Raw genomic sequence first — 72,089 nt, 5'->3', positions numbered from 1 at the left:
GAGCAGACTAGCCTGAAGCCCCGACCGGTCGCCTCGGCTTGCGCCAGCCTTGGCCGACCAATGAGCGGAATTTCCTGAGGCCTAACCCTCGGATGCCTGGCCTAGCGCCGGAAGAATTTCCTGAGGCCTAACCCTCGGATGCCTGGCCTAGCGCCGGAAGAATTTCCTGAGGCCTAACCCTCGGATGCCTGGCCTAGTGCCGGAGGAACTTCAAGAGTCAGGAGTCGGCGAAACGCTACCAAGAGTTAAAAAGAGGAAGGACGAAAGTGAAATGGGGAAACACTTTGTTTGCATTAACTTTCGTTGCATCAGGGCCGAGACCCATACAACATGGCAAAACGCCAACATACAAAGAAAAGAACAAAGAAAAAGTACAAAGGGTCAGCTTGGAGGAACCCCTGGATCGGGAACTGCGAGCACGTCCGCGAAGGGTAGGGAGACGGTTGGAGAACCGGCAGGCAATGGCATCGGAGGGGAGTCGAGGAGGGAGACCCCACTCAGGTCAATTTCGGGGTATTTAGTGGACACCCTTGCCAGGCCTTCATCGAAGCCTAAGGCAAAGGAGTCGGACCCCGCATCCGACATGTCACGGATGAACTCGGCGGACTGACGATAGGCCTGTACCGCCTGACGCCCGATCTCTGCGCTCTTCTCGGCCAGCGCCGCCTCCGCTCGCTCCGTAATCTGAGCTTTCGCTTCCATGACCTTCGCCACAATCCGGTCGTCCGCCTCGGAGGAGACCCTCAGCAGATCGGCCCGAGCCTCCGTGTGCTTCGCCTCGGCAGCGACGCGAGCAGCCTCAGCCTCCTCCAGGCGCGAATGAAGCTCCTGGTTGCTCGCACGAGTCCCCTCCAAGGCCGACTCCAATTCGGCCATCTTGGCTTCAAGAGATCGGGTTCGGTTGCGGGCGTTGTCGGCCGACTGCTGGGCCTTCTCCCACCTTTTCCGGAAGTCGGCAGCCTTCCGGGACTGCTTTTCGGCTCGCTCCTCCGCCTTCCTGATCTCGCTTTCGAGACCAGAGGCAACCTTGAGTTGCTCCTGAGCCTCCAACAGTTGCCTCTCGAGGGCGGCGAAGCCGAGTGCCCGCTCTTCGGCCACCTGGAGCCTCGTCTCGAGGTCCCTGGTCGTTCTCCCCGCCGCAGCCTGGCCTCCCTCCTCTACAGCTTTCAGTCGGCTCTCGGCCTTCGCCAGGAGCCTCGCCTGTTCCTCGTGGCTCTCCTCCAGACGGATCATGTACTGGGCGAGCTAAGAGACAGGAAAAATGAGAGCGTCAGACGGGGATCAATAGAGCCTATAAATGACGAAAGCGACCAAAAGAACACTCACCGACATGAGACAGACGCAGCTGGCAGCTCCGACTTCAGGGATCCTCATCTGCCGGACCTGCCTACGGTCACCCTCCAGCAGCACCGTCTCGATGAGGTTTCGGGCGCCGGCGAAAGTGAAGGCCGACCCCGACTTCGCCCCGGAGCCGGACGGTGGTTCTGCGGCCTTACCCTTACCCATTGCTTGAGGGAGAGTCATGCCGACCGTGCTCGGGGCGGGGGCCGCGCCAGAAATCGACAGGGTCCCGCTCGGCCGGGGCCTCGGCGCGCCCCTCCTTCTCGTATCATTCGAGGCCGACCGAGTCGAAGGCCGGGCTGGGGAGCGACCGCGTCCGACCCGGCCGTCTCGGGCGCGCCCGGATGACACCTCCGGAAAAGCGGTAGTCTCATCACCGGAGGGCTGATACGGCGTCAACTGTCGGTCCGAGCCCGCGGCGTCCCCCTGATCGGTGGGCCCGGACCCGTCTGTCGGCGTCGGAGTCGCCTGCTGGCGGGGCTTCTTCGCCGGTGGGACCCCGCTCGGAGGAGTCCGTTTCTTCCTCCGGACCGCTTCCAGTAGGGACGCCCTACTAACAGCCATTGCCCTGTCCGACTGCATGACGTCGTCGATTTCTGCAAAAAGAACGAGATGGTTAGAAACTGAGAAACTGATGGAAAGAAGAAACGAAAGAGGAGAAAAGAGCTAAAAAAGAAGGAGTGATGGCGGGCTCACGGTCGGCGGGGACCGAGCTCAGACCGACGTTCACCAAGGCATCCTCGGAAATAAGGCGAGCCACCGGGGGGAGCCGGCCCTCGGCAACCAACCCCCTCAAAACGGCGACGCCATCGGACTCCTTCCTTGACAACCTCGATAGGCCGATCGGGGACTTCATCGGCGTCTCCCAGGTTGTCCCGATTCCCCAAGAGGGATCTACGTCGATGAAAAAGAAACGCTCCTTCCAGCCATGAATGGAGGAAGGAGCCTCCTTGACGAGGCCGCACCCTCGCCGCGCCGCAAAGCACCACCACCCTCTGTCCCGGGGGTGGCCGTTCAGGCCGTAGCATTCCCAAAAGACATTCAGGGTGGCGGGAACCTCGTGCATGCGGCAGAGAACCTGGAAGGCCGTCAGGGTACACCATGAGTTCGGCACCAGTTGCGTCGGCGCCACTCTTAAACCTCAAAGCACCTGCACGACTAAGTCCGAGGGGGGAAAGCGGAACCCAGCCCGAAGGATGTCCTCATTGATGGCGACCTTCCCTGGAGGAGGATGGGACATCCTCTCCTCAGGCCCCGGGAGCGTAACGTTGCAGGCTTCGGGAAGGTGGTACCGGGCCACGAACCTATCTAGGTCTTCGGGGACCAGCTCCGACTGAATGCGGTCCGCTCTTACTTCGTCCATCCCTAACGGCCAGAGAATCTACGGTCAGGACGGGGTCAAGAGGGGAGAAGGGACCGGAACGACAGGGGTACACTAATACGAAAGGAGAAAGTACGGAGAGCCCTAAATTGAAGAATGGGGCAACTCACCGGAAGGGAAGGAAGAACGGCTCCGAGAGCGTCAAAAGAGGAGCGAACGAACAGTCCGACAGCAACGGCAGCAGCACAAGGGAGAAACTCGAGGATGCCTGTGGAGAGAAAGGCGGACGGGGAGGGCCCCCGGTTAAATAGGCGAAAAGGCGGGTGACGCCTCGGTGACGCCAGAGGACGCCTGGCTGCCGAAGGATCGTTCGCGCCCCAAAGGCGAATCGATGCCATTAAGGAAGGATGTCCGCTGAAATCCGCAGACTGCCAGATCAGCGACGATCGCCATACGCCATAAAGAAGGTGGGGAGCTCGGAGCGCGCGCGCCTTTCCGAGGGATGGCGGCAATCTCGAAGCGTCACTCCCTTCACCCGTTCCCCTCCTGGTTCCAGGCTCGGAAGTGGGGGGCTACTGTTACGGGGGAACTTAGCCACCATGCCCCACGTGACCGGCACGCGCGCCCAGGAAGACTACGGCTGCCCCTTGATCCAGCAATCCGACCTCGGGTCGGATATCTTCGGCTTCGCAGCCCGACCCCGAGTCGGCTGCCCCTTGATCCAGCGATCCGACCTCGTGTCGGATATCTTCGGCTCCGCAGCCCGACCCCGAGTCGGCTGCCCCTTGATCCAGCAATCCGACCTCGGGTCGGATATCTTCGGCTCCGCAGCCCGACCCCGAGTCGGCTGCCCCTTGATCCAGCAATCCGACCTCGTGTCGGATATCTTCGGCTCCGCAGCCCGACCCCGAGTCGGCTGCCCCTTGATCCAGCAATCCGACCTCGGGTCGGATATCTTCGGCTCCGCAGTCCGACCCCGAGTCGGTTGCCCCTTGATCCAGCAACCCGACCTCGGGTCGGCAATCTCTTGACAACAACAGACTGTTCCCCTGAGGCACGCCGCGGCCCCCTGCTCCACTACTCCCTGCAACGGCCGAATCCGGCGCTGCCCCACGATCCCCTGTAACAGCCGTACAAAGCGGAGCTCCACTACGCCCTGCCATGGCCGTACCCAGCGCTGCCCCACGACGCCCTGTAACGGCCACGTCAGTGGCAACCCCATCGTGCCACACGATGACCAATCCCCAGAAAAACCCCCCAGCCTGATATATATGGGGCTGGGGGGGAAGGGGGAGGGTAAGAAAGATTTTCCAGAGTATCATCTTACCTGCTACCTCTCCTTCTCCTTCTCCTTCGATCTCTCCTGACTTGATCGTCGGAGGGCCCCCACTACCCTGGTGGTGGTGCGAGGCTTGCTTGCAGGTTTCACGGCGGAGGGCGAAGCGCAACCAAAGCAACTCAAAGGGAACCCCGTTCACACTGCTGTGCCAATCGTTCTTGGTTTGGACCCCCAGCAACAGTTTACATTCAAGTTATTGCCATATAAAAAAAATAAAAAAAATAAATAAAAATAAAAATTTATAAAAAATAAAAATAAAAAAAAAATTTGCTTGCTCATTTAATCAATACAACCTAATGACATTGCATAAACTTTAAAAAAATATTGATTATTTGCTGTATTTAGTATTAAGCATTTGCATAAAGTAATTAAGGGCAAAACCCATTAAAAAGATAAGGTCGGGAAGTCATTACCTGTCCTTAGCCCAAAAATCACCACCTTGCATACTTATCCTAAGCCAAATTAAATTAAGGTTTGGGGGTATTTTTACGCATTTGAAATTTTATAAAAAAAATAGTTAAAATTTTTGAAATATATATATATATATATATATATATATACAACACACAAGGTATATAAAATCTTAGAGCCCAATGACTAGTTGGAAGTAGTGCAAAGTGAGTTCTTTTTATTAAGTTCCTTTTAGTGAGTTGTAAGCTAATTAGTGCTTTGAATTTCACAACACATCTGGCCTGCATTTTCTAAGGTATAGGTTCGACATTGTATTGAGAATATGGTAGCAACCTCGAATCCTGATGAACCATCTTTTTCTGATCCAAAAAAAAATGGTGGATTTAGTCAGGTACATCGAAAAGGGCTACCTATTGTCAAAGGTCAGCGGGCTTGTGATGAGGAACCCGAGCATAGGTCCATAAGGGAGTCTTGATGCCCGACACCTCATGCCAACTGGTGTGAGAATTGTCGACTAATTGCTCGCTACATGGAGGAATCATCACAGGAGTAAAAGTGCACAATATATACATTATCATTTCTCTTTAATGCAAAAAAAAACAAAAAAAAACAAAAAAAAATTGTATATTGACCTTAAGAAAAACAATAGTGTGAAAGCCGTCGTTGTAAAAATTCGAGTAAACTGGAATATTACAGATAAAGCCCATGAGGTATTAAAGTAAACATCCACAGCTCTCGAAATCCTGCAGAAAAGATGATTTTGAATCAGCAAATAGGTCTTGTCCGACCAATTCTTGGAAACTACTAATATTAGCGATATTTTGGAGATCCAAAACCTTAGCTTGTGCATGGTCCAAACTTCACTGAGCACTCAAGTATAAATAAGTCTTACAACTTCCTAACGGAAAACTTAATGACTTCAACTCAAATTGCATACTAACCTAGAAATTGGGCTACTTAGTAATTAAAACCTTGTGTGCTTTTGAAATTCTTATCAGTTATGTACTTGAAATAAGACTTTCATTTCACAAACCAAATTTTATTTTGGGATTGAAGTTTGTGGGTAACTTCACTGCAAACCCTCACGAGACAACACTCGTCCACTAGGGTAACCTAGGAGTTTAAAGGCTTGTTGCACATGCTAAGTGCAATCGTAATGCTCTACGAAAATGAGTATTTATCTTAGTATATTTATATAATAAATTACACTTTTGCACTCTTATTTTATCATTTTCGCACTAAATTGCTAGAGACTAGCAATAAGCTAGTTGGGGGGTGTGATGAGAGCACAAAAGTGCGACCTATATGTCACCTAAATTAGTATTATTGCTAACCGATAATGATAAATTCACTGGATTAATATTATATTTGGATTTGGCACAGATTTTCATAAATTAGAGATAAAATGCACATTGAGTACAAATTTGACTAAAAGGATCCCTTCCCAGATCCGACCCGGTTGAAGATCGGGTCGGGTCCGAGTCGGGTTCGGGTCCGAATCGGGTCCAATTTCTTTATGCTTTTAGGAAAGAATTTTGGGCAAATCTAATTTGACCATATCATAACTATGAGGTGCTAGGTGACCCATGACTTAAAAGACTTGTAATTGACCTCCAGTCAGAATAGATGACCCGTAACAAACTAAGTCCATCCGTCTACAAGCCAAATTTCATATCATACTATTTTCTTATTATTATCTATATGACTAATTAGACGGAACTTGGTGTCTCCCAGCTCCCTCTCAGGAGGGCAAAGAAAGGCCCAGATCTTCTTCCAAAATTCAATTCCATTGCAGAAACTGGCACATGACCCATGGCGAGATCCAAGCGCCCGATCGAACGCAGCCAGCATCCTTCCTCTTCCGCTTCATCATCAGCTCTTCCGTGCCAGCCACCGTGCCAGCAAGCATCCCGTGATGCAAGCCGAGATCCCGTGCCAGCAACGCCCGCGATCTTCATGCGCTGCCAGCATCCCAACCGCGCCCCAGCCTGCTCCCAGCGCCCGGATCTCTTTCGTAATCGGCTCCTCTCAGCCCGCATCTCCTTCCTTCCGTGATCGATCCCGGAATCTCAGCTCCTTCCGTCCGTGATCGACTCCTCCCCGCGTCCCCACCTTCCGATTCCAGGCCGTCCGCATCCTCTGCGTCCTCACCGCGTCTGCCATCTTCCTTCCCCATTTGAGCATTCCGGCCATGGCATCACTTCCAAATCCGCCACGACATCAACACGAACGCATGCCAGCAACGCCCATCAGCAGAATCCCAGCGTCCGCCCTCTCCTTACTCCCACGGATCACGCCATCAACGCGTCCAGCCCCTTCTCCGTGATCCCAGCAGCGCCCGAAGAAGGAACTCCGCGCCTCCCTTCTGCATCAGGCGTCCATCTGCGGCTATAAGAGGAGAAGGAGGAAGAGGAAGGGGAGTGTGCTCGGTTGGGGATCGGTTCCAAAGAACAGAGGAGGGAGGAGAAGTCGAGCGAGAGGAGGAAGTTGAGCTCGGCTTGGTGCAGGATTGGAGCCAAGAAACAGAGGTTGGGGAGAAGAAAGAATCGGAGAGTAGTGCTCTGTTTTCAGATTTGAAAACAGAGCATTACATTTCTTTTGTTTTTTTTTATTTGTTTTAGTTGTTTTTCTTTTAAAGGTTATATTTTTAATTGGTGTTTAATCGTTCTGTTTTGGGTATCATGTTGTTCTTATTTATTTATTTTTATTTTGATTGAGAGCAATGTTTTTAGTAAGAGTTTTATTTTGAGAGCATGTTGTCTTGGGATTTTTAGTTTAGTTTAATAGAGAGATCTATTTATGCTAAAGTTTTTAATTTCTATTATTTTTAATTTTCGTTCTCCAAATTCTGTAATCTTTCTTCTTTGTTATGCAATACAATTAAATCTTCCTTCATGCAATCGATGTTCTAGTCTTCAATATTCCTAGCACTGTTTTCATCCATTTCATGCCATAGTTTTCTTTTTCATTAAATATATAAATGATCCTAAAAATGTAAGTACCTGTCTTTCAATTAATTTCAATTAGAAAACATTCTCCGGTAGACCAGGAAATCATTCAACATCTCCAACGTAAGGTTTTTCTTTCGTTATAAAAAAAAATCGATTTCGAATCTAAGTGAATGTTTTTATTTTTAAGCAACTCCAATCGCCTCCTTGTGGATCGACCTCTTACGACCACTATTCTTCGAGTAGAACAGGTAAGAGTAAAATTAAATTTAAACTTTGTTTGTCGGTTCTAACAACGATCTGTCTACCGTATTTTTAGTTAGACAGGAAAGGACGAACATTTGACTTAACTAAAATATTATAGTTTGTTGTGCAACCACAAGGCTATAAGTATTTTAGAGGACAATATAAAGTTGAGAATTGCATGAGATGTAATTGAAAAGAGTTTCCTACCTCTGAACTCATAAGGGTTTGTTGTGCAACCATAAGACTTTTATGAGGAATTAGGATCTCAACCCCACTAAAAAAAAGATCGAGTTTTCTCGTTTATCATAGGAGAGGGCTATGATATTCAATAAAATAGTGGGAGCAACAATTAAATAAAATCCTTGTCTAATTGTATATATGTCATCATGATTGGTTTGCTTATGTTAGTTTTGTTCTTGCTTATGTAGAATTATTATACATTAAATGGCTTCTTCACTTTCACTAAGAGGCATCTTAGATGCCAATAAGTTGATCGATCCAAATTATGTGGACTGGTTGAGGAATCTCAAAATTGTTCTCATTCAGGAAAAAATTTTCTATATTCTTGAAACCTCTGATCTTGGAGATATAGGGGATGATGTTACAGAAGAGGAGGTTGCTACACATAAGATGTGTAAAAATGACAGTTTGACCGTCAAATGTATCATGCTTGCCTCTATGAGTAATGAGTTGCAGAGGCAACATGAGAGCATGGACACTCAATCCATACTTCTCAATCTAAAAGAGTTGTATGGAGAGCAAAGCAGGACTGCTAGATATGAGATATCCAAGCAGTTGTTCCGTGCTAGGATGAGTGAAGGAACTCCAGTGCAAAATTATGTTCTTATGGTTATACACTTGATCACCAGATTAAGTCAGTTAGGTTTTGCTATGGATAGTGAGCTCAGTCAGGATTTGATCCTGCAATCACTACATGATTCATTCTCTCAGTTTGTCGTGAACTATCACATGAACAAACTAAATACCTCTTTGCCTGAGCTATTAAATATGCTCAAAACAGCTGAGGGCCACATCAAGAAAGAAAAGGGTCCAATTCTTCTTGTAGATGGTGCCTCCAGAAAAAGTCAGGCAATAAAGATTCTAAGAGAAGGTTGAACCCTAAGAGTAGCATCAATAAGAAAAAGAAAGAAAAGAAAATCTCCAGACCCGGTACCTGTTTCCATTGCAGCAAAGATGGCCAGTGGAAGAGGAATTGCAAGAGTTTTCTTGCAAATGTAAAGCAGGATGCAAGAGTTGCATCAAAAGGTATATTTATGATACATGCCAGTTTGTCATTAAGTTCTTCAAATTCAAATTCACGGATATTGGATACCGGCTGTGGTTCTTATATTTGCAAATCTTTGCATGGACTACAGAAAATTAGAAGTTTGAAGAAAGGTGACTTCGAGCTTTATGATGCTAGAGAAGAGTCCATCCAGGCTGAAGCTGTTGGAACCTACTACTTGGAGTTGCCTTCGGGAGAGCTCCTGGAATTAGAAAATTGTTATTATATGTCCAAGATTATTAGAAATGTAATTTTCATTGCTTTGTTGTTAAAGAAAGGTTTTGAGATTAATGGAAAGGGCAATGGTTGCTCTATTTCTTTTTCTAATAAGCATTTTTGCAATGGCATTATGGAAAATGGTTTTCTAGTTTTATCACTTAATGACAATGTCTTTCGTATTGATGAAAGTAATAAAAGAAAGAGAGAAGAGGTGAATAACATCCTCCTTTGGCATTGCCGACTTGGTCACATAAGTGAATCAAGGATTAACAGGTTATATACAGAAGAGTTCTTTGATCTTTATGATTATAAATCATTAGGAACTTGTAAATCTCGTCTTATGGGTAAAATGACCAAGTCTCCATTCACAGGACATGGAGAAAGGGCAAAAGAGTTATTAGGACTTATACATACAGATGTATGTGGTCCTATGACAATTCCTGCTAGAGGTGGATACTCTTATTTAATCACATTCACTGATGATTTATCAAGGTTTGGATATGTGTATCTTATGAAACATAAATATGAAGCCTTTGATAAGTTTATAGAGTATCAAAGTATGGTTGAAAAACAAACTGGAAAGAGTATTAAAATCCTTCGATCAGATAGAGGAGGAGAATACCTTTCTAGTGAGTTTTTAGATCATCTTAAGAAAAAGGATATTCTCTCTGAATGGACACCTCCGTATATGCCACAATTAAATGGTGTAGCCGAACGGAGGAATCATACTCTATTAGATATGGTACGGTCCATGATGTGCTTTACAGATCTTCCTATTTTCTTTTGGGGTTTTGCCCTAGAGACTGCTGCACTTGTATTAAACAGGGTACCTTCTAAATCTGTACCTAGCGCTCTATATGAGATATGGAGAGAAAAGAAGCCAAATCTTAAGTATCTTAAGATATGGGGTTGTCGAGCTTATGTCAAAAGAAATTTTGGACCCAAGCTAAGTGCTAGATCAGATAAGTGTATATTTGTAGGTTATCCTAAAGATAGTATAGAATACATCTTCTATCATCCTACCGAACGAAAGGTCTTTGTAGGTAGACATGCCATTTTCAAGGAGAAAGAGTTTTTCCTTTAAAAGTGCAATGATAGAAAAATTGAACTTGAAAAAGTTCAAGACCTACAAATGGAGACACAAGATATTCCTCAACCAGATATACCCATGGATGAGGTACAACCACAACACACATCTCCTCTTCGAAAGTCAGATAGAGTGCGAAGAGCACCTAAGAGGTATGGGTTTATCACTGAGAATGATGAAGCCCGCATCATTGAGAACGATGATCCTCTGACCTATTCTGAAGTTGTCATGAGTAGGGACTGTGACAAATGGCTAGAGGCCATGAAATTCGAAATAGACTCAATGTACACCAACTAAGTATGGACTTTGGTTGATGCACCAGAGGGTTTAAACCCTATAAGTTGCAAGTGGGTCTATAAGAAAAAGATTGGAGCAGATGGCCAAGTAGAAACCTATAAGTTTAAATTGGTGGCAAAAGGTTTCAGACAAAAGCAAGGAATTGACTATGATCAAACTTTTTCACCAGTTGTTATGTTTAAATCTATTCGAATTTTGCTTGCAATAGCTGCATACTATGATTATAAAATATGGCAGATGGATGTCAAAATCGCCTTCCTTAATGGTCATCTTGAGGAAGAGGTTTACATGACTCAACCAGAAGGTTTTATCTCAAGTGGGAGAGCAAATCAAGTATGCAAGCTTAAGAGATCTATTTATGGATTAAAGCAAGCGTTGAGGAGTTGGAACATCTGTTTTGATACAACAGTCAAAGAGTTTAGTTTTATCAAAAATGTGGATGAACCATGTGTGTATAAGAAGACTAGTGGGAGTGCTATTGTCTTCTTAATATTGTATGTAGATGACATACTGATTATTGGAAATGACATTCCTATGTTACAATCGGTCAAGACTTGGCTATCAAAAAGTTTTTTCATGAAAGACTTGGGAGAAGCATCCTATATACTTGGTATAAAGATCTATAGGGATAAATCTAAAAGGATGCTTGGCTTTTTTCAGTCTAGGTATATAGACAATGTGCTGAAAAGATTCAGCATGGAAGGAAGTAAAAGAGGTTACTTGCCTATGAGTCATGACATACGTCTCTCTAAGAAGATGTCTCCTAAGACATCTGAAGAGAGAAATAGAATGAATTTTATTTTCTATGCTTCGGCGGTAGGATCAATTATATATAAGGCTGCAAATGGGTCGGGTCAACCCGTGACCCGACCCGCGTAGACCCGACCCAACCCGAATTTTAGGACCCGCGGGTCCGGGTCGGGTCCTAAAATTGGACCCGAATTATTTTCTGGGTCGGGTCTGGGTTACCAAACGGACCCGACCCGACCCGAATGGACCCGAAGAGAGAGAGAGAGGAAAAGCAAAAGAAAGTCTTTTCTTTTTCTTTTTCTTTTTCTTTTTTTTTTTTGGCGTGGGTTGTGGTACTGTTGGTCAGTGTGGGAGGATAGCAAGTTAGCAACAAGCATAGGTTCACAGAATCCAAAGGAACGTCGGCCCTTCAGGATTCTCTCTCGATCTATTACACTGTTGAGACCTCTGGTGTGTAGCTGCCTTTTTTTTTTTTTTCCTTCTGTTTTTTGGTTTTTGTTTCTTTTAACTTTTGAAGGGAGAAAGTGAGGGAACACTGCAACTGAATATGGGTCATGTGCCAGTTTTCTGTAATGGAATTGGATTTTGGAAGAAGGTCTGGGATTTTTTTTGTCCTCGTGAGAGGGGAGCTGGGAGACACCGAGTTCCGTCCAATCAGTCATATAGATAAAAAATAGTGTGATATGAAATTTGGCTTGTAGACCGACTTAGTTAGTGAGTCATGGGTCATCTGTTCTGACTGGAGCTCAATTGCAAAGTCTTTCAAGTCATGGGTCACCCAGCACCTCATAATTATCGTATGACCAAATTAGATTTGTCCAAATTTTTTCCCAAAAGCACAAAAAAATTGGACCCGATCGGACCCGGACCCGACCCGAATCAGACCCGGACCCGACCCGAACCCGACTCGGACCCGACCCGACCCAACCCGATCTTCAACCGGGTCGGGTCCGGGTCCAAAATTGGGACCCGAACAAAAAATCGGGTCGGATCGGGGTCACCTAGGACCCGACCCGACCCGACCCATTTGCACCCCTAATTATGTATGCTATGCTATATACCAGGCCTGATATTGCTTATGCCTTAGGCATAACAAGCAGATTCCAAGCTGATTCAGGGGAGAATCATTAGAAAGCTGAGAAAAACATTCTTAAGTACTTGAGAAGGACTAAATATATTTTTTCTAGTATATGGTGGATCTGAGTTGAAACTAGAAGAATTTTCTGATTCTAGTTTTCAGTCAGATCCAGATGATAGCAAGTCCACTTCAGGGTATGTCTTTACCTTAAATGGTGGTGCAGTGAGCTAGAAGAGTTTCAAACAGCAAATTGTAGCTGACTCAACTACTGAGGCAGATTACATTGCTGTAAGTGAAGCTACTAAGGAAGCTGTCTAGATGAAAAAGTTTATTTTTGAGTTGGGAGTAGTTTCTGAGATTGCTGAACCAGTCCCAGTTTATTGTGATAACACTGGAGTTGTTGCTCAAGCAAAGGAACCAAGGTCTTATCATAAATCCAAGCACATTCTAAGACGCTTTCACCTTGTTCGAAAGATTGTCGAGAGACAAGACATAGTCATTGAACGAGTAGATACAAAGAACAACCTGACAGACCCATTCACTAAGCCTTTACCTCAGCAACAGTTTGATCGCCACCTCGATTGTATAAGGTTAAAATTTAAGGGCGATTGGCTTTAGTGCAAGTGAGAGATTAAAAGAATAGATGCCCTACAAGCCAATCGCAATTTGTATTGCGAAGGATTTTCTTTTGATTTTTCAAATCATGTATGTGACATTTGATTATAAATAAAGGCATTGTGTTTCATCATATGTTGTTTCTTATATTTGTGATGAATCCCTTAGATTAGGACAATGGTTTTAGGGCTATGATGAGATCATACTAGTGAGACCCAAAATCCTAAAATCCTAATCTTAAGTATTCCCAGTCGTTGATACATTGAATCGGGGATCAATGCTACCGGCAAGACTGACACATCTTATGTATACTCGATGCAGAGGGTGATTGATCTCACAATCACTTATGTAGAAACACTAATACAAAGATGTGCGTGCTCATTAGAAGAATGAGTTCACTGAATTGACCTGCCAAGAGAATATTTCATGAAGTCTTACTTTCATATCAAAAGATGATTCTCTTAGTGGGAGTTGTGCGACTGATCTTTTGACTTGAGATCACCATGGTATCTTGTGCACATGAATCCATATTTTGGTTTACTCTCATTCATGACAATAAGTTGTGCATGGAGTCTTCCGGATATGGTGGATTGTGTACGAAGATTATGAGTAGGTCAACAAGGAATCAATCACTTCTAGTAAGAGAAGACCGCATCCTGCTTACTCTAATCATATGATAATTCAGAAAATCTTTGATCAAAGTAGAATAAAAATTAGAAAGAGTTTCTAATATTTCATTATTCGAATTATCATTAGTAGATTGAGAGAAACATAAATATGTAATTAAGTTTGACATAGATTCATACTCGTATACATATTCGGGATGCAGCTTAATTGAAGGATTGAATTGCACAGTAACTTTATACTGAAGGGTATATTTGATATTTTCACCAAATTTCATATCCTCCGGATAGACATGATACGTTGCTAGACGTCAATCTTGTCTTGTAGATTTGAGCAAAAGAGTTTAATTCGATCACCAATTAGAAAGGATTCTAATTGTTAAGTTCGGGTTCGCACAATTTGGACCTAAATCGATTAGAGAAGTTCTAATCAAATTAAGTCAACTTGCACCCGCACCTACTGCTGGCTAGGTATGGAACCCAATGGGTTACACACAAAGAAACTGATCAAGGGTCTAATTAGATTAGATCATATTTGCAAGATGAACATGCTAGCACGTGTTGCAAACCTTAGCTCCTGATTTGAATTGGATTCGAATCTAATTCTTGATTTGGATTGATCTAATTTGATTAGATCATATCCTAATATGGGTTGGCCAAGAGTTGGCACCTAATTGGCTTGGTTTGAATCTATTTGGATTAGATTTGATGACACATTCATTTTTGACCATTAGATCTTCATCAACCGTTGGATGAAAATATAATGGTGAGTTGGTTTGAATCCAATTGGATTGGGTTAGATAGGGCCTTTAATCATGACCATTTGATCTTCATCAAGCCATTGGATGAAGACATAATGGGTCATGATGTGGCACCTTGAATTGGAGCCATTGGATGATGGTACCATGAATGGATAAGGATGAAATAACCATTTGATCTTATCCATTTAATTCCTCCTCTCATCCTCAAGCCTAGGATAGATGAGGCGCCACTATTTATGGCCTTTGGATCATCATCAACCATTGATAAATGGATAAGGATGGCTCCTACTTTTCATGCATGAGAAGAAATGAGAAAGAGGGATGTATGCGCATGAATGAAGCAGCGTATCATGAAAGCAACTCTTGGATAGATAAGGATATAACTAACTCCTTATCACATCCCTTCATTTGATACGCCTCTTGCTTCCTGATTGGATGGCACCTCTTGATGAGGCGCCTCTTCCTTAATGAAGCATCGAGATCCTCACATCCCAGTGCCATCTATAAATAGGATGCGCTTCCGGTGTTTTTATTCATAGGAACTCTAGAAAACCAACTCTCTCTTATCCCTTCTTTCTTACAAGTCTTCTTTCTTTCTAACATCTCTCTTTTAGGTTGTCCTAAGCCAAGACAAGGAGGTCTTCTTTAGGACAAATAGCATAGAAGGAGATTTAGATAGAGGAAGAAAATTAGAAAGGAAGGAAAGCAAGCCATTAGAGTTCTTTGGAAAAATTCTGCATCAAGGATTAAAGTCTTTGGAGTTAGTGTCTTGATCACTGTTCCTGTGTGGAACACCATTGGAGGGCAGACACTTAGACGCCTCGTGGAAATTCTCCAAACTTGGATTTAGCGTTACAGGTATTCTCCTATTTCTGCATTTATTATTATATTGTTTGATTGTTACCATTAAGGTGATTTTGGCTTAATAAGGTTTGATGTAATGGGATTTTATTAAGAAATTTTTGAAATTCCTTGCTTCCGCTGCGCCACTAGAAGGCACTAAAACCCTACAATAAGTGACCCTGACATAATCTTACTGAAAGTGAATCCTAGGTTCTTCGGTGTTTAGCATGCTGAATTTTTTTTTTTTTTTGAAAACCATGGCTGAACCTGATCGGGTTGCCTACGTACCCCTTCATAAGGGGGATCAAGCCATACGTAGTTCTTTTTAAGTTTTAAAACGCAGTGGAAAAACCGAATCAAACAATTTAATTCATGCATGCTTACAAGATCAAATCTAGAAATCAGCACCTTAAGAACATATAGGATTACGCCGGAATCGTTTAAACAATTATGCTAAAATTTTTATGCATGATTAACTATCAGATCTGAAACTTAAGAACTCTATTCCAATTAATCTCCGAATATCCATCGAATAGATTCTGGAGATATCTCCGTGAGGAGCCCCAAAAGAGGGTAAAACCTCGGAGAATTGGACCTAGACCTTGACACCATAATAAATGATTAATGCTAGATTAATACCTTTTATGATGGATGAAAGTTGTGAATCTGATTCTTGACTTCGCAGCCACGCACACGAATGGCCTCTACGAGAAGTACACGCGAAGTCCTGAAGGATCTTCTTCCGCAACAGTGCTAGCAGCTGCAGAACACTTGAAAGCTGAAATCTGCCCGCCGGGATTCAATCAACTCTTGATCAATCATCTTGAAGCAGATAGAGATGAGGTTTGTAAGGAAAGTAGAGGACTCAGATCTGATCTTGAATCTTCTAGATATTCACCCTGAAAACCCTATCTAAAATGGAGAAGAAGAGGAGGAGGAGGCGGGTGAGGAAGAAGGCTGCAATGGATGTGTTTTTGGTGCCCATGTTTGACCCCTTTTAATGGCCTCCAAATTTTCATTCAAAATTCAAAATTTATTTTCAGAAAACCTCTTTTAGTTGGCACATGCAAAGGAATAGGAACAACCCAAATCAGATCTCAACCAAATCTGATTTAAATTCAAATTTTAAACACATGTGCAAGAGGGAAGGAATTTGAAATCCATGCGGCAAGGTAAAACACTTCATAATTTCGAAATCACCTCTTGAAATTCGAATTTAATCCATTCAAAAACTCAGACGCCACCTTGGCTGATGGTTTGAGTGATTAAAATCATTTAACACATTGCTTAATGTTTGAATTTAAATTCAAATAACAAACAATGTCGCCATGTGTCAAGCAATGGGTCCATGTGCCATGCAATAATTTTGGTTTATTTAAAATTTATGAAATCCAATTCCATGTCACCAATAATTGCCACATCATCTGAGCCTAATCCCCTTGGGTTGCACCTAATCAAATTTGGTCAAACCCGAATTAAAACAAAGCAATTTGGTTAAACCCAATCTAATCAGGTCAGACCCTGATTGAGCTCAAATTGAATCCAATTCAATTTTGGCTCATGCAAACTCAATCAAATTGAATTATTACTTTGTGTTGGACCTAATTCAATTAGGTCAATCCCCAATTAAGAATAAATTAATTTAAAATTAATTTGATCAGCTTAAGTCCTTTTTGGTTCTGACCTAATTCAATCAGGTCAAAACCCTGATTGAGCCCAAACTTGAATCCAATTCAATTTGGCTCATCCTTAGCACAATTACTCAATCAAATTGAGTTTATTAGTAATTTAATTACTAATTAATCCTTCAATAATTACTTTAATTATTTTATAAGATAATTTGCCAATCAAATTGACCAAATTATCCCTAAATGATTCTTAATCATTCATCAGCTTTCTTGATCAATTAGGAATCTTCTATGCGTGTGACCTCATAGGTTCGAACCTAAGCCGGTAGTATAGGAACAATTTTCTACACTAATCGATGTGACCATCTAGCAATGGTACCCGACGTCCGGATAGGTCGAATATATGCGAAGCAAATATTCTGGAACCCTGAACTATGGTCACTGTATAATTCAATCCCTTTGACTCCTAATGCCAGGATGACTTAGAGCTCACTGTCAACCCTATAATTAGTACATCCATTATGTGATTAACTTTAGATATCCCGTGACTCCTCACTGGGATTACCCTGGCCAAGGTTTTGCTAAATTAATCACAAGACATTATCTCCTATTTTCAGGAGGGGTCAATTCCATCTTGACTCACAACTGACTACGCAAGTACTTGACTGCACCCAGTGACCTTCCGTCACTGAATTAGAAATTCAGGTAGTCCGGTACCAAAGTACAGTGAGTTGCTTGCTAGTCACAGGTTGCGGTCTCAGGTCAGAGGGCCAAACTTATACCCATATCCACTCGGAACATCTCTCGACAGTAGAGCGTTCCGGAATTGGTCACGTTTAGTGAAATGTACTTCTACACTTCACTTGTGTGGCATACCAGTGTCTCCACACTCCTTGGTTAAGAGGACAACCAACGTATATGTCACACAACGACCTAATCTCGATAATGTTGTCGTCCTAGTAACAACATATCATTTCGTCGCAAACAAGTTTAAGGACTCAAAGATAAATCCTCCTTTATCATAACATAAGTCCTAAGGACTTCATCATATAAGAGTTCATTTGAAGATGAAATGATGAATAATGCCAAATAACACTTTATTAATTTGTCAATTTATTTACAAAATTCAATCATCAATATGCTGATGATTGACATTTAGGATACAAATTCCAACAACTCCCACTTAGCCTAATGCCAATCGGCATAGTATCTAATACCCATCTTCGACTTGTGTTCGTCGAACTCTTTGATGCCGAGGACTTTGGTAAATGGGTCAGCCAGATTTTCTTTTGTGTCAATCTTCTGAAGATCAATATCACCTCGATCGATGATCTCTCGAACCAGGTGGTAGCGACGTAGAATATGCTTGGTCCGCTGATGTGCTTTGGGTTCTCTTGCTTGAGCTATGGCCCCAGTATTGTCACAAAATACAGGCACTGGACCATCAATGGAGGGTGTCACTCCAAGCTCGGTGATGAACTTCCGCAACCATACAGCTTCCTTGGCGGCATCAGATGCTGCGATATATTCTGCTTCACATGTAGAATCTGCCACTGTATGCTGCTTGGAACTCTTCCAGCAGATGGCCCCACCCTTAAGAGTGAAGATATATCCTGACACGCTCTTGCTATCATCTTGATCTGACTGAAAATTTGAATCAGTATATCCCTCAAGTTTTAAGTCAGAATCACCATAGATAAGCCACTGATCTTTAGTATTTCTCAAATACTTAAGGATGGTTTTTACAACCTTCCAGTGGTTGCTACCTGGATCAGACTGGTATCTGCTCACTACTCCTAGTGAGTATGCCACGTCTGGTCTAGTACATGTCATGGCATACATTATAGATCCCACTGCCGAAGCATATGGAATTCTATCCATACTCTCTCTTTCTTGAGGGGTTGTCGGACAATCCCTTTTAGAGAGGTTAATTCCATGGCCCATCGGAAGATAGCCTTTCTTGGAATTAATTATACTGAACCTCTTCAGTATAGTATCAATGTATGTGGATTGGGATAATCCAAGCAATCTTCTAGATCTATCTCTATAGATCTTCATCCCTAGGATATAAGATGCTTCTCCCAAATCCTTCATGGCAAATTGAGATGATAGCCAAACCTTTATTCCTTGTAATGCAGGAATGTCATTCCCGATTAAAAGAATGTCATCCACATACAAAATAAGAAATATAATGCAAGGTTCCTCTTCATTCTTAATGAAGCCATATGTTTTGATTACCTTATCAAAACGTATATTCCAACTCCGTGAAGCTTGCTTTAATCCATAAATGGATTTTTGAAGCTTGCACACTTTAGACTCATCTGCAGATGTAAAACCTTCAGGTTGTATCATATACACTTCCTCTTCTAAATCTCCATTTAGAAATGCGGTCTTTACATCCATTTGCCAGATTTCATAGTCTAAATGTGCTGCTATCGCAAGCACAATCCGAATGGACTTGAGCATTGCCACAGGAGAAAACGTCTCGTCATAGTCAATACCATAACGTTGACGATATCCCTTGGCAACCAAACGGGCTTTATAGGTCTCTACCTTTCCGTCTGCGCCCCGTTTCCTTTTGAATATCCACTTACACCCTATGGATTTAATTCCTTCGGGTGGGTCAACTAATGTCCAAACATCATTGACCTTCATGGATTCCATTTCGGATTGCATGGCTCCAAGCCATTTATCAGAGTCATACCTCTGCATTGCATCCATATATGTGATCGGATCCTCATCGTTTTCATCAAGTTCGATAGGATCCCCATCCCAGACCAAGAAACCGTAGTATCTGTCCGGCTGACGTGGTACTCTACCCGATCGCCTTAATGGTGCATCTAATATGGGTTCTGGATCTGATCTAATCAAATCCGACTCAACTGGTTCAGTAGATAGTGTCGGATCTTCTACATGTTGAACTTCTCTAAGCTCAACATTAGAGCTATTTGTTCCTTCACCAAGGAATTCCTTTTCTAAGAAAATTGCTCTATTGCTTACGAACAACTTTTGTTCTTCAGCAAAGTAGAAGTAATATCCTTTAGTTTCTTTAGGGTAACCAACAAAGAAACATTTGTCAGACTTGGGTTCAAGTTTGTCTGTCTTCAAACGTTTGACGTACACCGGACACCCCCAAATCCTAAGGTGAGAGAGCATCGGCTTACGTCCAATCCACATCTCATGTGGTGTTTTATTTACAGACTTACTTGGAACCTTATTTAGAATATAGCAGGCTGACTCAAGAGCATATCCCCAAAAGGATATGGGCAGATTAGTAAACCCCATCATGGATCGAACCATGTCTAACAGAGTTCGATTTCTCCTTTCTGACACACCATTATATTGTGGTGTACCAGGAGGAGTCCATTGGGAGAGAATCCCATTTTCTTCTAGATATGTCAAAAATTCACTGGAGAGGTATTCACCTCCTCGATCTGATCGAAGAGTTTTAATACTCTTTCCAGTTTGTTTTTCTACTTCATTACGATATAATTTGAACATTTCAAATGATTCAGATTTATGTCTCATTAAATAGACATAACCATACCTAGAAAGGTCGTCTGTAAACGTAATGAAATATGAATACCCACCTCTAGCATCTGTGCTCATTGGCCCACATACATCAGAATGTACAAGGGTCAATAAATCACTGGCTCGTTCACCTTTTCCGGTAAAAGGTGATTTGGTCATTTTACCAAGAAGACATGATTCACAGGTTGTCAATGATTCACAATCATTAACATCAAGGATTCCCTCTTTACTTAACCTGTTCATCCTATTCTTGTTAATATGACCTAGCCTATGATGCCAAAGGTAGACATCCGTGACATTATCTATTCTAGGGCGCTTATTGGATTTATACATTACATGAACAGGCTGTGACAAAATGTAAATGCCATTACTCAGAATTCCATTCATTACAACAACACCATTCCAAATGACATTGCAATAATCCTTTTTTATTGATATTTCATAACCATTTTTGGCCAAAAGGCCTACAGAAATGATATTCAATAGAAAACTTGGACAATAGTGACAATCACTAAGGACATTTACATGAGAGCTGAATTCAAGTTTAAGAATTCCTAAAGCTAGAACTGGAACTGGTCTTCCATCTCCAACATTCAGGAACCTTTCTCCTTCTTCAAACCTCTTACTGACTTGTAGCCCCTGCAACGAATTGCAAATATTAAAAGAACTACCGGTATCCAATACCCAGGTCGAATTATCACAAATAGAAAAATTGCAAGGTGTTATCATATAAGTACCTTGATTGGCAACTGATTGCCCACTTTTCTTAGGCCGGTTCGGATCGAGGGATGCAATGTAAAGAGGACAGTTCCTCTTCCAATGTCCTTGCTTCTTGCAGAAGAAGCACTCCGCCTTGCTCTGATCAGCCTTTTTATTCTTTTTCTGACTAGGCTGAGCATGGTGCCCCTGTTTCTTTTAGATTTTATTTTTCTTTTTCCCTTTCTTAAAGGAGCGACCCTTGGATGAACCTCCCACTAAATTCACCGTCTTCTTAAGAAGTTGGTGATCATTCTCAAACGTCTGTAGTAACCCCAACAATTGGTGATAATTCACTACAGGTTTCGTCATACGAAAATGAGTGAGAAAAGGACGGTATGATCCAGGCAATGAGTTTAGTATGGCATCCTTCCCCAATTGATCATGAAGGGGAAAGCCAAGAGAGCTTAGACGCTCGATCAACTCAATTATGTACAGTACATGATCAGTTACCGAGGTCCCATCTTTCATTCGGGCGCTGAAGATGGCACAACTAGTTTTGTGCCTCTCAACGTCGTCAGGAACCCCGAATGATTCATTCAACACTTGAATGATATCTTCCGGCTGCGTATTCTCAAAACGCCTACTAAACTCATCACTCATTGCTGCCAACATGATGCATCGAACAGTGATCCGGTCACTGAGCCACTTCTGATAAGTGTCTCTGGCCGATCTTGATGCATTAGCAGCGGGCTGCTCAGGTGCTTGATCCGTTATCACATAAAGGATCCTCTCATGCTCTAGCACTATTTTCAGTTTCCTATGCCAATTATTGAAATTTGGACCAGTCAACTTGTCATTGTCCAACAATGAGCGAAGTGATAAATTAGTGGCCATTTCTGCATAAAAAGAAAATTTGGCTATTAGTATATGAATTGACTAAACACAGTAGACTTGGACTTTAGTCTAAAGATATTTCCACTATTTTATACAAATTGGTAGCCTCTACCTCTAATTCGAAAAATTACTCCTAATGCTTTAGTGGGCACTAGAACCCAATAGATCCCATATAGGCCCGAGTGTGGCTCGGCCAACCCATATGCACCTATTGGTAGGTTCTTAACCAATTGCTTCACCAAGCAACTTCTAGTGATGATTTTGCCCTAGGTTTTCCGGCAGGCATGTGGCGCCTCCACCGAATACCCTAGTCAGGTCCAACCATTAAATGATAGAGTTAAGTCTAATCAACTAATAGACGACCAAGCCCGAGTGTGGCTTGGCTCACCTGACCGCCTATTGAAGGTACACTTAACTCATCATATATTGAATGACAATTCCAATGCTTGATAAGTACCAGGCGTGTGGCGCCTCCAATAATTATCAAAACATTGGACCCATTATCACCCAACTTAATGGGAGGCTATGACCTAGTTATCTCCATAACCATTTCATTTTAAGGACCTAATAATTTTAGAGGATTTCATAATTAGGATAGATGAGAAGATCCGGTTAGTCTAATTTCTTCCACTGACTTCACCAAATCAGATTAGACTCAAACCGGTTAAGGAGACACCTAAATCAGTCATACTGATTTTTCTTAAGGCATGGGCTAACTCGAATCATTAAGTGATCCAATCAAAATGTGATTGACCATGTCGGCCAGGTAAGTGAGATCGGTGGAAGGGATATGCCATTAACTCGACAAAGACGAATCAGTGCGAGTAGCTCCCAATTAAAAACCACCGGTCAAAACTGCCAAACTTACCTTAGACACCGACTGGTTAATCAATTTCGATTTGATTACTCAAATGACTCGGGCTACACCTTTGAGCCTAAATCAAGTTCCATCTTGGTCTAATCAAAGACATGGAATTGATCAATCTACAACTATTGTATTTAACCTAGAGTTTCCTTGACCTAATCTAGTTACTACTTAATTAGATTTGATCAATTAACTCTAATTAGACCATGTTTGATTCTAACCTTAGGTCTAACCCAATCCTAAGAACTTGATTCAAGCTAACCCATATGCCCAAAGAATTATGCAATGTCAATTAATTGAGTTACAATTCTATTTCATAACACTTAATTCTCAATTAAGTTTAGACTTATGAAAGTTTTGATCATTGCATATTTCTTTTTAATTACATATTAATTACAATCTTTCAGTTCTTAAAACACAGTTTCAGATCTGAGTTTTTGTAATTAATCACATGTAATCAGATTTAAATCATGTTTAAGTCATTATGTTTTATGTTCATGCATCACATATACATAACAACATGAATTAATACAAACAACATACATCTTATGTATTTGTTTTTTCACTTTTATTTTCAGATCTGATTTGTTCATTAAAATCAAAGATCATATGAATCATAAACTTTATTTAGATCTAATCTAAACAATATTATGATTTCAGATTTATTCATGTTACTAATCCTAACACAAACATGCATCATATGCATCCAAAATTTCAGATCTACTTAATCATGCATAATCAGCAATTAAATCAATCGTAAAAAGCACTTTAGATCTAATCTAAACATGTTAATGATTTCAGATTTAATTGCAAGAATTAAAACATAAAAGTTTAAACATAAACCTGGCTCTGATACCACTGAAAGTGAATCCTAGGTTCTTCGGTGTTTAGCATGCTGAATTTTTTTTTTTTTTTGAAAACCATGGCTGAACCTGATCGGGTTGCCTACGTACCCCTTCATAAGGGGGATCAAGCCATACGTAGTTCTTTTTAAGTTTTAAAACGCAGCGGAAAAATCGAATCAAACAATTTAATTCATGCATGCTTACAAGATCAAATCTAGAAATCAGCACCTTAAGAACATATAGGATTATGCCGGAATCGTTTAAACAATTATGCTAAAACTTTTATGCATGATTAACTATCAGATCTGAAACTTAAGAACTCTATTCCAATTAATCTCCGAATATCCATCGAATGGATTCTGGAGATATCTCCGTGAGGAGCCCCAAAAGAGGGTAAAACCTCGGAGAATTGGACCTAGACCTTGACACCATAATAAATGATTAATGCTAGATTAATACCTTTTATGATGGATGAAAGTTGTGAATCTGATTCTTGACTTCGCAGCCACGCACACAAATGGCCTCTACGAGAAGTACACGCGAAGTCCTGAAGGATCTTCTTCCGCAACAGTGCTAGCAGCTGCAGAACACTTGAAAGCTGAAATCTGCCCGCCGGGATTCAATCAACTCTTGATCAATCGTCTTGAAGCAGATAGAGATGAGGTTTGTAAGGGAAGTAGAGGACTCAGATCTGATCTTGAATCTTCTAGATATTCACCCTGAAAACCCTATCTAAAAGGGAGAAGAAGAGGAGGAGGAGGCGGGTGAGGAAGAAGGCTGCAATGGATGTGTTTTTGGTGCCCATGTTTGACCCCTTTTAATGGCCTCCGAATTTTCATTCAAAATTTGAAATTTATTTTCAGAAAACCTCTTTTAGTTGGCACATGCAAAGGAATAGGAACAACCCAAATCAGATCTCAACCAAATCTGATTTAAATTCAAATTTTAAACACATGTGCAAGAGGGAAGGAATTTGAAATCCATGCGGCAAGGTAAAACACTTCATAATTTCGAAATCACCTCTTGAAATTCGAATTTAATCCATTCAAAAACTCAGACGCCACCTTGTCTGATGGTTTGAGTGATTAAAATCATTTAACACATTGCTTAATGTTTGAATTTAAATTCAAATAACAAACAATGTCGCCATGTGTCAAGCAATGGGTCCATGTGCCATGCAATAATTTTGGTTTATTTAAAATTCATGAAATCCAATTCCATGTCACCAATAATTGCCACATCATCTGAGCCTAATTCCCTTAGGTTGCACCTAATCAAATTTGGTCAAACCCGAATTAAAACAAAGCAATTTGGTTGAACCCAATCTAATCAGGTCAGACCCTGATTGAGCTCAAATTGAATCCAATTCAATTTTGGCTCATGCAAACTCAATCAAATTGAATTATTACTTTGTGTTGGACCTAATTCAATTAGGTCAATCCCCAATTAAAAACAAATTAATTTAAAATTAATTTGATCAGCTTAAGTCCTTTTTGGTTCTGACTTAATCCAATCAGGTCAAAACCCTGATTGAGCCCAAACTTGAATCCAATTCAATTTGGCTCATCCTTAGCACAATTACTCAATCAAATTGAGTTTATTAGTAATTTAATTACTAATTAATCCTTCAGTAATTACTTTAATTATTTTATAAGATAATTTGCCAATCAAATTGACCAAATTACCCCTGAATGATTCTTAATCATTCATCAGCTTTCTTGATCAATTAGGAATCTTCTATGCATGTGACCTCATAGGTTCGAACCTAAGCCGGTAGTATAGGAACAATTTTCTACACTAATCGATGTGACCATCTAGCAATGGTACCCGACGTCCGGATAGGTCGAATATATGCGAAGCAAATATTCTGGAACCCTGAACTATGGTTACTGTATAATTCAATCCCTTTGACTCCTAATGCCAGGATGACTTAGAGCTCACTGTCAACCCTATAATTAGTACATCCATTATGTGATTAATTTTAAATATCCCGTGACTCCTCACTGGGATTACCCTGGCTAAGGTTTTGCTAAATTAATCACAAGACATTATCTCCTGTTTTCAGGAGGGGTCAATTCCATCTTGACTCACAACTGACTACGCAAGTACTTGACTGCACCCAGTGACCTTCCGTCACTGAATTAGAAATTCAGGTAGTCCGGTACCAAAGTACAGTGAGTTGCTTGCTAATCACAGGTTGCGGTCTCAGGTCAGAGGGCCAAACTTATACCCATATCCACTCGGAACATCTCTCGACAGTAGAGCGTTCCGAAATTGGTCACGTTTAGTGAAATGTACTTCTACACTTCACTTGTGTGGCATACCAGTGTCTCCACACTCCTTGGTTAAGAGGACAACCAACGTATATGTCACACAACGACCTAATCTTGATAATGTTGTCGTCCTAGTAACAACATATTATTTCGTCGCAAACAAGTTTAAGGACTCAAAGATAAATCCTCCTTTATCATAACATAAGTCCTAAGGACTTCATCATATAAGAGTTCATTTGAAGATGAAATGATGAATAATGCCAAATAACACTTTATTAATTTGTCAATTCATTTACAAAATTCAATCATCAATATGCTGACGATTGACATTTAGGATACAAATTCCAACACTTACTGCTTTCAAATACATAAAACTATTTGAATACGAAGTTGTATATTACTAATTATGTTCCTCAAAAATTAGGATCAAGCATATGTAGCAAGTGGTGCATGATTTGACTAAATGGCATTCATCATGTTTACTATATTGTGTAAACTGGATTTATGATGATATAGAAAGTTGCATTAAAAAAAATGAAGTTTGCAGCATGATCATGAACTTTATATATTATGATGCCATTATTCATCTTTCAATCTACTTATGAAGTAAGATTTATGAAAAGCATAATATGATTTATGAACTCTCAAATTGTCATATACGGCCCTCGCCAGCGGGTTATAGAAGCTTGGCATATGGCCCTCACCAGCGGGTTATAGGAGCTCGGCATACGACCCTCGCTAGTAGGTTATAGTAGCTCGGCATATGGCCCTCGCTAGCGAGTTATAATAGATCGGCATATGGCCCTGTCACGGGTAATAATAGTGACCATAGCTGCACTACCATCTGAGAGTATGGTTTTCAAAGTATAGAATAATGGCAACGTTTTATGATGCACATCCATATTTATGAACTTGCATGATTGAACATGCATTGCTTTATGACTGATTTAGATATATGGTATATGAAATGTTTTACTTTGTTATAAATGTTGTTTTCCTAAATAAATGCACCGGCATGTGGAATATTATGCTTGATCTGGTAAGATTGTACATGGTTACTTAGTGAGCCTCATAGCTCATATGATTTTCGTTGTTTTTTTTCCAAATAAGTAAGGTTGCTAGGAACGGGAAAAAGTAAAAGAAAAAGGGGTTTGAAGCATATATATACAAAATTTCATTTATGTAGCCATATAAATAAGTTTGGGTTGTAATCTTTCAAACTCAAATACTTGATTTAGATGCTCTGTACCTGCTTTCTATTAAATTGCAAATGAAATTGATAAAATTTTATCTTGTTACATGTAATAATTATTGTTAACACGGGCTTCGTGTTATTGTGAGCAACACCCTATAGTAGTACGGCCGTGTCACGGGCCAGATTTGGGGTGTGAGAAATTATGATCCGGATCCGGGTCATGACAGTATCTCTTCCTTTATTCCTTTCTCTCCTTCAGAATTGCATTTCCCTCACAGCCTAGGAATCGTATCTCTTTATTCCTTTCTCTTCTTTAGAATTGCACTTTCCTCTTCATAGCGGGTTGTCCCTTTCTTCTCCTCATAAGTTTCTTGCATCAAAGACTAAGAAGAAAGCAATTTCTATTTAAAGCACTCTATCCTGGTTTCAGTACCTTTCTTGCAGAACTAGTTTCCATGCCTCGTAGGGTTATATATCCTAGAGGAGCTTTCCAAGCATACAGAACCCTGATTCACACCATGTTTTACCCTATTTAAGGTCCCTTTTCCGGGTGACTTATATTTTCATTTCCTGGGACAAGATCGCCTCCATTTATTAGTGGACATAAGCAAGAATACGTAAAGCGATGGCGCAGTATTTGCTACATGGAACTCTTCAAGCTACAATCTTTGAAGCAACGTCCTTATCCAATTCCAACACAATGTCCATGAGTGCTCCAAAACGCATCCAGAAGGTATGCATATTCTGAAATGCAGATAGATGTTGACAATAATAGAAGCGTGTCAAAAATTTATGTTTGCCACAACGTCTGTGTTATATTTGTATATAAGACAGCCTTTTGATTCCATGGACTGAAAATGAGCCCATTTCTTTGGATTTTAGTTCATCTCTCCCTGAATTCCTTCAGCAATTCACGTTCTTTTATTTATTTTATTCTCAAATCAAGCAACTCGTTAGTGCCAAACCTTGTCAGTTTTTCGTCAAAGCTTTTTGGTTTCAATATAAATTTATAAGGCACATATGCTTGGTCTTCAAAGTATTTTTCTTCTTTAAAATTTTATATGGGCGTCCATTGGTAAAAAGGAGTTTATTAGGCTAACATGATTATGAGAAATTATCTATTCAACATCTGCCCTGCAGCATGCTATTCTGTATATAGTTTATTTTTAGTTAGCTTTCTTAACACTGACTGGTTATTTACCATTTTCATCTGGCTGAATTTGGGAGGCACCAACCACGTCAAAGAGGAGGCTTCTGAGAAGATTATCATGGATCAAGAGAGTGTCATTCTGCGGCCGAAAGGTTTGATCATAATTATTGTATTATCCCGATTCCTCCACCCCCTCCCAAAAAAAAAAAAAATCTAAAGTTTGGTTGCAGAATATGTATGTATAGCTAGCCAAAGCAGGGAGCAAAATACGGTATGGAATGGAAGAATGGTGAAGCAGAAATTTATTTTATCATTTTGTTGGAATTTCTCTGTTATCTCTTGGTAAACAAATGGGGATAATGTAAGTTTTTTAAAAAAATATCGAGATTGCATTTTTATTACTTTCATCTAGAAAAAATAATTATGTGGGATGGAATAGAATATAAAAAGAATATTTTATCACTTATTCTAATTTATTTATTTGACAGATTTATATTACTATTTTTCCCATATCCGAGATTTGGCGGATTGGATCATAATCTGATCATCTTTCGGATGTTGTGCGAATGGCAGCTTGCGGGGGACATCGAGGAGTCGGTGGGTCTCGGGATAGGGCCTGCGAAGCTCTACGCGACCGTCGACTTGGAGAAGGCCAGAGTGGGTCGGACCCGAGTGATCACGAACGAGCCCAACAATCCCCGCTGGTACGAGTCCTTCCGCATCTATTGTGCGCACTGGGCTGCCGATGTCATCTTCACCGTCAAGGCCGACAACCCAGTCGGGGCATCGCTCATCGGAAGGGCCTACCTTCCCGTCATGGATATCCTCGAGAATAACAACAGTGAGGCAGTGGACAGGTGGCTCGACATCTACCGGGAGGACGGCAGCCAGGTGGGTGGAGGCGCCCAGATCCACGTCCGCCTCTGGTATTGGGACGTGTCCAGAGATCCTTACCAGGGTTGGGGCCGGGGGATCGCCAGCCCGCGGTACCCGGGTGTCCCTCACACCTTCTTCCCGCAGCGGCAGGGTTGCAAGGTGACGCTCTATCAGGACGCCCATGTCCCCGACGATGGCCTCGTTCCCAGCCGAATCCCTCTAGCCGGCAACCGCTACTACGAGCCCCGCCGTTGCTGGGAGGACATCTTCGACGCCATCGCCAATGCCCGGCACCTCATCTATGTCACAGGTTGGTCGGTGTACACAGAGATCACCCTGGTGAGAGACCCCAGGAGGCCCAGGCCTGGAGGGGATGCCACCCTCGGGGAGCTACTCAAGCAAAAAGCCCGTGAGGGCGTCCGAGTGCTGATGCTCGTGTGGGATGACAGGACCTCACTAGGCCTAGGCCCGCTAAGGAAGGATGGGGTGATGGCCACCCACGACCAGGACACGTCCAGCTACTTTCGCGGCACGGGCGTGCACTGCGTCCTCTGCCCCCGGAATCCAGACGAGGGAAGGAGCTACGTGCAGGACCTCGAGACGGCCACCATGTTCACGCACCACCAAAAGACCCTGGTCGTGGATGTTGAGGTGCCCGGAAAGACGATGGCCGCTACGAGGAATGACGATGGGAGGAGGAGGAAGAGGAGGATCGCCGGCTTTGTCGGGGGCATTGACCTCTGTGACGGGAGATATGACACACAGTACCATTCTTTGTTCCGAACGTTGGGCACAGCACACCGCAATGACTTCCATCAGCCCAACTTTCCCGGGGCATCCATCCGGAAGGGCGGGCCCCGGGAGCCCTGGCACGATATCCACTGTCGATTGGAGGGGCGTGTCGCATGGGATGTGCTGTGCAACTTTGAGCAACGATGGAGGAAGCAGGGCGGGAGTGCAGAGCTGCTCCTGCAGCCTGGGTATGATCTGGCTCCCGACGAGGAGCCCCCTCCCACGGAGGACGAAGTAGAGGCATGGAGTGTCCAGCTCTTCCGATCCATTGACGGGGGTGCGGTAGCTGGATTCCCGGATGCACCAGAGGATGCCGCCGCGGCAGGGCTTGTCACCGGCAAGGATCATGTCATCGATCGCAGCATCCAGGATGCTTACATCCATGCTATTCGCAGGGCCAGGAACTTCATCTACATCGAGAACCAATACTTCCTGGGTAGCTCTTATGGGTGGAAAGGAAAAGCAGCTGACGGTGTCACGGTCGAGGACATTGGGGCACTACATCTCATCCCCAAGGAGCTGTCACTCAAAATCGTCAGCAAGATCGAGTCCGGGGAGCGGTTCTCTGTCTACGTGGTTATCCCTATGTGGCCGGAGGGCGTCCCTGAGAGCGGATCGGTTCAGGCCATTCTAGACTGGCAGCGTAGGACAATGGAAATGATGTACGCTGACATTGCAGAGGCCCTTCAGGCCAAGGGGCTCCGAGCGAACCCGAAGGACTACCTCTCTTTCTTCTGCTTAGGGAATCGAGAGGTGAACAAAGGTGGCGAGTACCAAGCCGAGGAGCATCCGGAGCCAGACACGGACTACAACAGAGCGCAGCAAGCCAGGCGATTCATGATCTATGTCCATGCCAAGATGATGATTGGTAATCATTATAGTTGATTTTGTATCAGTCGGTCATTGTCCATACATATGAACTAAACTCTAATCAAGTAATCCTCTGAACATTTGGTTTCAGTTGATGATGAGTATGTTATAATTGGATCAGCCAACATCAATCAGAGGTCAATGGATGGAGGAAGGGACTCGGAGATTGCCATGGGAGCATACCAACCAAATTATCTGGCAACCAGGCAGCCAGTCAAGGGGCAGATCCACGGCTTCCGGTTGGCACTATGGTATGAGCACCTTGGTATGCTTGACGACACCTTCCTTCGACCCCAAAGCATTGAGTGCATGCGAAAGGTAAACAAGATTGCTGAAAGGAACTGGGGACTCTACACGAGTGACATGCTTGTCAGCGATCTCCCAAGCCATCTACTTAGCTACCCACTAGGAGTGACAGAGGATGGCGAGATGATGGAGTTGCATGGGATGGAGTTCTTCCCCGACACCAGGGCTCGTGTTCTAGGCACCAAGTCTGACTACCTTCCCCCCATCCTTACCACCTGAAAGAAACAACCAGAGCAAAGAGCAAAGACACTTGTACCTACTTTTGCACTCTACCCACCTCCTATTGATCCTTCATAGGCCTGAGTAGCAGTGAGACCCCTATCTTTGAGGGAATGGTGATCACATGGTGGTTTCATTCGCACAAATATGTATTCAGGTCATCATTACAATTTCTAAACTTAAGTTCATCTATCATGAATGATAGGAAATATTGAAAAAATTAAAGATAAATAAGAGGGAAGTGGCTAGCAAGAAAAGTGATAAATAAAGAGAGGAAATGTTTATCGATTTAGGCAGGCGCTATCTTTAGAGAAAGATTCTCTGCATGGGTTACTGGGCAGTTTTCTTCCAAGGTACAATAATTCTTCCTTGAACTGTGCACCCAGTAGGTGATATTCAAAATTGAGTATTGCAACGATCACCCAGATTGAAAGGAGTTTTAAAGAGTTTAGAGAAGAGAAGTTTAAAATTTTCGAATTAAAAATCCTTAGAGACACCCATATATATATATATATATATATATATATATATATATATATATATATATATATATATATATAACGTAAAGCTATCATAGATGTTCCTTGATTTAGGTCACTCAAATAAAGAACAACTAGCCCTTAATGAAATAAATGGCAAGAAGATTAAGTCAATCAAGTCATCACGCAAATATGATCATCCCATAGGAGCAAAAAAGGTAAGGATATAATAAAAATCAGATCAAATCTCTTTAGCTAAATTTGTTTAAAATAATAAAAAATCGAATGAGATAAGGTACATTTTGACGAGGACATCAAAAAAGCAAAAGCCTTTACATGCTATGATATGCTATTCACATGGCCATATATAGTTAATCTTACCAAGTCATGCTCCGTCATACATCATACACACACATATGTGGTGGCGCATCTCAGAAATTTTAAGATTTCTAAAATATCTATAGAAACGTTAACATAAAATTTATTGGACCGTCCATATCGATAAACTAGTAATTGATTGGGTTTCCCCTCTAGAGGAAGAGACTGAACGTAATGGTGGAGGGCTGGTTGGGAGGCAATGAGTTTGTTGACTGTATCCATGCCTCTAAGGCATGCTCAGGCGCATAGAGGGGTCACAGCCCCAATCCTGACAATAAGTTGCATATTTATCACAGTAGAAGAAAAAGAAAATTTGTATTTTCTTCTTTCACAGTATAAAGGAGGATCAGCATTAAAGAAGACGCTGCAATGTAGTAAATAATGAATTATCCCTCTCAAGCGAATTTTTCTAAATAAGAATCTAGATTTACAAACTTCACTAGCGCTCTATAGCACAATGTCATTCTTCTTGTGTAATAGGATATATAATTTCAATACATAAGCCCATCTCCAAAGATTAATCATTTAATTAAATTTAATTTGTTTTCTTGACAAAAGGAATCAAATTTAACTTTGTGCTAGATATCCGAGTTTTGTGCACAACCAGTAAACTAGTTTAGATAGCATATGAAGATTACCCTAACATCAATGACCCCACATTATTCTCAAAAAACTTAACACATCAATAACTCCCAAACATGTTAGATTGCCAACGCATAACTTAAGGTTCTCTTGTACCATAAGGCATGGTAATTGGACAAAAGAATTACTTCTAAAGCTTAGGTCAATGGCATGAACTTCTTCTATGTTGCTTTGAAGCTTGCACTCCCTCCTTGCATCACCTTACCAACTGATGGGGGGCGAAATGGATTGTCCAGCCCACAGCTAAAAGGCCGCTCAGTTTTGGCCCAATAAACGCCAACACCGACCGGTTGAATTCTCGGTCCGGCCCAGAATCAGCTCGGCCTCGGACTTCGCCAAAAACTCCATCAGCCTTGGATATTCGCCAACTTGCCCGAACAAATTTGGGCCATCTCCAATATTCGCCGACCCACCCGACCGAGCTCGGGGTGCCCACTTCAGTAGTACGCCCTGACCCTCGAGCTCGGGGCGCTCCACCGAGCACACTTCGGAACACGGAAAGCCGAGCTGTCTTCGGTACCCGTCTAGCCGACCTTGCCAAACATATGATGCGACCTTTCAATGGGTTCGGCCTCACCAACAACTGCACCCATGTGTTCACCCACGCCCTCCTATGTGGCCGTACATTACAACGCCACAGTGCCACACTTTGATAGCTGGCCCTCGACAGTCAAAAGACAACACCATAACTACTCCGGCCATACCATGCTGTGACTGTCAATACCTTACCGTTCTCGAGAACAGACAGCACCACACGCCACCAACCAGCCATAGCTGCGCGCCATTCGGCTCAGAGCCACACCCCCTCTCATGATGAGGGCAAACAATGCCTTTGCCACCTGTGCCTCTCCACCGGAACTATAAATAGCCCGGTCAGGTAAATTCTAAGGGACTTTTTGGGTAGACCAAATTTACCTACCCTAACTTGATCGTCGGAGGGCCCTTACCGGAAACACCGGTGAGGCTTTGTGCAAGTCCGCCACCGCCGTCACGCAGAAAGTGGCCCCCATCTTCTTCTTCCAACCACCGGTGGCTTCCACGACTCCTCCGGCGTGTCACCATCGGGCCAAATTTGAACCACAACACCAACCACTCTAATTTAGGCCCTTGGCAGATGGGGTTAGCGACTTAGAATGCTCCGGCTAAGTTGAGGTTTGGCAACCTAAAGTAGATATATAGGAGAATATGGGTCCAACTGAAGTTGGTTTGACCAGGAATCAGAGGGAAATCTTCTTGCAACCAAGATTTGGTCTAGAGTTAAGGGTTTGGATGGGTATTCTAAAAGAAAGTTACTTCACTTATTTGTTGATCCTAATCAAGTTTCAAAGAGTAAGAGGAGTCAAGAAAGGATAAATAGGGGTGTCTACAATTCTATATTTATTGTTAATAGCAATTAGCAACAATAACAATATTCTAGCCACATGCTCTTCGACGGTAAATAAGATGAATCCACACATCGCATTCCTCTCGTCCGCTAGCTCTTCCATTAGCATTTGCCTCATACCATCTACCAGCCCTGATCCCTTTCCAATCTTCTATCTTCAGCCAGGGGCGGCCCAATACATTTGGGGGCCTAAGGCGAACTCATTAGAAGAGGCCTTTTTTATTATTATTTAAATAATAAATTTTTTTTAATAAGTATAAAAATATTTTAAAATTTTTATTTAAAAATAATTCGTCTAGCTTTTTGAGAAACAAAATTACTAATTAAACTTTTATACTCAAGATCCATTAAAATACTATTTTCAATCGATAATATAGCTAATCCATTTAATCTTTCTTGTGACATAGTTGATCGCAAATAAGATTTTATCAACTTTAATTTTGAAAAACTTTTTTCAGCAGAAGCAACTGTTACAGGTATTGTTAATAATATCCTATATGCAATGCATGCATTTGGAAAAGAATCTGTTTTTTTTATGAAACTTAAAATATCAATAGGAGTACTAGTTTCTGTTTGTAAAAATTCTTTTAAAATTTTTAACTCTGAAAACAGATCAATACCATCAATATCAGAATATTCACCATGCTTTAAAAAGTTTTCAAGATTAAGACAACACTTTTTCAAATCATCTTCATTCAAAGATTTTAACTTTCTAAAATTAAACAAAAAACCAAAAACATTTTCATATATGGTAAATTGTTCAAACCTATTTTGAATTGAAAAAATAGCTTGATCTACTATATATAAAAAGTAATCAATTCTAAAAGATTCTTCAGCTGATCTTGTTATCTCATCATCATTATTTTCATCAAAATATTTTTTTCTACGGATCATACGTTTTTCACGAAATATAGGTTCTATTTCCATTTCATTTGCAATTTCTTTAGATGAATTCAAAGCATTCATGAATCCATTTTTCCTATAACTTTTCAAATAAGAAAGAAGACCTTTTAATTGATCTATAGCAACATCAATATGCATGTCTTCAGATTGTAAAATCTTACTAACTGAGTTAACAGCAAACAATATATCGTACCAAATATTCATGCCTAATAAAAATTCAAAATTTTCAATCTCATATGTAGCTAAACATGTGGCTTCACTCTTTGTTTTAGGATCTTCACTAGTTTCCGCTAATTGAACTAAGGCATCTCTTATTTTAGGAGCTTGGTTTTTAATTGCTTTGACACTTTCAATACGACTTTCCCAACGTGTTTGTGACAAGGGTTTAAGAGTTAATGTGGATATATTATTTTGTAAAATTTTCCATCGTTTTGTAGAAGAAGAAAATAAGGTATAAATTCGTTGTATCACTCCAAAAAAAGATATAGCCTTAGGACATGAGTTAGCAATATCACATAATACTAAATTTAAGTTATGACATCCACATGGTGTGTAAAACGCTCTAGAATTTATATCTAATAATCTTCTTTGTACACCTTGATGTTTTCCTTTCATATTAGATCCGTTGTCATACCCTTGTCCTCTTATATCATTAACCTCAAGTTTATGTTTTTCTATTATATTTATAAGTTCATTAAAAAGACCCTTTCCAGATGTATCATCTACTTCTAAAAATTCTAAAAAATATTCTTCTACTTTTACTGGACTTGTTGAAGTATCTACACATCTTAAAACTAGGGTCATTTATTCCTGATGGCTTGCATCAGGAGTGCAATCAAGTATTACAGAAAAGTATTTTGCTTCTTTAATCTTTTTAATTATTATAGCTTTAATTTCATATGCTAATATTTGAATCAATTCATTTTGAATATTATGACCTAAATAATGATTGTGAATTTCACCATGTTGAATGCGTCGAATATGTTCTTGCATTACTGGATCAAATTCTGAAATCGTTTCAATAAAACTTAGAAAATTTCCGTTATTGCTTTGATAGATCTTTTCATTCTTTCCTCGAAATGCTAAATTATTTTTTGCAAGATTTTTTACGACAGCAATAATTCTCAATAGAACTTTTTTCCAATGATCCTTCTCTTGGTTTATTTGTTCTTGAAGACTTTTATCAATTGTATTATTTTTTAGCAATCTCACTTCTAAATCAATCCATCTATTCATGCTAATGATATGTTCATTAGTTGTTTCATGACTTTTAAGCTTGATACCTAGATTTTTCCAATCCTCACTTCCTTCATTGACTAATTGACTCGTGCTAGGCTTTGAATTAAATAATTTACAACAAAAACAATATACTCTATCCAAATCTTTCGAATACACTAACCATCTTCTATCATATTTTTCACCATTAGGTAACTTACGAATGTAATATATCGTAGAGAAGTGTCTATTGTTTTCATCCTTAGGAAAATGAAAATCATAATCTCTAATTGGACCTCTTTCCACCATTAGATCTCTAAATTTTGTATCAATATTTTTCCATTGACCAGGATCATAAAAATTTGTAGAAATAGAACTAGTTCCACAATCTTTTTTCTTGTTTATCTTATCTCCATCTGATTCTTCATAGTGCTCTTCACTAGATAGTGTTTCACTAGCAATCTCATTTTTTAACTCTATTTCGGGTGTCTGTTCTGTTGCTAATTCCTGAGTTGAATTTGATGTGGTATTTTGTTTGTTTGTAACAACAAATCTATCTAGAGCTCCTTTTTGAGATTGAATGAGTTTATCGATTTTTCTTTTTTTTTTGAGTTTTTCATACCCACAGTCATATTTTCTATTAGACATTTTAATCTATAAATAATATTATCAAACTAAGAAATTAAAAAAACACCACAAATAAATCAAAATATAAAAAAGTTGATTGTGTCAAGAAAAACAAACTCGGATCCGACAAGTAGTGCCGAACTTAATTGTGTCGAGAAGAGGCCGAATAGTGCCGAACTCGACGGCGAGAAGAGGCCGAACCGCCGAAGTCACAACCAACCTACATTTGGACCCAAAAAAAAATCAATGCTACTGTCTCTAACTTGACTAAATAAAAATTAATTGGATCAAAAGATTAATTAGTAAAGTAAACTAGCTTAGGAGCTAACAGAGGAGAGACGGTGGATTAGATTGTCTGATTCTCACCGGACACCGGGAATTGGGAATCCAATTTGGGATCAGCCGATCAGTGATTCAGACACAGAGACACTCAGTGAGACAGTGAGGACTGAGGATGGTGGATTTTGGTCCTTGGAGAGTTGGAGTGAGCCGAGCTGCCGAGTGCGGACTGCGGAGTGCCGAGGAGCGGAGGAAGCCGGAGCGGCGGAGCCCGGAGGTCGGAGCCTTGGAGGAGCCGAGGACGGCGAGGAGAGCTGGAGTCTGGAGAGGACTCCTCTCAGAGGAGATCCGGCCGGCGGGCCGGCGGCTAGCCACTTGCCCGGTCTTCCGTCGGCCGAAGCCCGAAGGTTGGAACTTGGAGGACGGGAGGAGCTGACAGCCGAGGACGGCGACGTCGGGCGTCGGCCAGGGCCCAGGAGAGGAGATCCGGCCGGCGGTCCAAGAGCTGGAGAGGAGATCTGCCTTCTTGGAGCCGGAGGAGGAGGACCGAGCCACCGAGGACGGAGCCGGAGGAGGAGGGTTCTGCCTTCTTGGAGCCGGAGGCCCGGAGCCCGGAGGCCGGAGGTCGGAGGCTCGGAGCCTCGGAGGAGCCGAGGACGACGAGTCGACGAGAAGAGATGGAGCGGTGCTGTGAGCCTGCGAGTCTGCCGAGAATGGAGAACGGGAGATTGGGAATTTGGGATTTGGGAGAAGGTTCACTGGTTCACCTATAAAAAGGAAATCACCGGCGGCAGAGAACTGAGAAGGGGGGAGAGAAGGAGGGAAGAAATGCCCGTTGCTTGTCATTTGTCACCGTAGCCGTTGCCCAGCCACTCTGCCGTTGGGGAGACGCCGAAGGCCGAAGGAGATGCACTGTAGCCGCTGAACTGCCGTAGCCGTCGGCCGTCGCCGTCGGCCGTCGCCCACTGCCCAGCGCCCAGCTACGACTGTCACTCTAGGTCTCTAGCTATCGGAGATCAGGAGATGGATGGGAAAGGCAGAACGGCTCAGGGGTGGGGATGTCATCATGTCAAGGAGTTCCAGGCTTCCAGAGTTCCAGCTCGGCTTAAATAAAAAAAAAAAAAAACTATGCTGTGGGCTGTGGCGTGTGGGAAGTGGGGACCGTGGGGTGGGGGCGGGGGCCTTCCGTGGATTGGGGGCCTTAGGTGACCGCCTCAGTCGCCTAAGGCCCGAGCCGGCCCTGTCTTCAGCACATGCTTTGTTTACAATGTGGTAGTCATATCATATGTGAACCCCCATCGCCTAAAAGCTACCGCTCGAATACATGTATGCAAGTCCTACTCTTTCTACCCTTCTAACCCAAATGAAAGTAGATTTAGTGGACTAGACTCAAAACGAAAGGCGCACAGTTTAAAAATCTAGCTACATTTCTAAGGCCCTCTATATGACTTTGCAAAACAAATTTTGGATTTATGAGTGTTGGTTAGAAATATGCACATTTAAAGATCCTATGACATTTTGCCTCTAAGTATGAGATAAATAATATACAAATTAGACAACGTCTAATTATATACATTTACTAATGTGACAAACTATCAGTTATAACTTTTCTTATGAAGTCAGATAATTAAATAGATTTTTAATGAAAAATCCAGCTACTAATGTGACTAAGAAATACATGATTTCCTAAAAAGCTGTACTTTAGGGTACCGGAAAACTTGGCCTAGCTAGGAGGCTTTTTCTTTTCTACCTTTTCTGAGAGGAAATACCTTCCACGCTAAGAAAGAAAGAACCCCGCAACAGCTCATACCATTCAAGCGACCTTTTTCAATTTGAGTTGGTGCCTTTTCCAAGCTCATCTAAACTATATAATTTTTTGGAAAATGAATATAGATCAATGCGACTGGTGGTCCCCGCTGAATTGTGGAGCCGCACTCAAATCCTAAGTGACATCAACTATTTCGCTTATCGTACCAATGCCAGTCGGGCCAAGTGCGCCACACCAATCATCGTCACCACACCAATTACACATCTCTTTCCTAGCTTTCTTCAAACGCTCGTCTCCATGATGAGAAATCATATTATGCATCGCATATTAATTATATAGCCGTATGGAATATCGATGGCCTTAGATCTTATTTATCGTGCGCGTATTTTGGTGATGGATCCATAAGAATGCGGCCTGGGTTATACGGCTATATTCGGTGCATACGGCGGCAGCAATAGCAGGGCTCACGTTTTTTTTTTTTTTCTAATTTCTTTTTCTTGAGACCGTCCAGATGGGAGCCGCTATCGAGTCTCCGTCTTGCTTCTTTCGCTGCATTGGTGGCTTTGTGCGGAGCCACGCAAGGTTGTCAAAAGAGCATTTACTGATGCACCGACGTGAGGCCGATTGACGTTAGCGAGTGAATGTTTTGTGAAGAAGGGAGAGACAGAAGGGGAAGGAAGGCAAGGCAACCGCGAAGAAGACGAAGATGCGGCGGTCATCGTAGTGGGGGACTGGGTTTAGCTCTTGGGTGTCCATCTCTCGCTCTCGCTCCCTCTCCCTCTCCCATCTCCTCTCTCCCTCCCTCGGCCGGGTCTGGAGGATTCCTTACTTCTGGCTCCTCCCAGGTTGCATCCACATGGACGGCGACGGAGGAGCGGCGGTATTTTTCTTTTGTGGACCAAGAGGAGCACCGGTGATGCGGGCTTGCCGATGCTTGTTCATCCTTCTCCTCTTTCTTTACGGCGGTATGTATTTCTGCTATGGACCTCCCTTCCCCCCTCTTTCTGCCTCTCATCTTCTTTTTTTGTGAGGGTCAATCTGGTTCCGTCTCTCGTTGCTGTTCTCTTTATATTTGATTCAGCGGCACAGGAACAGGATTCATTGTGCATTCCTCCTCCTCTTCTTTCACTCTCTCTTTCTGTCTATTCGATTCGTTAGCGTAATAGGCATGATCTAGCTCAATTTGATCAAGATCGCCCCCTTCTTATCGATTCCCGTCGACTTGTTCTTGGAGGGAATTCTCTGTCCTGCTCCGCCTAGAGCTTGATTTCTCGGGCACATATGCACGAGTTATTCATGGGCTTTCTTTGGATTTGCTTCGAGACCATAACAGGTTCATCTCGATTTTCGGGGGGGGGGGGGGGTGTCTTTCTTTTCTCCTTCTCTCCTGGTCCACCGCTTCCGAAAATCATCTCTTGGCTCATCCCGACTAATCGGTTATTATTTTCAGCAATTTACTTTTACCTTCCAGAGGTTTGCAAATTCATGTAATAATTTTGTTCTCCTCTTCGAAACTAAAACTAGTTGAGTTCGTGCAAGTTCTGTTCAAAACTTAGGATCCTTAGTTAATGCCTGATTGTATCTCTGTTATCGCGTACCTTCTCCTTTATCCACTTCAAACATAAAACATCGGCCAGACCATACTTCAAAGTTACATTCTTTTCTTTTTTTCTTTTTTTTGAAAAAAAAAAAATCTTTAGTTTTCTTGTTGAAAGGTGAACATACTCAGCTGGCATTGTATCACTGTTTGACTAATCATTACTCAGCTGGAAATAGTTTTAAGTTCAGACATTGGAGAGAATTATCAAATTTTCAAGTCGATACACCCCAGCTAGTGAAGTTGCTTGTGCTGTTGTGCAGGCCTTGTGACAGTTCAGGCATTTACTGGCACTTATGGAATAAATTATGGCAGGGTCGCTGATAACATTCCTCCCCCTGAAGCTGTTGTGGCATATTTGAAAGAAGCAAAGATAAAGAATGCTCGAATCTATGATGCAGATCACAGTGTTCTGGAGGCATTTAAAGGATCCGGGCTTGAACTGGTGGTGGGAATTCCCAATGAATATCTTAAAAATATGAGTACGAATGAAGACCAAGCTGTCAACTGGATTAAGGAAAACGTGCAAGCATATTTGCCTGACACACATATCAGAGGGATCGCTGTAGGGAATGAAGTGCTGGGAGGATCAGATCAGGAGCTGGTAGAAGCTCTTTCTGGTGCTATCAGAAACGTATATAATGCTCTGAGTAAGCTTCAACTGACAGATGTCATCGAAGTCTTGACCCCACACTCTCAGGCTGTGTTTGATAATTCCTATCCTCCATCATCATGTACTTTCAAGGAGAATGTTCTCCAATACATGAAACCAATCTTGGATTTATTTTCAAAGGCAGGATCTCCCTTCTTCATCAACACATATCCATTTTTGTCCTACAAATATGACCCCAATAATATAGATATTAATTATGCTCTTTTCCAGCCAAATCGTGGAGTTTATGATGCAAAGGCTGATTTGCACTATGACAATATGTTTGATGCTCAGATAGACGCAGCATATGCTGCTTTGGAAGCAGCTGGGTATGAGGAGATGGAAGTCCGAGTTTCTGAGACAGGTTGGGCTTCTAAAGGGGATGAAGATGAAACTGGAGCTACCGCTCAGAATGCAAGAACTTATAATTATAATTTGCTCAAGAGGCTAGCCAAGAAGAAAGGGACTCCACGCAGACCAAAGATGGTAGTAAAAGCATATGTTTTTGCATTGTTTAATGAGGATTTGAAGCCTGGGTCAGGTTCTGAGAGGCATTATGGACTTCTGAAGTCTGATGGGAGCATAGCATATGATATTGGATTTTCTGGTCTGACACCTTCATAATCATCCTCATCTCTCTTATCTCTTAAGGTATGTAATTTATGTCATACCCTCTTTTTTCATTCAACATATGCTTATATCTGACTTTTAAATTTCATGTTATGATTATTAAAGTAATTCTTGTCAAAAGAAAAAAAAGAGCTTCTTAAAAATCAATCTGTGGTATTGTTATACCGAGCTAGTAATGAATCTTTATGTCTCTTCAAGGAATATATGTCACTGTAAGCTTTACAGTGTGCCTATAGAGCATCTGTGTGCGCAATTGCTCACTCACTTATTTGGTCTGAAGGAAATTTTTGTGGTGGCTTATGGTAGCACATGTTCCTGACATTATTAGTTTTCCTTATATATTCTGGAAGAAAGATCGACCATCAGCTACAATAACTGTAGTATAGCATAGCACACACCCAAATAGATATCAGGTACTGCATGTGCTATTGTCATTGTACCGGAAATTGATTTTCTTTTAGTCCTGACTGTTGTATTGCTATTCTCATGTTCTCCTTTCTGGAAGTTTCTTTATGTGGTTTGGAAGGTATTGAGAAAAAGGAAACCTACTAGATGGTGCGTTCATAAATATCTATTTGTTTGCACCTTGTATCAGTATGCGTATCTAGCACTTGTATACTTTTGATATTATGGCAGTAACAGATTGTTCTTAAACATCATACCTTTGAAAGCCTTATTAATTAGTTCTTTGGCTGTTGTTATTCTGGTTAAGATTACTTTTATGGGTTGTTTGAATGCTCACTTAATTTGTCTGTGGAATATGCCTTCTATAGAATCGTGGGAAGAGCTTAGATGGTGGATTTTTTTTTCTTTTTCCTTATTCGGGAAAGCCTGGTAGGTGCTGCCATTCCATTATCCCTTTTTTTATCAAAATAGATCATCCTAAATTTTAAAAAGATAAGGTGCACACCAGAAGTTCCCCTTATCTCTCAGCCTCTTCTTTCACATCTACTCTCTCCTCACCAACTCCCGCTCTTTATATAGCAGTATCAAGCAGGTAAAACTATCAAGCATTAAACAGGCATTTCTGAATTAAATGGTAGAGCAACTTGACCTGTTATCTATCAACCCATTGAGCTGCTTTGTGTCAGTAATTGGTTTTTCTTGGGCAAGATATGAAGAGCATTAGGAGAAAATAGACAACAGCAGGGTGCCAGAGTATTGCTGGACATACTAGGCAAAAAGATTTTAGAAAAGTTTTGCAACCTTAGCAGCCCCTTTTGGAGGATTGTACAATGGATTGATGTCACAGTACTAACAAACGAGTTCAGAAAGGGAAAGGCATCTAAGAAATGCCTGTTAATATTGACCATATTTAAGTTGACGATCTCTTTATCTTCTGTTAGTGTGTTCAATTCTTTATCCATGTGGTTCTGGACAGGTGCTTGGATGCTTATAAAATAGAAAAACAAGAGACTACTTCTACATACCTGAACATCTATTTGTTATCTGTAATGAAGCAGGAAGGTCTGTAGCAGGATTTTGCAGTAGTGGAGGGAACAGAGCCGGACAGAAGGTAATCTGCAATCTTTTTACATGGAGGAACTCAAACATAACTGGTTGTTAGCATGCCGAGTTGGGACACTGCCATCCAGGACAGGCCTGTGAAGTGTTATGATGTGTCCATGTTTGCTGTTATTCCAATTTTAATAATAATTTCCACTGTTGAAGTTGATATCTCATGGTTTCTGCCACCTTCAGTAAAATCATTATCTTCCACATCTTTGTGTGGATCCCTTGCATTACGAATCTGGTGACTAGCTTTCATTATTTATGCATGGTTAGCATTAGTCATACGCACAACCCTTAGGCAATCTCTTTACGCTGTCAGTTGGCAGGCATAGTCCAATTTCCTAGTCCAACCGTTAGACATCCATTTCTAGTGCATCAAATCATAATGTAACTGAACTCTGACCTACAACTAAAGTCCACTGAGGCAACAAATCCACTCTGTCCAGCACTACACTAGACTCTTGCTTCTATGCTTATTATATTGTTCCCTCTACCTTGCTTCCCTGTCCAGACCTTCTGGTAAGCTACTCTAATCCCCCATGATTGCTGCAACATTAGGATGGAGTACATGAATACCAGAGGGTGAACTTATGTTCAGCATGCATGGTTATAAGCCATTACAACATTGTTTACAATATTCAGTTATAGATAATGTTGTTTGATGATAATTTACTGGGCAAACCTACTAAAATTGTGTATTAGATGTGGGTCTTTTTTATTCTTACTTCTCTCTCTCTCTCTCTCTCTCTCTCTGTGTGTGTGTGTGTGTGTGTGTGTGGAAATGTCTAAAAAGGGAATTGCATTGAAGTTAGCTAGTATGTACAAGGAATTGTCTTGGACTGGCAATCAGTAAGTTATTCATTGTATTAGCCACCAAGAATACCTGGTTTAATTACTTGCATCAGTCTCTGTACTAGTCAGGTACACGGTTTCATGCCAACACACAGCACAGTAAAATGGATCTGTTTATGCATTTATGTTTTTCTTTTTTTTGTTTCTTTTATTGTTCCATGTATCTTTTTGATGTTGTTTTCCAGTTTAACGTCGTTTTAAGGTTCCTGGCCCTAGAGCATATAAAAAACCTAAAATAGTGCAATTGCTGCCAAAAATTGGTCGGTAGCACATGCACATATTCAGTATAATGTAATACTACTTTTAAAAAATATACTTTTATTGTTATATTTAATTATTTTTAATCCATAAATAGAACATGCTTCAAAAAACTACGGCAACATGTAAATCCATCTAGATCTATGACATATTATGAAACCATGCCAAAAGGAGAACTTTTGGCATGACTTCCTTCTATTTTTTTTCCAACTTTCGCCTTTTTGGCAAAAATGGAAAAAGGGGGAATGACATGATAGGATACCAAAAAAAAAAAAAAAAGAAATCGAGCTCATACAATTTGTTCTCTGTCCATATTTTGAGAAACCAAGAAAAGGAAAGCGTCTGCAGCACTTTTCACTCAGTATCAACCCATACTAGTGTTGAACTGGCTAGTGCCTGTCTATACTGCTTAGTTCAGGTGATACTGAGCAGTACAGACTCTCCAGTTTGCCCTGGAACCTGCTAAAATGCCTGTTGTATGTACCAATTCCCTGCCAGATCAGTACAGTACATCTCATACCACTTGGTTCAGGTTGGTACTTAAAATGTTGTTACTAGGCAATTAATTTCACTTGAGTTGAATCTAATTCTAAGTGATTTAGTTCCAAGTCATAATATTATCATGTTACATATATGGGTAGTCAATCTTCTTCACTGTTGATTGACTAAAGCTTTTGACAGCCACTTATGTTCTCCAACTGATGAAGTTTGCTATGAGGAGCAAACTGTAAACATCATAGGAGAGATTTGGCTCCCATTTTTAAAGACTTTCTAGCAAATATTGGTTTGAAAAAAATGGAGAATTATTTGACCTTTCTCCTTTGTCAATGAGCTATCATTTCTACTTGATGTATGGTAGCAAGAGCGAAGTGTCAAGCAAGGATTTAGATACCACATGCTGCTCCATGTCGATTATAGTTGCAATGATGTGTGCACCATTTATTGTGCCTGCTGATATGTGGCACAAACTAGGGCGTAATTCACTGCATAACATGACTTTGATATGCACTAGTTTACTATCCTAAGATTCCTTTCTTTTTGATTTAGACCATACTTAACTACTTTGTAGGTGACTTAGAACTGTTTACTGGAGGAAAGATGAAGTCAGCTACAAGATCCTAGCACCATCCATCACCTGTGCATATGTCTGTTTGTATGTTGATTGCTATCTATCATGTGGGATGCAGAACCTGGTTACCTAACACAATCTTGCATGCAACTCATCCATGTCATTTACAACAGAATATACTGGAGATACTTTGATAACAGAATCAATAAAGTTGAACAGGCCATGCATAATCATGATACTTAATTTACCAAGTCATTGGACAAGCAATTCTGAGATATAAACTACCAATGTACAAGTCTTGTTCATATAAAGTTTCAAGTGTCACCAACAAATCACAAAATAAACTAATAACCAATACATCATATGGTGTGTTGAAACTTGAAACTTAAAAATGGGCATGCTGCATGTGGCTACTCGTTAGTCTTCCTTCTTGATATCTGTATGTAATCTAACTATTGTTTCCATGTCGAATTTTCCTTTGTATGTTCAATCACATTAGGAAAAAATTGATGCATTAAAAGATTCATGTGAGTGTTGGCATACATGAATTGGTAGGTTACATATATAACTTAGAAGATTCAAGAAACACATTAATGTCACAAGCAAAGTTTCTATTAATAAAAGATACAAGAATTAATAGCAATAACTTATAATAGCTTGATCTTTGATCCTAAGATTGGTCTTTCAAAACTGAAAACTAAACTGGACACTTCCAAAGAGGCCAACTTTGAGCTCAAATGTAACAAAAAAGAACAAAAAACAAAAAAGTCTATGCATGGCATCCATATGGGTTCATAATATCAAAGTGGAATGTGATACATTATGATATCAAACCTGTTTGTTAGCTGATATGGACCAGCATGTGTTGATTTACATAGTGCAATGATACATATGGGTATAAATCAGTACCTACCAGCATCTTAGGCCATGGTTCCAAGTGGTGCTGGTGTGGTAGCAAGGTCCCACAACCAGTTCCCATCCAAGTGCTAGATCCCAGCCACTGATAAAGTAATTTACTCCCTAGCCGGCTGCTTGGGGAGTCATGTGCTTCCTTCTAACATCCTAATTGAGATAATTCACTGATGGAATGACTGTCCAGTTCCTCATTGTATCTGGGTTGTGGTAGCACTGCTGCTAGGCTGCTACCTTGTCTTTGCAGGAATTCCTGCTTTAAGGGTGTATAATGTTTCTTATATATCTGTGCTAACAAGATGAGCATAAAATGAATTAGTAATTGCTGGAAATTAATCAGAAGAGTGGAGTACTGTAAACATTACGTAGTGATTCCAACAAGAATGTAACTAAACTTAGTTGGTAAGTCAGTATTTAACTCCAGGCAAGTAAGTAGTCCTGTGGACAATTCATAAAACATGTGCATATCTGGTACTTGAGGAGGTCAATCTTTCATGTTGGAAGCTACTTCTAAGGCACTCCACCTCGTCTATAAAGGATAGGAAATTGAGGAAGAAGAGGGCTATAGCAATAAACACGGGAACATAAATTGACTAAAAGATGACTTTCGTAGAGCATAGGGAAAACCCGCTTACATAGGGCAATAACCTGGTTTTTATTGAATATCCTTTTCTATGCTTGTCTTGTATTGAGGTATACCGAAGATATGAGTCAAAGCAGGTGATAGAAGGGGTTGTGGGGGATTTCTTTTCTTGTTTTTAAGCAAGCTTCAAAGAGTAGGGGGTTCACATGTTTCTATGACCCTCAAGATGTATCGAGATGGATACGTAGAGCAAGAGCTCTTAAAGGCTACCTGGGCTAGCTTCTTCATTCTTCAATCAGGTGTGGGTCGGGCTTCTTCCCTTATTCTACCTTAGCTAGCTTCTTCATTCTTTGATTAGAATCAGGCGCAGGCTTCTTCCCTTATGTGTTATGACATAGATAGAGCCTCCTCCTTTGATCCACCCATTGATTGACTATGAGGGGGTTGTTTGCCTTTTGAATCGATAATAGAGTAGGTTTGATCTTGCTTTCTCAGTCTTTCTCTAATCCTAGTCATGTAGTAGATCCTGCTTCATTTGGCTAAAAAGAGGTGTTTATGGCTGTCATATCTGCCCTCCCCCTTCTTGATTCATCCATTTAGGTCAGAATGGATCCAGGGAACCTGTCTTGGGAACAGCCCACACTAATCACAGTAGGAGTATAATCTCTGAACTATAGCATTTCATCTCCCTAATAGTAGTTGGAGGAGGAAGAGGAGTGGAAGGCTTAATATCTGGCTTGATCCAATAGAGTCGGAAAACACAGTAAGTAGATGCAGATTCCACACATTGCTGCAGACTGGGTGAAATAGGCATGTTGAAAAGAACATGTAGAGGAGGAGGAATTTGGGTTTGAATTGTGGGTGTTTAGATTGCAGTTATTTATTCAGTTCCAGTGTTTGGACCTTTAGGATTCCTTTCAACTTGTCAAGAAGAAATCGTCATTTATGAGTATAAAATTGACGTGTAAGAGCTTTATTTATTTATACCTTTTTCTGTGTCGAATGTTGTCCCTATATATGTCCTAATCATGTAAGAGTTGAAGTGTGATAGCCTTCTTGGCAGAAACCAGCTTAACAGCATTGGTGAAGAAAGTATTAATTGGTATTATAAAGGAAATAAAATATAAGTTATTTCTCGTGATTTTTTGCCCCAACAGTTGACTAGAGTTTGTTATAAAAATGACTCAGGATCATTGGTATAGATATTTTTAATCATCATAAATGCTATGATGTTCCGTGTTCGGTCACTTTTGTGCTGTTGCTTCCTCTGAGCACATCTTAGATGCCTGGTGGTTTTTTATTATTTTTTTAATTTCTTCCTGCTGAACCATCTGTTTCCCTTGTGTTTTTTTTTTTAACCCCAAGGATAATGCATGCAGGATATCCATGGTCAAAATTGGGTAGTGCCTTACCCCATGGTTTTGGCGACTTGTACTGTAGCCATGCTTTTGGTTTTGATGAGGTAACCGAATCAATGTTGCTTTTTGATGCCAAACCATCATTAGAAAGCTGTTCCTTGGGTACATGGCAATATGTTTCTTTTGGATATATTCTCTCGTTACAGTGTTCATTACCCATTCAGAAATTCTCACTAGGTATGGATTGCATTAAACCATTCATGGATTGCTTAATCATTTTATTTACTGAAGCAGCGCACTCTAATGCATGCCTGTATAAACAGGGTTAATGATTCTTGGAAGTAGAAATAGTCAAATGTGTAAGTGCTTGAATTATCATAAAGTTGGGTTTCAAAGCCAGACTTCAAAATTAGTCCTATGATATATTTAAAGGGTGGATCTGGGTTTCAGGCTCTCCCAGTTAGAAAGTTTTCGATAAAATGAGTATGTTTTTACCTCGGTAGGACATTTTCGGCATCAACCTTTCTCTTGTATGTGCTAGTTTGGTAGATCTCAACACCACTGATATGCCTCTTTCTGATCATTTTTTTTGTTACACTTACCAGTCTCGCATGCAAAACGGCATGATAGTCCAAAAATCCTTTAGCTTGCCTGACTGTTGTGCTTGTTCCAAGGAGAAGAAAACCCATGTTGCAGCAGGATGGTGTTGAGCTTAGCTAGAATATTGCAGTCTAGGTGATTCATAGCAAGGGGTGAAGCTTGGGAAGATGTGTTGGACTGAATCACTATCTTATTAGGGATGATATGACCTTGTATACTCAGTTATAGTTTGTCATAAGGATCCCAAGTAAATAAAATGTTGTAAAGATAAATGTGAGAGTGACATTCATTGTGAATCCTAATAATGTTAATGGAACATAGTGTGACATGTTATGCCAAGATAATAATTCGAGGATTTCCAGATATAGAGGTGTCGGAGCAATTTCTTGTTGGAAATCTTACTGTGTGTTTAATTCCATGTTACAAACAAGGTTTGGTAATTTTAATGATCAAATTTACAGCGGAATAGGCTCTGATGGGCAGCAAATTTATAAATTAGTTCTCAAAACTGTGTGTTTGTTCATATTGTCCCAGTTATCCCACCAATCACGTATTATCAAAAAAAAAAAGAATGATGATTTATACTTGCTGATTTTCTCGGAATTAATAAATGAACAATTTTAAATTTAATGTCTAGAAAAGGTGATCAGCTCACGAATGCTAATCAAATTCTAGTCTGACAATTAAGTAACAGGTTCTAGTGCTCAGATTCTTTGCCCAAAAGTTTCACGCAATCGTAGGCCCAAGATTTTAATAGGGCATTATTCTCTTTGCTGGATGCTGCATAGCTTATATTTGTTGTAAATTTGAAGGAGCCACCATTGGATGCGAGAGAAACATGTCTATTGGCAGCCACCACTGGGATTGTTCATAGAAGTGAGCACCCGTTCGCAGCCTGTGAAAGCTATTTATAAAACTAAAATAAGCGGTAGGAATGTTTGACGGAATTAGCCCATCCTCGTGCAGTTTCTGAATTTGAAATGATATGGCTCCCACCATTTCAATTTTTGTTCAAGAGTTTGGGAAGATAGGTTTCATGCGATGAGATTTTTCTGTTAAATAACATTGCAAGATTGGGAGAGCTTCTCAAGGTTCTGTTCAGGTTGGGGCGTGTAATCTTTGCTAGGTTCCAGTTTCGGATGTTGAGCGTTAACTCTGCTGTATGTTGATCTTACAATTTTGGAGCCGTATTACAAGTATCGTCAGTGAATTTGTGCGTAGAACTGTTGGATGTGTGAACCCCACACAGAACCTGTCAATCGGACTTCTCAGTTGCAAGACCCACAGGATCTGAAGTTTTTAGGGAAAGAACAATGAGGCGGCGGCTTAGTTTAGTTAGAAGATGAGAAGGGAGAATATACTATGGACAACCTCGAGTTGCACGTCCCTGTTTTGCTTTTTACTGTCCATTGGTGCAAATCATAGAAAAAAAAAGTAGTAGATAACTTATTAGAGTTTCTGTCATCAGAAAGCATGGACGTGTGACTACAGCTGTGTATTCCTTGTTAGATTTTCTGAAAGGAAGTTCCCCGATCTAGAACAGTAAATCGCAGATGTCATCAATTATTGACAGCCTGATCTGATTTAGGGCTTTGGTGCCTTGCTGGTCCTTTTCCATCAGTAAGCATATCTGCATTATATGTTGAGCAAATGTTTCAATACAGTTATATGTTTGCTTGCGACTATTTGGCTTGGCGTTTGGTTGCCCGTCTGTAAGAGGAGATGCAGGAAATTCACAGTAACCTCGACTCCCCGCTAGCAAAAGTCACTTCCCCAATGTTTGAGCCCCGTTTCCCTCAGAACGTACAGGAGCCAACTCTGGGTTACTTCAGGTTACTTCGGGACAACCAAACACTTGAAATAACTTCGCACATACTTGAAATTATTTTGGATTGGATGCCGACTTATGTGCAACCAAACAGACCTATATGCATCACTCTATCTTCTGTATCATAATAATATGGCAAAGTTTATATTAATCTAAAGTCGCAAGATATATTCATTTCACCACCAAAAAATCATCCTCGATTAACCATGTGCATGTGCTGTGTTTCTCTTTCAGGCATGTCTAGTTGTCAAGAAATCCATTCGGCATATTACACAGCCTTATCCCCTCATGTAGAGAGGTTATTTATATATTTCAAACCCGTGACCTTTAAATTATAATAAAATAATCTTATCATCGCACAAATGCTAATCCTCTAAAATCCATTATAAAGGAAAAGAAAATATATTGTTTTTCCATGTGAGATGAATGTTTTTCAACGACGTCGAAAATTGCCCATTTCTTATTTAAACAAACTAAAAACTACGTTGTGCTTGGCATCACTTTCAATTTTTAATTTTTTAAAATTAAAATCATTCTTTAAAAAATAAAAATTTATTTTTTTTAATAGTTTACTGGAGTTGTGTCTTAGAATAGTGGTGACACGATGGTGGTGGAAAAAAGATGGTGGCAGCAGTGGTAACCCGTAGCTGATGGTTGACGATGATAATTAGCAGCAAGTAGCAATGTTGGGCAGCAACTAGCGATGGCAATGACTAGTAGTGGTCAGGGACAGATTGTAGGTGGTGGTGATAGAGATAATGGTGATGGCCATGGACAATTTTAGATATCAAAAATGGAAAAAAAAATTCAAGAGCCTGAAAATAAAAACTAGGTTACCAAATACCATTTATGCATCAATTTCTATATTTGTTAAATCCTAAAACTTGAAAATTAGAAGTGATGCTAAACATAGAATATATTCATCGAAAAATAATATTATGATTGATGTTGATGCCACTTTTACAGTCTTTAGGAAACAAAATTGAATTTTTTTTCAAATTTTTTGAAAATATAAACAAGTCTATTTTTAACAACATAAAAACAAAATTCTACTATTGACCGCAGTGGCGGTGGATGTAGTGGCAGCAAGAGGACAACGTGGGGGTGAGAACAGCAATAGGAATGGCAGCAACTTTGTGATAGAAGTAATGATGATGACAATTGTTAATACTACCAACTTGTAACATCAATAAAATTGTTATCATAAAGTTTGTTAGATTTATATATACACCTTGTACATACTATTATAAGCAAGCAATCTTATACAATTCAATAACAAAGGTTTCATCTTCTCCCTTCTTTCCTTATTTTTTCCTTTCTTATCATGGTAGCAGTGCTTCTTCTTATCGTCTCTTTTAACAATTCTACCTCCTCCAGCTACTCCAACTCCGGTAAAAGTTTCTACAAGGCCTAAGGCAGTCTTTTCTCCAAGGACTACTTCTAGGAGTTCTAATTTACCAATTTGTTGAGACTTGAGACCAGATACCAACACCATCGCTCCCGCCCCTCTGATTGGCAACCTCAACAACCCTCTTCCGGATCTGCCACCTCTGTCATACTCTCCTTCCCTTCTTTGTTGTTTTTTCTATCAGCTGTAGCAACAACAATAAGATGAGGGCAAACAACAATAGTGGAGAACACGACAACAGTAATTCTACAGACAGTGCAACAATAATAACAGTAATATTGCAAGGCATGGGGGTGATGGTGGTGGTTAATTCACGATGAGGTGGTGGCAACGGTAGTAGCGTGGTGGCAGACTTGATGTTGGTGGTGGCAGACTTGATGTTGGTGGTGGCAATGGCAATAACATGTTGCTTTCAAGAATAATGATAGCAAACTAGGGATATGTTTGTTATCCTTTTATTATTTCCTTTTTATTGTTAAAACTATTAATCATAGAAATCAAGACAAAAAAAATTGGTTCTATTATTTTTATTTTTATATTTCAAAAAAATATTTTTCTATTTCTAAAAAATTAAAAAAAAATTATTTCAATATTATTTTAAAAATGAAACTTATGTCTTTATCATCACTACTACAACCATTTATCGCATCCACAAAATTATTGCTACCAGTGCTTACTATCACTACCCCTATCATTGTTGGTAAACTCTCTATGATATCATCTACCATACTATTGTTGTCTATTGACTCTGCCACAGTCATATATACAGTAATTGTTGGCTATAATAAATATATTTATATTTTCAGTTTAGAAAAATAAAAAAATATTTTTATTTCTGAAAATTCAAAAAAAATAAATGATGTTCTTTTTTTTTGCTAAAACAAAAGGGGTAGGGGGAGAAAGAGACAAGCCCACCCCCGCGTAGCAGCCCCCACTGGGCCCCGCCCCATCAGGAGAGTATTCGATGCAGGCAAAAATGACCGTGTGTCATCAGTGGCCGAAGCTACATTTTAATCGTCACCGTAGCGACTCAAACGTGGAATCATGAGGTTAGAATCTCCACCTAGTACCACCAGGCTACCTTGGTGGCCATAAATAATGTTCTCTGACGAAATAAAGTCTAAGGAAAACTTTTTCAGCCACTTGAGGTAAAAAACGACGACGACCACGCAGGGTGCGCAGGTGCCGAATTCGATAAAAAAAAAAAAAAAAAAAAAAGTAATTGCAAGAGTTGCGATCTCTTATGCAAGATCCTAGCCGTTCATCAAAATGCCCATCCCTTCCGAATAGACCACGTGCCCGGTGCGTGAGGAGTATAACGGCATTCGAATTTTTAAATGCTGAATGAGAGTTTGCAGTTCTTTGTTTTGGGAGGTGGAGCCGATGGGACGATTGTGTCCTGTCGAGCGCTCCCGCGTCCACCGCGTTTTTAGCAAATAAACGACCTTTCCATTGTTTTGATGGAATGCGCGCGGTGCGTGTTCCAATTCCAGTCGGGCCCTGCGGCCCTGGGAGGACGCACTAAGTTGGGTCGGCGATAACTTTTTGCCGTCCAGCAACCTCCACCGCCACCACAAGCTTGCGATTTAACGAGCATATCTCGGTTGAGCAGCATTTGATTTTGAAATTTTCCTAGCCAGACTCCGCCGTGACTCGCGGCTAGGGTCGCGTCTGCACGGTTAAATAAATATATAGTCAATAATCCCAGCGCCTCTGCAGCCATCCGGGAAGACTTTCCGGTGGAACACACGCAAGGCGTTCACATGGAATCTTATTGTTATCCCAGCCTGCCAGTTGCACCTAGGGATTCTAGAAGAAGTCGACCACCTAGAGTAACTGGCTATATCAGACCACCCTATGCAAGGTGAGTCTGAGTTCTAGTTTAAAATACTAGCCTAATTTTTTTTTTTTTTTTTTATGGCAATCCATATGAACCAATGCTTGTTACCAAAGATCTGGTTCACCTACTTAATTAAACTGAGCCAGAGTTTGGTGAGAACTCAAGAGATCCAAGAAAATCAAAAGTCTTTTTGGCAAGTATAGGACTACAAGGTTGAGTTGGAAGATATGTAGTCATGCGTAGAATATATAGAGAAATTTCTTTCATGCGCAATAACCAATACCGCAATTCCGATTACCTGTAAAGAAAATCATGGCACCATCAAATCTATAAATAATCATGACCTGTTAGAATTCTGAATCTAGATACTATAAAAAAAATCAATATATACAAAACCATATTTGAATAACTTTTTATTTAATTAAAATAAATAATAATTGTAGTATAGAATACCAGTTGGGTTAAAAAACTGGCTTCAGGATCCTTGTCTGATATGTCTGCTCTGTCGCAGACTTCCTCGAGTCTGGGAGACGAAGCGACGGTGGCTTCACCAGGAGTTACAAGAAGAGGATGCGAGGTGGGACGGTCAACGGTCAAGGCCGCGTACAAAAAGCACCGCCCTGCTGCAGCGTTTGCTTTCACACGCGGCACAGCGTGTGGTATCGGCTACCCAACGAAACAAAGAAACAAATTAAATGTGAGGTGGGGGCAGTCGCACTCGCACCCACCAGCCAAGCCCATGCCCCAGGAAGGAAGGCGTCCGTCGGCGCGCTGCGGTCAGATTAGGTTAGGTTCTGGTCCGCAACAACTCGCCGCGTGGGCATTTTACTCCCCGTTTCCCACGCCAGTTTTACCCAACGCCCCACCTTCCTCCCACCAACGAAAAGGCAAACCCCGCCCCATTTGGAAATATAAATAGCCCTGCAGGCGTAGATCGAGCACCTCACCCCATCGGCCCATCTTTCTGTTAAAAATAGCAGACCCGCACCACCGCCCATCGCATACATACGGAATCTGAGAGCAGCTAGCAAACGCGGATCTGCAGGAAATCGAGCAGGCGGAGTAGAAGGAGAAGGTGGGGTTGGAAGACGAGGGGAGGAGGGGCGACCTGCAGAACACTAACCCCAACGAGCGAAAGGGGATGGGTGGATCAGGAGGAGGAGGAGGCAAGAGAGCGGACTGGGCTGGGATGATGATCGCCGTGGCGGCGGTCAGTCTTGTGCTGGAGGGCTCGGTGGTCGCAGCGGCCACGAGGCATGTGGTCGGCGGCAGCGGCACTGGATGGACCATCCCGCCCAACGCCAGCTTCTACGGCGAGTGGTCGTCCTCCCAGACATACGTTGTGGGCGACACCCTTGGTAAGTGCGATGCTCCTCGTGTCAACTCAACTATTACAAAAATAACGCTATTATCGTTACATAAATCGCTTTTCTGTCTCTTTCGCTCTCTCACACCCTCCCCGTCAAGGTGATTGATGATGGACGCATGGGCCATCAGTTTCAGTTAGCGCGTTACATTTTTGATTTCGATCGGCCCAAACTGATGGAGCGCGTACATATATATATGTCTGCAGTTTTCAACTTCCCAACGGGGATCCACAACGTGATCCAAGTGCCAAAATCCAGCTACGACGCCTGCACCGCCCAGAACCAGATCGGCTCCACCCTGTCCACCGGCCCCGCCACCGTCACCCTCACCTCCTCCGGCGCCCATTATTACATCTGTGGCGTCAGCGGCCACTGCTCCACCGGCCAGAAGCTGGCCATCACCGTTGCCTCGTCGTCCTCGGCCGGCCCCGCGCCTACCCCGACGGCCGGCGGTCCCACGCCTTCCGGCGCCCCAGCGCCCGCATCATCCGGGCCCTCCGGCGTCTCGCCGGCCGCATCCGGGCCCTCCGGCGTCTCGCCGGCCGCATCCGGGCCCTCCGGCGTCTCGCCTAGCTCCGCTCCACCGCCGCGCCCCTTCATCTTCTCCCTGTCGCTCGCACTTCTGTCGGTCGCTTCCAGCTGCTTGATATTTCTCTAGATACACGACGAGACGGATGGATTAGATGGATAGTGACGAAAAGTATGCTGTCGCAGCACGTGGTCGGTCCCCTTGCCCCTTCATTCTTCTTATATTATTTTTATATATTTTTCGGGTCCTTTTTCGAGCTGTTAGTATTTGTCGCGCGTGTGTGAGAGGGGCAAGGGGCACGGCCGAATAATCTCTCTCTGTGGGGCATGAGATAATAATAATGATCACATAACAATGAGCATGCATCTGTTCTTCCTTTCCTCCCATTGCAATTATCCTGATAATGACGATTTGGTTATAGCCTCTATTGTTAACTAAAGAGCATTAATTACTCTTGATCGCGTCGGCACATGGAGCCTGCTCCATCCATGACGGGATCTCTGCTCCGATCTCTTATTAATCTCAATTCTTTTCTTTCGGGAGAGAGAAAGCTAGCGATGCATCATCTCTCGACCATGTGGTAACGGATTAGAAGAGCAGGGAGTGTACGTCCAATATCTGACAGCGCATGAGGCCCAGGGGAGCCGGCCAATTGCTTATATCCCGACAAACCCATGTGGATGCTTTGCTGTGATGGGTCTGGACCGTCCTTTTTTTTGTTGTTGTTTGGTACATCTGGACCATCTCTTCACTGGCCTATCAATGCGACGGTGACCCCAAAACAAAACAAAAAAAAGGAAGGGAAAAGAAACGCTAGTAACGAGCCAGTCCAGTCCAGCCTGCACATGTAAAAACGATGACCATCATAATATCGCAATCATCGTTATCAGCCGCTCCACAACGGGACAGTAAATAATCACTCTAAAATAATGGTATTATCGGACCGCTGCTCACTTTTCACGGGCAGAAAGGAGAGGGATCATTTTATATGGTGATCCGAATCGTTTTTCTAAAGAAAATACTTCTAATTATTTGAACTGTGGAAAGGTAAGATAACTGTATTATTCCTTTAGCTGGCCATTAAAAGTATAGTTAGAAGTAACGATCACAGCCATTATCCAAATACCCATTGTATGCAAGTGAGAGGTGTCCCTGAGACTGAAAAGGATTGGGACAGCCCCTTCAACAACTTGTCCGACATGGATCAAAAGGTCGACTTTGCACCACATGGAAATTTTTTCCCCTTTTTTGTTGATAAATGTGTGGGGAGGGGAGATCCGGCCCCTATCTGCATCTGATCTGAATAACGTACAGCTAGACCTCACAGCAAAAGAGACGTACAACAGCGGTAGAGGAAAATTTGAAGAAGAGAGAACAGGTTCAGAGAGAGTAGTTGCCAAGTTTGGCACATAATCCGCTGCTTTGTTTCCTCCGTGAAAGCTATGTGATTCTCGAAAGTAGCTGAAGGAAAACCATTGCCGCAAGTCGGAGAGGAAGAGATGACAAGAAGACCCTACTCCTTGAATCCAAGAGAACACCATTGCAGAGTCTCCCTCCATCAGATATTCTAAGCGCAATGTCGTGGAAACCACAGTCCACGAGCAGCAGTAAGCTATGCAATATTCATGGAGGTTGTGGATAAACAGATGGCGTTTGCTGCTAAAATCCTGTGGCTGAGATCACTTACGACAAATCCTACTCTAGTAGTCGACAAATATACCGAGCCATCAAAATTTAGCATCAAATTTATTAGAATTTATTGATTGATTGATTGTGCTAAACTTAGTCGGCCTTACTTCATCTTGATTGATTTGTTTTTGGTTGTGCCAATCTTTATCGGTCTTACCAAACTTCGTCAGCCTCCTAATCTATATAAAAGCCGCTCCTATATATTGTAACAGACAGACAAAAGTAAAACATTCTTCTCGCATTCTTTTTTCAACATTTAATGCGCTAGGTGGGGGAGCTCCCAAACAACAAATTAAGATGTTAGCGTTTGTTGTCTTGGAAGGCTGAGGATCGGAGAAGCTCCAATGGCCCTCCCATTGGGTAACTGTGAATACAAATTTGTTACTGGCTTTCCATAAAGCCGGTGAATATATATAGATCATCAGCGGTTAAGACTTTCAACTAATCTATTTGGTGGGGAATAGCAAGAAAAGACAATACATCCTCCAAAGATATTAATTATGTATTTCCTGAAAAGGCACAGATCTATGGATCAAGGTTGTGGGTATGCTAGATTGATCGAGTCAATTAGATAGATATATATGGTCGAGCAAGAAAAGATGGTTTATTTCCTTTGAAGAAAAGATTTAAAATTTTTAGTAAAATAAGGCACAAAAAAGGGACCAAGATAAAATATAATAACTCAGCCAATGAGATGTGCAAACAAATTAAATAAGATACAAGATACATGTTTGTAGTATATACATAATGAATTATTTGTGTACATTATCACCGTTACTCCACATAGGAGAGAGTTGGATAAGCCCATAAGAGTTAAGAATGCGAGGTCCTCTTCATGTTCAGCGTGGTACATAGGGGCGAAACTAGAAATTTTCCTTTGGAGGGCTAACAAATACATACTTCTAAAAGCAAAAATTATCTACTAAAATGTTATATTTATATTGATGAGAATTGTTCCGAAATTTTTCTTTCTTGAAAAATTATATATAATCATTGGAGTTGCAGTTTTGTACATTGCCCAATCTGTCTACCCCTAGAATAAGTAAGCAAACTAAGTCCTAGACTTATTTATTCATGTAAACAAATAGAGGCTCGTAGTTTTATAGATTATGAGTTGCACCTTTTCTTGGATAGATGTTGTTGGGGGAAAAATATAAGTCGCCACGCTTGCACGAACGGCCGAGCAGACCCCCTCCGACCTGGAGCCGACCGAGCGGACCCCCTCCGACCTGGAGCCGGTCGAGCAGACCCCCTCTGACCTGTAGGCGGTCGAGCAGACCTCCTCCGATCTGGAAGCATCTGAGCAGCTCTACCAACCCAAAGACGCCCGACTTGCGCGCTGTGGTCACATCCTCTCGCAGCGCGACCGAAAAACTACGCCTTGCCTTCGTCAACAATCAATGCGTATGACTCCTGCAGGCATCCGGTTTACTCAACAATCAAAGCGCATGGCCCCTGCAGGCACTCAACCTACTCAACAATTAAGGCGTATGGCTTCTGCTGTCTACGGACACCAAGCCCCTTACGGCAAACCTGCGTGGCTACGAATGATGGCATGACTTCGCGATGACTTGAGAACTTCGGCCTAATCTCTTACAGTAACAGCATTGATTCACACGATCGAGCATTAAGTTCCACTACATATCCAATCGTACGGCAAACCGTTTGCTCCGTCACATCACAGGTAACCCAGCCTCCCTCTATCAAAGGGGAACTTCTCCATTTTAAAGGGGGCTGGGAGATTGAAACTCTACAAATTGACTACTCCTGTTCATACACTTGCCCCCTCTGACTTAAGCATCGGAGGGCCGGCGCTGGAAACCCCGACCACCGGCTTCTTGCAGGTCTCTTGGAGGACGTCGCGCGCCATCGGACCGCCGCTCGCCGATTCCCACCGGAGCTCCTCCTTTCTGGCCCAGTGGTCGCCCCCGGGTCCAAATTCCAGCAACAGTTGGCGCTAGAGGAAGGGTCCGAGTCGCGGCCATGAAGCTGAGAAGCAAGGGAGCTTCTAATGCCTCTCGACGTCCCCCACCTAGCCCTGGACACTCTGTCCAGAACTCACCACCTCCGGCCGATTCGACTCCTCAAGTTCGGCCGAAACAGTTTGATGCCTTGGTGCAGCAGGTTCAGGCCTTGGCTGCTGCTGTCCAAGGCCTGCAACCTAGGGGCGTCCCGACAGCACCGTTTCTTCAGGCTCCGATTCAGCCGGTGCCCCCTTTAAGTGGACCGGCCCCCCAAGGCCAAGATCTCCATGCGCAAGCATCCTCCTGGAGAGAATCCCCAGTGAGGGGTCCAGGCGACTGGCCGCAACCGTCGGAGGTCGAGTCAGTCCCAGGGCAACCTGCGCCCGAACAGCCCACCGTGGCGATCCCCCAGAGCGACGAGCTCGACAAGAAAGTCGAGAAGCTGGAGCGCCAGATCGAGGCACTCCACGGCAGAAGGGCGGGATGCGAGGGCGACTTCGAGTTTACCACGAGGTCCCCCTTCTCCCAACAAATCGAGGATGAGCTGGTCCTTCCGAGGTTCAAGATGCACAAGGTGGAGCCCTACAACGGCATGACCGACCCCCTCGATCACCTGGAGAGTTACCGGGCCTTGATGGCACTGCAAGGATCCTTGGAGGCCATGCTCTGCAAGGCCTTCCCGGCAATGCTTCGAGGAGCGGCTCGTCTTTGGTTCGCCGGGCTGAAATCCAGCACGGTCTCTTCCTTCGAGCAACTCGGCAGGCAGTTCACCACCAACTTCGCTGCCAGCCGACCCCAGCGGCGAACTTCAGACTCCCTCCTCGATATAAAGCAAAGGGAGGGAGAGTCGCTTAGGGAATATCTGGACCGTTTTACTGCCGCAACTTGGAAGGTCCGCGAGCTCGACCAATCAATAGCCATGTTGGCACTCAAGACTGGAGCTCGGTCTTATAGGTTTCTCTTCTCCATCGAGAAGAATTTCTCGGTTGACTTCACCGAAATGCTAGTCCGGGCGCGGAAGTGTTGGGAACCCGCCCATGCCGCTGATATTTCAAAAATTTTTCAGATGGCAGCGGAATCGGCATGCACGAGTTCGACGTTCATCTCATGAACGTTGTTTCGAGACCTTTCGTAATTAGGTAAGAATTAAATCCTTTTAAAACTAATAGGAAGATCAAATCTTCACCTTGCGCGGGTAGATGATCACCGCGAATCTGAATTCGTGGTTTTAGGAAGAGGGTTCGCTTGAAGCCGTTCAAACGTCCGGCCTCTACGGGTATCCACACGAAGCAGAGGACCGATCAAAGCTTTCTCGTCTCCCCGGGGTGCTAGCTCCCTTGCAGAGACTTCCTTTGATGGCTGATCTCCTCTCTTTCTTTCAACTCTTGAAAGTGCTTGAGAGGAGGAAGAAGAAGAAGGGACTCAAGGAAGAAGAACACAGCTTCTGCAGCCTTCTTTCTTTTCCCTGCGTTGGAAGAAGGATTGGAGGAAGAGGATGACGCCAACGCTTGGACTTTGCTCTCCCTTTGCTTGCGGCTGAACCAAGAGAGGAGGGGGCTGGTGGCGGCAGCAAGAGGAGGAAGAGGGCTCTTGGCTAGGGCGCCGGCCTCATGCCTCCTTATAAAGCCATCTAGGGCTCCTACAATCTAGGAGCCCTAGACATATTGCCTAAGAGGGAAGGGGGGCGCCGGCCCTTCTCTTCATGCCGCACACAAGGAGAGGAGGAGGGGCGTGAACCCTCCTTCTTGTGATGCCCTAATCCTCTTCCAAAGAGGATTGGGTGCCTCTCTTATGGTTTAATCCCAATCCAATTAGGATTAGCCAAATTGGGTTCAATCTATGCTAGTCCTAATCCAATTAGGATTTGAATGAACCATGACTCAATTGAACTCTTCAATCCTAATCCAATTAGGAGTCATGTTGATTCATTAGATTAATAATTAATTTAGACTTAAGGAATCCTAATCTAATTAGGATGTATTTAATTTTAGTCCTAATCCAATTAGGACTCTATTTGAATCCGAAGTACTAATCCAATTAGGATTTCTAGGAATCCTACTCCAAGTAGGAATCCAATTTTAATTCAAAATTCCTAATCTCATTAGGATTGTAGGAATCCTATTCCAAGTAGGAATTCCAGTCCTACTCCAACTAGGATTCCCAGCCCTAATCCAATTAGGACTCTAGAAATCCCTCCCGAAGTAGGATTTGTGTTTAAGTCTAATTAATTAATTCCCTTTGTTTCTTCTTCAACTTCTTATCAATCAAATTGATTTCTTGTGATTCCTAATCACGATTTCAACCATCGGATCGGTCAATACTTCTAGTGTGTGTGACCCCATAGGTTCTATTCTAACTGGTAGTGAGATATATTGTGATCTCTATCACTATATCATTGAAAACTCCTTTCAATGGGTTGGAACGATTCCAACTCAACTCATTAGGGTTTATCGATCATCAAGATAATCCCTATGAGTCCCACCATCCACCAGTGACACCTAGCAGCATGTAGTGGCTACCCAGCAGAATGGAATGATGAACCTCTAGGTGCAGTTAACATGTGATACAGTCCTACTATCGTGGATCCCTACAGGACGGAGGTCATGGACAACTCGTCAAACCCCATCGTCTGTCATATGTCAAGATTTATTCGACTCGAGTTCGATAGTGAGAAACTCTTTCTCCACTGTGTATACTGCCCCGGCCGAGGTCTTACGAACTCAGTCTTATAAATCACATAGGATCTCTCCTTATCTATCAAGGTCGATAGATTCCATATAGGTGCATACCCTACTCCTACAGTGAACTTACTGCAGCCAATCTACACTGCATGGACCCATATGGCTAGGGACCATGTATGTGTGCAGTCAAACTACAATAACCCCACTGTGAGCAGCCGAAGCACCGCAGGTCAAAGGACCAGTCACACTACTGCAACATCAAGCAAGTCACTGACGAGTGGATAGACATCCAAGTGACTTCTTGTATTGGTCACGCTCAGTACCCTTGTTCTCTAACAAGCACCTGCACTATCACTTCAGTGTCCCTACACTGTGGACTCAAGTCTCGTCCATCCAGAAGGAGAGTGATCTGTGCACTGATCGGATCGATCACCGTCCTCGTGATGATCCTTTGATCAGGAGCATTTAGAAATTAATCACCAATGATACATGGCTCAAATTCTCAACTCTTGAGAATATGTATCATCATCTTATTAATTTCTTGGACGATTCATAGACACATAAACAATATGAATGAAAAGATGCCTTTTATTTATTCAATAATAAATAGTCAAGTACAAAATTATGTCCCTAGAATCAACAATGTGTCAGCCAAATTGGCTTCTAGGGCATACATCTAACAATCTCCCACTTGCACTAAAGCCAATTGGTCATATATCTTAGGCCCATCTTCTCAAGGTGGGCTTCAGTCTTTTGCTGACTCAGCTGCTTAGTGAAAGGGTCTGCCACGTTATCCGCGGAGTCTACTCTCTGCACCTCTACATATTTCTTCTCCACATAGTCGCGTATGAGGTGAAAGCGCCGCTCTATATGCTTAGACTTCTGATGAGACCTTGGCTCCTTAGCAAGGGCTATGGCGCCATTGTTATCGCAGTAGAGTGTTATGGCATCTGATGTCATCACATCCAGCTCTGCAATGAATTTCTTGAACCAGAAGCCTTCCTTAGCAGCTTCAGAGGCGGCGATGTATTCGGCTTCTATAGTCGAATCAGCAATGATCGGTTGTTTAGAACTCTTCCAATTCACCGTACCACCATTGCACAAGAACACGTATCCAGATGTTGACTTCCTGTCATCGACATCAGTCATGAAGTCTGAATCTGTGTACCCTTCTACCTTTAACTCTGATGATCCTCCAAAAACCAAGAATAAATCTTTAGTTCTTCTCAAGTACTTAAGAATATTCTTCACAGCTGTCCAGTGTTCTTCACCTGGATTCGACTGATATCTGCTTGTGACACTCACAGCAAGAGCTATATCAGGTCGTGTACATAGCATGGCATACATGAGGCTTCCTATTGCCGATGCATAAGGAATCTTGCTCATGCGTTGAATCTCCTCAGGTGTGTTGGGGCACATCTTCTTGGAGAGATGAATTCCATGCCTTAGGGGTAAGAGACCCCTCTTGGAGTTTTCCATGCTGAACCTCTTCAGCACCTCCTCTATGTACATTTTCTGTGACAGGCCAAGCATCCTTTTAGATCTATCTCTATAGACCTTTATTCCCAAGATATAGGATGCTTCCCCAAGGTCTTTCATGGAGAATTCTTTTGACAACCAGACCTTGACCGAGGTTAGCATGAGAATATCATTCCCAATCAGGAGAATGTCATCTACGTACAGTACGAGAAAAGCGACAGCACTCCCACTAACCTTTTTATAAACACATGGTTCCTCCTCGTTTTTGATGAAATCAAACGTTTTGATTGTATCATCGAAACGAGTGTTCCAACTCCGAGAGGCTTGCTTTAGTCCATAGATGGACCTTTGCAGCTTGCAGACCTTGTGATCTCTATCACTGGAAGTGAAACCCAAAGGCTGTTCCATATAGATATCTTCATCAAGATATCCATTCAGGAAAGCAGTTTTCACATCCATTTGCCAGATTTCATAATCATGAAATGCTGCAATGGCAAGCAATGTTCGGATGGATTTTAGCATGGCTACAGGTGAAAAGGTCTCCTGATAGTCAATGCCTTCGCGCTGACTATACCCTTTCGCCACAAGCCTTGCCTTATAGGTCTCTACCTCTCCATCCGAACCTATCTTCCTTTTGTAGATCCATTTGCATCCAATAGGTACAATACCTTCTGGTGGATCTACTAAGGTCCAGACTTGGTTGGAATGCATGGAGTCTATCTCTGACTTCATAGCTTCCAGCCATTTCTCGAAATCGATATCAGATATCGCCTCGTTGTAGGTTTTGGGATCCTGTATGTGATCCCTATCTTCCACTAGGAACATTTCCTCAGTATCCTCTTCAAGTATACCTAAGTATCTATCGGGAGGATGGGAGACCCTACTAGATCTACGAGGTGGTCGAGGGACATCGTGTACTGGCTCTGTATGAATGGGTTCTATAGGATCCATGACTCGTTGCTTTTCAGAGACTTTCTCTTCAAGCTCAATTTTCCTCCCACTGCCTCTATCATGGATAAACTGATTTTCCAAGAAGATGGCATGACGGCTCACAAACACATTGTGATCCTCTGAGACGTAAAAATTGTATCCTAATGACTCTTTAGGATATCCTATAAAACGAGCACTTATGGTCCTAGCCTCTAACTTGTCCGCCTGTAGTCGCTTGACGTGGGCCGGACATCCCAAAATCTTGAGATGACCCAGACTTGGTTTCTTACCATGCCATATCTCATACGGTGTGGTAGGAACGGATTTAGAGGGAACTCTATTCAATAAATAAATCGCTGTGAGTAAGGCATCTCCCCAAAGGAACATAGGTAAATCAGTGAAGCTCATCATGGACCTGACCATATCCAATAGGGTCCGATTTCTCCTCTCTGACACCCCGTTGAGTTGAGGTGTACCCGGAGGTGTCCATTGTGAGACTATGCCGTTTTCTTTGAGATAGTCCCAGAATTCCCCACTAAGGTATTCTCCTCCCCGATCTGATCGAAGAGCCTTAAGAGATTTTCCAGTTTGTTTTTCTACTTCATTCTTGAACTCTTTGAACTTTTCAAAGGATTCAGACTTGTGTCTCATAAGATACACATACCCATACCGTGAATAATCATCGGTAAAGGTAATGAAGTAAGAATAACGTCCCCTGGCTAGCACATCGAATGGGCCACATACATCTGTATGTACTAGGGTAAGTATTTCAGTGGTCCTCTCCCCATGTCCTACAAAGGGTAGTCTAGCCATCTTTCCTTGAAGACAGGACTCGCAAACTGGATATGACTCGGAAGTCAATGAGCCTAAGAGCCCATCTTTATCCATTTTGTTCATTCTATCTTCTCCAATATGGCCAAGTCTGAGGTGCCACAAATATCTTTGGTTTATCTCATCTCTGGATCTTTTGGATCCTTTGGCACTCACATCTTGCTCGGTAACATTCACAGATACATCCATATGTAAATGGTAGAGACTGTCAATCATAAAACCACGTGCGACTATTTTATTTCTTAAATAAATAGAACAACAGTCTTTGTCAAATGTAAAAACATGACCTTCCTGTGCTAGACATGAAACAGAAATCAAATTTCTGCTAGCAACAGGTACATAATAACAGTCTCTAAGTATTAAACTAAATCCAGACGGTAGTCGCAGATGGTAGGTGCCCACAGCCACAGCAGCAACTTTTGCCCCGTTGCCAACCCGAAGGGTTACCGCACCTTCCGCCAGCCTTCTACTTTCCTTTAGACCCTGCATGGTAGTGCACAAATGAGCACTAGAACCAGAATCTATAACCCAACTAGAAGTAGAAGAAACCGTTAGATTAGTTTCAATAATGAGCAAGTCTATACCTTCTGAAGGTGTGTCACCTTTTTTGTTCTTTAGGCTCTCGAGGTATGAAGGACAGTTTCTCTTCCAGTGGCCTTCGACATTGCAGTGGAAACATTTTTCTTTGTCGTTAGCCTTTTTCTTTTGAACTTCCTTCTTTGGCTTCTTGTCTTTCTTCTGCTTCTTTGCAGGCTTCTTTTTCTTCCAAGTAGACTTTCTCTTGGAACCAGAAGTCAACTCAGCAGCGAGGACATTGCCCCTTGAACCTTTCAAGGCTCCCTCAGCAGTTACCAACATGTTGATTAGTTCAGTCTTAGTGCATTCAATCTTATTCATGTGGTAGTTTACTATAAACTGACCAAATGAATCAGGAAGTGACTGTAGGATCAAATCCACTTGCAATTCCTTGTGCATGTCCATACCGAGCTTCTCAAGCTCCTCTAAGTCCTTGATCATGGTCAGACCGTGATCATGGACAGACTGCCCTTCGCGCATCTTCGTTTTGAAAAGCCTCTTGGACACTTCAAAACGAGCTGTGCGACTCTGCTCACCATACAACTCTTGTAGGTGTGCCAGTATGTCCCTAGCAGTCTTTATATTTTCATGCTGGCATTGGAGTTCATTAGACATAGATGCCATCATATAGCATTTTACTCTAATGTCATCGTCCAACCACTTTTTATGCATCTCACGCTGAACATCAGTGGGACGTGCTGGTAATGTGGGGATATTTGAATCGAGTATATAGCCTATCTTCTCACAGTCCAAAACTATTTTGAGATTTCTAAGCCAGTCCTTGTAATTGGTTCCGGTCAGTCGGTTGGTCTCAAGAATACGGGTCAAAGGGTTTGAAGCCGACATTGTATCTGCAGAGAGTAAAGATTCTAGTTAGACTCTTGTACTTGATCCTAATCTGTCCTAAGGTCTTTTAGAACAAATATGACTCCCACTATTTTCTCGAATTCCTCACACTCCCCTGGTAGGAAAACGGAAATCCCACACGACTAGGGTTTCTAGTGGGTACTGCGGTCCCACCAATTCACATGCCACCTCACCTAACAGTTATTGGTGACACATAGATGGATGAGTGTACAACTCTTGTACAATGCTTCTCAAGCATGTTGCAGTGCAACTTGGTCTCTAAGCCATGAAGACCTCACCTAACAGTTATTGGTCCCATTTCTTAGTTAAGTCAGACCCACCGTATAACCGTAGGAATAAAGTCGTCATTGGGTCCTCACCTAACAGTTATTGGTGCCCAACCCCACCTTTACCCTACAACATCTCATGTCTATAGAGAGGTCCAGCCCCCCAATGCAACTTGACCACCGTATCCAGCCGAGACAAGTCAACATCAGAAAGGCCTTAGCAGCTCTACTACAGTGGAAGACCTATTGACTTAATATTGGTTAATCAGGTCTTAGTGTTTGCAACTTGAGCCTTTCATAAGAGGTAATCGAACAATTGGCCAGGTAAGCAGGTGGGAGGCTCCCCTTACTCAGAGAGTAAGGTCCTAATTAAGTAACCACCTTTCATGCTTTCCTAGACACCAATTAGATCAATTAATCTAATATGACTTGCTCATGTCGGTTCACTCTCGACTTGATTGAGAAGGTTTTAATTTAGGTCTCAATTGGGTTTGCTACATCACATGTAGACCTATCTACCCGACTCTCATTCACATCACATGCAAACGGCGCATTGCAGGCAGTTATAATCGCGGCATCAAATTAAAGCTAAACTTTAACTAGGTGATGATCATGGATTCTAATTAGGTCGTATTACAAGCACATGCACATCAATCGATCAAGTGGTCTTCAACTCTTGAATTGGATCCAAGCTTCCTTGATTCGATCCTTGATCAACTCTTGATCCCATCGCCATCAACTGCTTAGACCCCTGTTCATCTCATGCATCGTCTTCGACTTGATCGTTGATGTACATTACATCACAGAAATACAACCAGATGTAAAATAAAAATAAAAATAATTTACATCTCCTTTTAGGGGGCACGCAGGCCTCTCAAAACATCAAATAAGATGCATGCAAGCATCTGAAAAATTACATGACATCGCAGATCACATCGCAGGTCATTACATTTGATACCAAAAGGGGTTGAATCCTATGATCATCACCGTATGCTACAATTATAATTTTCAGATCTGAAACTTAACTGATTATATCATGACATAGGTCGCTGATCATGCTAATCATGATTCTAAACTTTGTAATCCCATTAACAATGCAATTAGAATCATCTTTTTATCACATAAAAATCAGCATGTAAAAATTCAGCACCCCTGAAAAAATCTGCATGCAGAATTTTTCAGCATGCATGATCAATCAATTTTCAGATCTAATAAGCCTTTAAATATTTAATTCTTACCTTAATCTACGAAGCCTAGGCTCTGATACCACTGTTGGGAACCCGCCCATGCCGCTGATATTTCAAAAATTTTTCAGATGGCAGCGGAATCGGCATGCACGAGTTCGACGTTCATCTCATGAACGTTGTTTCGAGACCTTTCGTAATTAGGTAAGAATTAAATCCTTTTAAAACTAATAGGAAGATCAAATCTTCACCTTGCGCGGGTAGATGATCACCGCGAATCTGAATTCGTGGTTTTAGAAAGAGGGTTCGCTTGAAGCCGTTCAAACGTCCGGCCTCTACGGGTATCCACACGAAGCAGAGGACCGATCAAAGCTTTCTCGTCTCCCCGGGGTGCTAGCTCCCTTGCAGAGACTTCCTTTGATGGCTGATCTCCTCTCTTTCTTTCAACTCTTGAAAGTGCTTGAGAGGAGGAAGAAGAAGAAGGGACTCAAGGAAGAAGAACACAGCTTCTGCAGCCTTCTTTCTTTTCCCTGCGTTGGAAGAAGGATTGGAGGAAGAGGATGACGCCAACGCTTGGACTTTGCTCTCCCTTTGCTTGCGGCTGAACCAAGAGAGGAGGGGGCTGGTGGCGGCAGCAAGAGGAGGAAGAGGGCTCTTGGCTAGGGCGCCGGCCTCATGCCTCCTTATAAAGCCATCTAGGGCTCCTACAATCTAGGAGCCCTAGACATATTGCCTAAGAGGGAAGGGGGGCGCCGGCCCTTCTCTTCATGCCGCACACAAGGAGAGGAGGAGGGGCGTGAACCCTCCTTCTTGTGATGCCCTAATCCTCTTCCAAAGAGGATTGGGTGCCTCTCTTATGGTTTAATCCCAATCCAATTAGGATTAGCCAAATTGGGTTCAATCTATGCTAGTCCTAATCCAATTAGGATTTGAATGAACCATGACTCAATTGAACTCTTCAATCCTAATCCAATTAGGAGTCATGTTGATTCATTAGATTAATAATTAATTTAGACTTAAGGAATCCTAATCTAATTAGGATGTATTTAATTTTAGTCCTAATCCAATTAGGACTCTATTTGAATCCGAAGTCCTAATCCAATTAGGATTTCTAGGAATCCTACTCCAAGTAGGAATCCAATTTTAATTCAAAATTCCTAATCTCATTAGGATTGTAGGAATCCTATTCCAAGTAGGAATTCCAGTCCTACTCCAACTAGGATTCCCAGCCCTAATCCAATTAGGACTCTAGGAATCCCTCCCGAAGTAGGATTTGTGTTTAAGTCTAATTAATTAATTCCCTTTGTTTCTTCTTCAACTTCTTATCAATCAAATTGATTTCTTGTGATTCCTAATCACGATTTCAACCATCGGATCGGTCAATACTTCTAGTGTGTGTGACCCCATAGGTTCTATTCTGACTGGTAGTGAGATATATTGTGATCTCTATCACTATATCATTGAAAACTCCTTTCAATGGGTTGGAACGATTCCAACTCAACTCATTAGGATTTATCGATCATCAAGATAATCCCTATGAGTCCCACCATCCACCAGTGACACCTAGCAGCATGTAGTGGCTACCCAGCAGAATGGAATGATGAACCTCTAGGTGCAGTTAACATGTGATACAGTCCTACTATCGTGGATCCCTACAGGACGGAGGTCATGGACAACTCGTCAAACCCCATCGTCTGTCATATGTCAAGATTTATTCGACTCGAGTTCGATAGTGAGAAACTCTTTCTCCACTGTGTATACTGCCCCGGCCGAGGTCTTACGAACTCAGTCTTATAAATCACATAGGATCTCTCCTTATCTATCAAGGTCGATAGATTCCATATAGGTGCATACCCTACTCCTACAGTGAACTTACTGCAGCCAATCTACACTGCATGGACCCATATGGCTAGGGACCATGTATGTGTGCAGTCAAACTACAATAACCCCACTGTGAGTAGCCGAAGCACCGCAGGTCAAAGGACCAGTCACACTACTGCAACATCAAGCAAGTCACTGACGAGTGGATAGACATCCAAGTGACTTCTTGTATTGGTCACGCTCAGTACCCTTGTTCTCTAACAAGCACCTGCACTATCACTTCAGTGTCCCTACACTGTGGACTCAAGTCTCGTCCATCCAGAAGGAGAGTGATCTGTGCACTGATCGGATCGATCACCGTCCTCGTGATGATCCTTTGATCAGGAGCATTTAGAAATTAATCACCAATGATACATGGCTCAAATTCTCAACTCTTGAGAATATGTATCATCATCTTATTAATTTCTTGGACGATTCATAGACACATAAACAATATGAATGAAAAGATGCCTTTTATTTATTCAATAATAAATAGTCAAGTACAAAATTATGTCCCTAGAATCAACAATGTGTCAGCCAAATTGGCTTCTAGGGCATACATCTAACAGGAAGTACATGAAAGCCGAGGAAGCCATCGCTTCTAGACGGGGCGGGGCCGAGCAGACCTCCAAAAAGCAAAAGAGGCGTCGTGAGGAGCGCGGCCGTCCCAGAAGCCCGTCTCCGCGCCGAGCTAAGAACCGCCTCGTCTGAAGAGTCCACCCTAGCTGCGGGGACCGCTCCGACCAAGATCCCCGCCTCGTCCGAGATCTCCATGGCCCCGCATATCCAATGGGAGGTACGAAAATTATACTCCCCTTAACGCTCCTCGGACTGAGATCCTCATGGAGATCGAGGGTCGGAATTATTTCCGGCCTCCGCCCCCGATGCGGGACCCCGGGGCCTAGCGCAACCCCAAAAAGTACTGCCGTTTCTACCGAGACCACGACCATGATACGGAGGACTACTTCTAGCTCCGGGACGAGATCGAGGCACTCATCCACCGAGGAGTGCTCAACCGGTTCGTGTGAAACCGGCGTGAAGAAAAAAGGCCAGTGGAGGATGCCGTGCAGCATGGAGAGCCGAATGCTAACAAATCCATAGCTGGCACTATCAACACTATAGACAGGGGGGCCCCAGCCGGGGAACCATCTGGGAAAAGGCTTCTTCCGAAGCGCCCCCGCACCTCTAAAGTCATCTCTTTCTCGAATGAGGACCTGAAGGGAGTTGAAACTTCCCACGATGACGCTGTAGTCATCTCTATGGTCGTAAACAAGTTTGATGTAAAACGCGTCCTAGTTGATAATGAAAGTTCGGCGAATGTTTTGTATTTTGATGCTTATTCTAGAATGGGGATGACGGAAAAGCAGTTACGAAGGATGAACGACCCGCTGGTCGGATTTACTGGAGACTCAATTCCAGTGGAGGGTGAGGATCCTAGTGTTATTTTGATGCTTACAAAGCCATTGAGGCCATATGGAAGTGCTAATGCTATTAACTCAATTAATCCAGTACATAAGTGAGTAAGGAAGAAATATTCGATACATCATTGATAAATGACACACCCTCGATACATTCACGATACATTAAGAATATATGGTCAAAACCACTCTCAAGAATTGATAACGAGATAAAATTTATAATAGAGAATGGTAGAAAGCTCAAGAATCCATTTTGGCAAAGTTTCACGTTAAAAATACCTAAAAGGGCAATTCGGTAATTTTTACTATTAAGGGTATGAAACTCTATTGTGCCTTGCATTGTAATTTGTTTGAAATATCATATTGT

At 42.2% G+C, this 72,089-nt stretch overlaps 3 protein-coding genes and 1 long non-coding RNA gene across 10 annotated transcripts; 3 read left to right on the top strand and 1 right to left on the bottom strand.

The window, feature by feature from the left end:
- The first annotated feature begins 26,640 nt into the window (after window positions 1-26,640).
- On the top strand, window positions 26,641-31,502 carry LOC103697701 (phospholipase D alpha 1-like). Its single transcript, XM_008779615.4, has 4 exons — window positions 26,641-27,827; window positions 28,322-28,396; window positions 28,818-30,780; window positions 30,874-31,502. The coding sequence occupies exons 1-4, from the start codon at window positions 27,720-27,722 to the stop codon at window positions 31,305-31,307; spliced, it is 2,580 nt and encodes an 859-aa protein (XP_008777837.1). The 5' UTR covers window positions 26,641-27,719; the 3' UTR covers window positions 31,308-31,502.
- Window positions 31,503-36,640: 5,138 nt separating this feature from the next.
- On the bottom strand, window positions 36,641-37,492 carry LOC120108137. Its single transcript, XR_005509607.1, has 2 exons — window positions 37,302-37,492; window positions 36,641-37,155 (listed from the first exon to the last, which is right to left on the bottom strand). It is a non-coding gene; the product is annotated as an uncharacterized LOC120108137 (long non-coding RNA).
- A 2,023-nt stretch (window positions 37,493-39,515) lies between these two features.
- Window positions 39,516-48,787, top strand: LOC120108138 (glucan endo-1,3-beta-glucosidase 14-like). Of its 7 annotated transcripts, none has more exons than XR_005509609.1 (4): window positions 39,517-39,947; window positions 40,843-41,882; window positions 43,322-43,377; window positions 48,427-48,787. XR_005509609.1 is itself a non-coding variant. In XM_039121704.1 (4 exons), the coding sequence occupies exons 1-3, from the start codon at window positions 39,839-39,841 to the stop codon at window positions 41,853-41,855; spliced, it is 969 nt and encodes a 322-aa protein (XP_038977632.1). In that variant the 5' UTR covers window positions 39,522-39,838; the 3' UTR covers window positions 41,856-41,882; window positions 43,325-43,606. The 7 variants fall into 7 exon arrangements, 5 of the variants coding, with proteins under 5 accessions (XP_038977630.1, XP_038977629.1, XP_038977632.1 ...); XR_005509608.1 differs by having other exon boundaries at window positions 39,520-39,947; window positions 43,325-43,377; XM_039121704.1 differs by lacking the exon at window positions 48,427-48,787 and having other exon boundaries at window positions 39,522-39,947; window positions 40,843-41,372; window positions 41,526-41,882; window positions 43,325-43,606.
- A 6,229-nt stretch (window positions 48,788-55,016) lies between these two features.
- Window positions 55,017-56,361, top strand: LOC120103710 (cucumber peeling cupredoxin-like). Its single transcript, XM_039121698.1, has 2 exons — window positions 55,017-55,439; window positions 55,655-56,361. The coding sequence occupies exons 1-2, from the start codon at window positions 55,223-55,225 to the stop codon at window positions 56,104-56,106; spliced, it is 669 nt and encodes a 222-aa protein (XP_038977626.1). The 5' UTR covers window positions 55,017-55,222; the 3' UTR covers window positions 56,107-56,361.
- Window positions 56,362-72,089: the final 15,728 nt, after the last annotated feature.

The sequence above is a fragment of the Phoenix dactylifera genome, unplaced genomic scaffold (genome assembly GCF_009389715.1).
Source record: "Phoenix dactylifera cultivar Barhee BC4 unplaced genomic scaffold, palm_55x_up_171113_PBpolish2nd_filt_p 001195F, whole genome shotgun sequence".
Classification (NCBI taxonomy): Eukaryota; Viridiplantae; Streptophyta; class Magnoliopsida; order Arecales; family Arecaceae; genus Phoenix; species Phoenix dactylifera.
The sequence above is the reverse complement of the archived record's forward strand: the minus strand, read 5'-3'. Positions and strand labels throughout refer to the sequence as shown.

Bases quoted from the DNA above. Each gene is read 5' to 3' on its own strand.
- LOC103697701 (XM_008779615.4), top strand. From the start codon at position 27,720: ATGGCGCAGTATTTGCTACATGGAACTCTTCAAGCTACAATCTTTGAA. The intron at 28,397-28,817 runs GTTTGATCATAA...TGCGAATGGCAG, and splicing joins TGTCATTCTGCGGCCGAAAG to CTTGCGGGGGACATCGAGGA. The intron at 30,781-30,873 runs GTAATCATTATA...ATTTGGTTTCAG, and splicing joins CCATGCCAAGATGATGATTG to TTGATGATGAGTATGTTATA.
- LOC120103710 (XM_039121698.1), top strand. From the start codon at position 55,223: ATGGGTGGATCAGGAGGAGGAGGAGGCAAGAGAGCGGACTGGGCTGGG. The intron at 55,440-55,654 runs GTAAGTGCGATG...ATATGTCTGCAG, and splicing joins CGTTGTGGGCGACACCCTTG to TTTTCAACTTCCCAACGGGG.
- LOC120108138 (XM_039121702.1), top strand. From the start codon at position 39,839: ATGGACGGCGACGGAGGAGCGGCGGTATTTTTCTTTTGTGGACCAAGA. The intron at 39,948-40,842 runs GTATGTATTTCT...GCTGTTGTGCAG, and splicing joins TCTCCTCTTTCTTTACGGCG to GCCTTGTGACAGTTCAGGCA.